Source organism: Dromaius novaehollandiae, chromosome 1 (assembly GCF_036370855.1).
Source record: "Dromaius novaehollandiae isolate bDroNov1 chromosome 1, bDroNov1.hap1, whole genome shotgun sequence".
Classification (NCBI taxonomy): domain Eukaryota; kingdom Metazoa; phylum Chordata; class Aves; order Casuariiformes; family Dromaiidae; genus Dromaius; species Dromaius novaehollandiae.
Genome location: NC_088098.1, coordinates 132,246,533 through 132,312,446, shown reverse-complemented (window position 1 = coordinate 132,312,446; position 65,914 = coordinate 132,246,533). Strand labels below are relative to the sequence as shown.

The 65,914-nt window shown below is 53.7% G+C and overlaps 5 protein-coding genes and 1 long non-coding RNA gene across 14 annotated transcripts; 3 read left to right on the top strand and 3 right to left on the bottom strand.

Moving 5' to 3' along the window:
• Positions 1-5,661: 5,661 nt before the first annotated feature.
• On the bottom strand, positions 5,662-7,901 carry LOC135329672 (uncharacterized). The gene is made up of 5 exons (XR_010391217.1): positions 7,600-7,901; positions 7,057-7,128; positions 6,650-6,964; positions 6,214-6,285; positions 5,662-5,711 (listed from the first exon to the last, which is right to left on the bottom strand). It is a non-coding gene; the product is annotated as an uncharacterized LOC135329672 (long non-coding RNA).
• Positions 7,902-8,589: 688 nt separating this feature from the next.
• On the bottom strand, positions 8,590-14,020 carry LOC135323812 (uncharacterized). 3 transcript variants are annotated; one of them, XM_064498584.1, is made up of 10 exons: positions 13,513-14,020; positions 12,424-12,495; positions 12,293-12,331; positions 12,033-12,092; positions 10,809-10,880; positions 10,293-10,364; positions 10,089-10,187; positions 9,490-9,567; positions 9,003-9,150; positions 8,590-8,792 (listed from the first exon to the last, which is right to left on the bottom strand). In XM_064498584.1, the coding sequence occupies exons 1-10, from the start codon at positions 13,628-13,630 to the stop codon at positions 8,603-8,605; spliced, it is 948 nt and encodes a 315-aa protein (XP_064354654.1). In that variant the 5' UTR covers positions 13,631-14,020; the 3' UTR covers positions 8,590-8,602. The 3 variants fall into 3 exon arrangements, with proteins under 3 accessions (XP_064354654.1, XP_064354662.1, XP_064354671.1); XM_064498592.1 differs by lacking the exon at positions 12,033-12,092; XM_064498601.1 differs by lacking the exon at positions 9,003-9,150 and having other exon boundaries at positions 8,616-8,792.
• A 7,697-nt stretch (positions 14,021-21,717) lies between these two features.
• Positions 21,718-26,128, bottom strand: LOC135323806 (uncharacterized). Of its 2 annotated transcripts, none has more exons than XM_064498564.1 (9): positions 25,917-26,128; positions 24,435-24,506; positions 24,172-24,243; positions 24,041-24,079; positions 23,593-23,664; positions 23,056-23,127; positions 22,781-22,855; positions 22,294-22,441; positions 21,718-22,099 (listed from the first exon to the last, which is right to left on the bottom strand). In XM_064498564.1, exons 1-9 carry the CDS (start codon positions 26,014-26,016, stop codon positions 21,742-21,744), a joined length of 1,008 nt encoding a protein of 335 aa, XP_064354634.1. In that variant the 5' UTR covers positions 26,017-26,128; the 3' UTR covers positions 21,718-21,741. The 2 variants fall into 2 exon arrangements, with proteins under 2 accessions (XP_064354634.1, XP_064354642.1); XM_064498572.1 differs by having other exon boundaries at positions 25,646-25,980.
• Positions 26,129-26,290: 162 nt separating this feature from the next.
• LOC135323805 (uncharacterized) lies at positions 26,291-34,226 on the top strand. 2 transcript variants are annotated; one of them, XM_064498551.1, is made up of 16 exons: positions 26,291-26,342; positions 27,933-28,004; positions 28,202-28,273; positions 28,371-28,469; positions 29,159-29,266; positions 29,690-29,761; positions 30,686-30,724; positions 30,950-31,009; positions 31,438-31,509; positions 31,701-31,772; positions 31,865-31,903; positions 32,280-32,351; positions 32,817-32,888; positions 33,089-33,163; positions 33,503-33,650; positions 33,845-34,226. In XM_064498551.1, the coding sequence occupies exons 3-16, from the start codon at positions 28,210-28,212 to the stop codon at positions 34,200-34,202; spliced, it is 1,350 nt and encodes a 449-aa protein (XP_064354621.1). In that variant the 5' UTR covers positions 26,291-26,342; positions 27,933-28,004; positions 28,202-28,209; the 3' UTR covers positions 34,203-34,226. The 2 variants fall into 2 exon arrangements, with proteins under 2 accessions (XP_064354621.1, XP_064354613.1); XM_064498543.1 differs by lacking the exon at positions 26,291-26,342 and adding an exon at positions 27,052-27,313.
• A 7,196-nt stretch (positions 34,227-41,422) lies between these two features.
• LOC135323802 (uncharacterized) lies at positions 41,423-49,347 on the top strand. 3 transcript variants are annotated; one of them, XM_064498521.1, is made up of 16 exons: positions 41,423-41,469; positions 43,054-43,125; positions 43,323-43,394; positions 43,492-43,590; positions 44,280-44,387; positions 44,811-44,882; positions 45,807-45,845; positions 46,071-46,130; positions 46,559-46,630; positions 46,822-46,893; positions 46,986-47,024; positions 47,401-47,472; positions 47,938-48,009; positions 48,210-48,284; positions 48,624-48,771; positions 48,966-49,347. In XM_064498521.1, the coding sequence occupies exons 3-16, from the start codon at positions 43,331-43,333 to the stop codon at positions 49,321-49,323; spliced, it is 1,350 nt and encodes a 449-aa protein (XP_064354591.1). In that variant the 5' UTR covers positions 41,423-41,469; positions 43,054-43,125; positions 43,323-43,330; the 3' UTR covers positions 49,324-49,347. The 3 variants fall into 3 exon arrangements, with proteins under 3 accessions (XP_064354591.1, XP_064354582.1, XP_064354600.1); XM_064498512.1 differs by lacking the exon at positions 41,423-41,469 and adding an exon at positions 42,176-42,434; XM_064498530.1 differs by lacking the exons at positions 41,423-41,469; positions 43,054-43,125 and having other exon boundaries at positions 43,323-43,398.
• Positions 49,348-56,546: 7,199 nt separating this feature from the next.
• Positions 56,547-64,476, top strand: LOC135323800 (uncharacterized). 3 transcript variants are annotated; one of them, XM_064498498.1, is made up of 16 exons: positions 56,547-56,592; positions 58,183-58,254; positions 58,452-58,523; positions 58,621-58,719; positions 59,409-59,516; positions 59,940-60,011; positions 60,936-60,974; positions 61,200-61,259; positions 61,688-61,759; positions 61,951-62,022; positions 62,115-62,153; positions 62,530-62,601; positions 63,067-63,138; positions 63,339-63,413; positions 63,753-63,900; positions 64,095-64,476. In XM_064498498.1, exons 3-16 carry the CDS (start codon positions 58,460-58,462, stop codon positions 64,450-64,452), a joined length of 1,350 nt encoding a protein of 449 aa, XP_064354568.1. In that variant the 5' UTR covers positions 56,547-56,592; positions 58,183-58,254; positions 58,452-58,459; the 3' UTR covers positions 64,453-64,476. The 3 variants fall into 3 exon arrangements, with proteins under 3 accessions (XP_064354568.1, XP_064354563.1, XP_064354574.1); XM_064498493.1 differs by lacking the exon at positions 56,547-56,592 and adding an exon at positions 57,306-57,563; XM_064498504.1 differs by lacking the exons at positions 56,547-56,592; positions 58,183-58,254 and having other exon boundaries at positions 58,452-58,527.
• The last annotated feature ends 1,438 nt before the right edge of the window (positions 64,477-65,914 follow it).

The window sequence follows — 65,914 nt, the reverse complement described above, 5'->3', positions numbered from 1 at the left end:
TCCTAGGAGCGCTGCACGTGTCAAGGCTACTAGTTCTGCTCCTTGCGCACTCCTTCGTGTGGGAAGCGGTTCGGCCTCTGTTCCTCATTCCTCGCTGACTACAACATGCCCAGTTTGTCATTGTCCATGCAGGTAGCAGGATGAGCTGTCTACAGATAGAACTAGGTCTGGGTTTGGCAAAGGAACATCAGTTAAATCACTTCTCGGCTTACTGGAAGTGTGCATTACCTGCTCACGTTGGTGATGTTTTTCTCCATCATCAGGCAGAGCTATTAGGGTTGCTGGATTCAAGGCATTGCATCTTCTTAGGACTACATTATCTGCCATGAGGAGGATCAGTTCGCATCTGTGTGCCCGTTGTGGCCATAATGCCTGGGTGGTATATTGTTTTAGTAGCATCTCCACTTTGTGCCGCACATAAGCTGTGACAGGGTGCCCCAGAATGAGAGGGCAGCTTCTCTCAACTATTGCTGCTGCTGCCGCCACCGATTTGATGCAGGCTGGTGCCCCTGCTGCAACCGAATCTAGCTGAGCAGAATATGCTACTGGTCTCTGGGGGGGTCCTAATTTTTGCCTCATTACTCTGCTGGCAATCCCCTTACATTCATGTACCTATAAATTGAAGGACTTTGTATAATCTGGGAGCCCGAGAGCAGGCACGGATGCCAAAGCTCCTTTCATAGTTCTAAAAGCTTGCTCTCCTTCGGGGCCCCACGCAATGGGTTCTGCTTCTTCCTTTCCAGCAGCCTCTGTCAGGGGTTTTGCTAATTCTCCCAACCCAGGAATCCATGGTCTGCAACATCCCACAGCTCCAAGGAATCCTCCTAACTGTTTCTGTGTTACTGCACGGGGCAGTTTTATGACAGCATCTACTCTCTCTGGATCTACTAGTCGTTGCCCTTCTCTGAGAATGAACCCCAAGTATTTTGCCTCTTTTTGACACGGCTGGACTTTAAACGGAGCTGCCCAGGGACCTTTTTCTGTTGAAGTAGGACACAGATATGCAGAGTCTATTCTACAGGTATCTTCATCCTTACCTGCTCTCAGTAAATCGTCTACATATTGCCTGAGAGTTGACCCACCCGGGAATTCTACATCTTTTAAATCATTCCTTAATATTTGTGAGGAAATGGTGGGAGACCCAGTGAACCCTTGTGGGAGGTGCGTCCACGTCCGTTGTTGCCCTTTCCATGGAAAGGCGAGCAAGGGTTGACTACTTTCCTCAAGCGGGTTCCTAACTACTCCTGATAGATCCTAGCTACTCATGCTAAGCAAGTTTAATATAAGTTGGGCTAAGCAGCTACCTGTAGACAGTTTCAGTTCAATATTCTTTGACAGCCTTGTGAATCGTAACCTTCTTCAGAACGTCCCTACACAACACCCCCGACAGAGGAGGCCTTTTACCTTCTCTGGTACCTGTTGTCTGCAGTAATAAATCCTGCCAAAGGCATTTTGAGTGATACTAATACCGCGCTTGACCTAGAGCTGTTGGGGCTGCTTTCAGCCCTTTCACATCGCTCTTTGCATTGCACCTTGTCAGGGTACAGTGGTTTCAGAGCATCAGAGTGGCAACTCAGCACCTGCTCAGCATGCGCACAGCACTTCACAGCACTTCTGTCAGGCCGTTTGCACCATCGGATCTGCTTCTCCGCTTCTGGCCTCTAAATTATTGGCCAGTCCCTGCCTGGGCAGCCTCTGTCATGTCTGAAGGCCACTGGGTGCTCTCCCTTTGGATACGTCCACACGAGCGTTTCAGCGGAGATCAGGAGCGAGCTGCTGAAGGGAGTCTTCCCACGCTCCCTACCTGCTGAGCTTTGCTCCATCCTGTGCAGAGCTCCCACAGCCCCTTGGCTGGAGCTGAAGGGGAAGGTGGGCTGCAGGCCGGTGCCTCCTGGGTCCTGACTGCTGCCGGGTGCTCAGTGCTGAGACCAGAGGAGAGCTAGCCCCAAATGACGCCCCCTCCAAAGGCATACGGGCTAGTCACTGGGTTTGCAGCACCCACTGCCCCACTCAGCAGATCCTCTGCTGTTCTGTGGTGCTAGTTGCTGCTGTAGGTGTGGCCCAGCGCAAATAGGTCCTTTGGAAGCAAGCAGTGGTTTTAAGCTGGACTTTAAACTTGTTGCTGCAACCTGAGAAAGCCTTGTGGGGCTGGCCTGGGAGGTTGGGGGCAGTGGCGCAGGGGCCGTTGCCCTGCAGCGCCCATCCAGGGAGCCAGGGGAGCTCTCCTTAAAAGGCTGAGCTGGGTGTGCTGGAGGAGCCCACGTCCTGCACAGCTCTGCCCATTACAGCTTGAGGCTTGCTTTTGCTCCTCGGTTTATGGCAGGGCAATAGTGCAGCTCTGAAGTCTGAAAAGCACGGGCATTGGGATGTGCGAGGCGTTGCAAGTGGCCCTTCCTCTGGCCACACTCTCTCGGTGGCCTCGCGCTAGGAGTTCCTGTGTTAAAGCCTCTGCTTTAGAAGTGGTGGCATCGGGGGCGTTTCCCAGCCAGCTGCTGAGGAGGTGGGATTTTCCCCGCCTCTCCAGGAGCCTGTGGCAGGATTAGGCTTTGGCTTATGTGTTTCTGGAGGCCTCCTGCAGTGTCCTAACCCTGAGCTCCTTCCTCCCCTTGCCTCTCCTTGTGCTGAGGAGCCACCACAACCACCTCTGCCTGCCAGCTCACACCCAGCGCAGGAAGGATTCCCTTGGTTTGGGCGGCTTGTGCTTTGAGACCCAGTGCCTGAACATCTTCCTGTGAGCAGTGCTGCTCTCGGAAGTGGTGGTCCTAGTCCTTAACTGGCTGAGCCTCGTGAGGGGAGACTGACGGGTCATACCAAGAAAATCCAGAAAAGATGTATCTATCGATCCTTTAAAATGATAATTGCGAATCATAATCCAGCCTGGCAGGATTTACAGGTGCTTTTAAATACTTTGCTTGCCCCTGAGGAGAAGAGAATGGTATTGGACAAAGCTCGAGGGGAAAATGAAACTGCTGCTTGAATGCCTGTCCCTTAGTGCAGCGTGCAGAGCAAATCCTGCAGCACTTGATGAACATGCAGGGAAGAGGGAGGAGCTGGTTCTTCTGATCCCAGAGGCAAAGGGTTGCTGGGCCACCTGAGAAACATGCTCAAATCTCACCGCTTGCCTTTCCTGTCCTATGCCCTTCCCTCACCAGGATTCTCAGGGCCACGTGAGCTTCCCCAGGGACACTGCAGGTGCTGGGGCTGCACCTTCCTCCCATGGCCTTCCTCTCTTTCCCAACCAGCCCCCTCTCACTTTCCTCCACTTGGAGACGTTCAGCTTCTGTGCACAGAAGACCACTGTGCTAACACCCAGCAGCCTCTGGTCTCACTTTAGCACTCCTCTAACTCACTCATAACTCAGAGCTGCACGGCCGTCCTTCGCAGCGCCTCCTTCCCCTCTCGATCCCCAAATCCACCAGGATTCAGCGGGGCACTCCCAGTGAGTTCACTTGCACTCCAAGGCTCCTCCACGCTCCCCCATTCGGATGAATGAATCCTTAAGGACAGCCCGAGCTGGGAAACTACAGTGATGAGGGGACCGAGGGCAGCCCTTGATGCAGGGCAACTCTCTGACAGCCCCTCTCCCTCATCCAACCCTGCCGTAAGCGCTGTGCATTACACCCAGACACAAAGGACCAAACAGCCAAGGACTCGCACCATTCTAGCCCAACAGGTTTTTTATTCTCTTCGGAATGGGCACAGGTTTTTTATTCTGTTCGGGATAGGCACCGGAAGTCGCCTGGAGCTGCTGTTGAGATTTTCATTTCCTATAGTAAACTCATCCTTTTTTCTTTTGCTTTCTAGCTTTGCTCTTCCTTCCTCCATACTGGGCTCTTGTCTGTCAGAGGCAGCGGCAGGATTAGCTGGTACCGCTTCTCTGCAGCAACGAGAATGGCTTTCAGGAAAAGAGTACTCACTGCCAGGAAGGAAGAGTCCACCTAAGAAAGCTAACAGCAGACGTCTCAACAGAGTCCTCTCAACAGCTCACCAGGCACTCCACCATACTATCCCTACACATGCTTCGTTGCTAAGAGCGGCCATGTACTAAAGAACGTCGGAAAAGAACAACTCACTGTTTTCTCTTCCTCAGCAGGGAAATGACTTTACAGGTCAGCAGTACCCCAAGCAGCAACGAATCCGAGACTGCTGCAGTGAAGACCAAACACTGCTTTCGTCGGCCTTTATGAGCTGCAGCCTCGGCATCTTTTTCACCACCAAGACCTGGAGGAAAGGAGACAATCCCATACATGCCTGGGTTCTGCACGACTGATAATCTCACTGTGTGGTTGGGATTCCCAGGCAATTTTACATGCCGTGTTGTTACTATCACTGATTCTGGCCTCTTGGCAGCGGCGGACAAGAAAGTTCACTGAAACGTCTCATGGGCAAGAACCCACTGGCCGGTGAAAGTCTGAACCAGCACCACCCCTAACTGTGCTGGCGGCACTCCCCAGCCCAGCAGGCAGAACGGGCTCCTCTGCGTCTGCCTGCGGCCAAGGAGACACCTGAACCTGGCTCTCTCCCTTTGCTTTTTCTCTCACACAGGCACCACCTCCCCTTCCTCTGCCCTCTGCTCTTCCAAACACAACTCGCATGCTCCACATTTCCAGGACTCCTCTCTCACTTAGGCATCCCTGCAAGACTGCTCAGTACCTTGGTGTGTTGGAAAAAAGGCGTATTTCCTGCCGTGGGGAGCTTCTCCAGGCTGTGACACGCTTGGAAGCACTATGAAGAATCAGAGAGAGGGAAAGCCTCAGCACTGCTCAGGCACACAGCATGCAGAAGGACAGACAAGCTTCCCTCCTGCCTGACCCCTGAATCAGGGCATCGCTTTGGGCCTCCTTTCACAGCAGGGATCCCACTCGGTGCACCTTTTGTGCCTAGGGCCTCTAGGGACTCCCTGCAAGTTCTGAGATGCAGACACAGCAGGAGATCGAGTTGATTAAGAGTCATGTTTGCTAACATGTGCTCAGTGGGGTTAAAACCGCCTCAGTCACCACACGGCAAAGCTCCAAAATCCCTGGGAGCTGCGGGGTGTGGGAAGTGAGGCTATCTCACAGGATCCACAAAGGTTTATTTAATTAGCATGTCAGAGATGTGCATATCATCTCCACACACCAGAGACAAAAGTCATCTTCAGAAAGCCGCTCCCGCCTTGTTGTAGAACACTTCCAATGCCCTAGTACTTTCCGTAGGCTTCTTCAGATTGGAATGGCAGCGAATGAGCGTGGGCTCGTGAGCCTCTAATTACACCAAGGCACTTGTCTCGCCCTTCCACTCCTGGGCATTTTGCAAACGCTTACCGGGCGCCTGCACAGGCACCATCTGCGTACCAATGGAAGCATGCAGGGAGCTGCTTGGGGAAAGGACACCCTGGACTTCACACAAGCTCTAAACTCAACCCCAACAAGCCTGCTGCCTTTGCTGCAGGCACTGGAAGAAGCACAAGGTTGCAGCAGCTAGCAAACACCACTTGGCCACACAAAGCACCCTGGGACACATCTCTGAAGCCCTCCCAAATCCCTCTTGGCTCTTTTGCCTCTAGGAGCACCAGCCAAGGACTTAAGCTACATGGCCCATGAATCAAATAGTGAAAAATCCTGCTCATTCCTGGAAGGGAATCAGTCCTGACCACTTACCCCTGGCATGCCCCTGAGGCATAACAGTGGCATCCGGATGAGAAGCTGGGAGGCCACTGCCTACAGGAACACCTGTAAGCAAACACAGACAAGTTTTCATTACAGGTTGCCACACTCTTCTGCAGAAGTGAATTGCAGTGACTGGAAGGGGAATGGGGGGACACACGCAGGTTGAGAGTCTCCCAGCTGCAGGAGGGCCAGGGAGACTTGCTGCCTGGGACCTGGCGCCTCTCCAAATCCTCTGTCAACACACTATCCAACACCCCGCAAGCACCCCAGGACAAACACACAGCCCCTTGGTGCTTTCTTCTGGGGAGGTCTCTAACATACACCAAGGAAGCCAGAACTCTACGAACAGGCAACCTTCAGGACTGGAGGACAACAAGGATCATTTACATTCCTCATGCACAGAAGCCCACTGGCCAGTGCAAGACTGAACCAGCGCTACCCCTAACTGTTTCTCTAGCCTGCCAGCAGGGCACGGCTGTTGCGGACCTTGGCATTGTCCAGAGGGCACAACAAAGTGAGAAAAGAAATGCTTATTTTTTCAACCGAGTATCTGCTGACTGCTCACCTCCATGATGTCTCGGAGTCTCCAGGCCAGGCTCCAGAGCAGAAGAGGGATCTCCACTCCCTACGGCCACAGCTTCAACCAAACACACATGGGAACAGTTCCCGTTATCTATATGTTGCCATATACTTCTGCAGATTTTTATGGGTACAAACTGAAGCCTGCACAGAGCTGCTGGGGGAAAGGATGCCCTGGAGTTCACGCAAGCTGTAACTCCACCCCAACAAGCCTGTGGCCTTTGCAGTAGGCACTGCGAGCAGCACAAAGCCTTCCCAAGGAAAAGCACACCGCGGCAGATAGCTGAAGGCCACCCAAGTCCCACTCTACTATTGGGAGTGTCTGAGCAGCAGCCAAGGACTTACTCAGGTCTGTGCCATATGAAGAACATTTTCAAAGGTAAAAGCTTATTCTGTGAAGTGAATAAAGCTTGACTACTTACCCCGGGGATCCTCCTGAGGCATGAGAACTGGATACCGCTGAAAAGTTTGGTAACCATCGCCTATAGGCAGAGCACAAACCGAACGCATTGGTGACAAGGTTTCCTTACAAGCTGGTACAGATTGCTCCACGCAGCAGTTGCACTGAATGGAAGGGGGGCCAGGCAGTGACATGGGACCTATTAGCAGGTCGAGAGTCTCAGAGCTGTGGAGGGGCAGGCGTCACCTTTTGCCTGGCACTTGGCAGCTCTCAAAGTAAAGGAACGCTCACAACTTACCCCTGGCACCCCTGCGAGGTTCAACAACTCTTGGACCACCTGAAGAGGAAGCATGATGTACAATTGCACATGAACTACATACTACAAAGGACGTTCTTATTCTTGCAGGTAAGGAAAAGGTGACTACGTACCCCTGGGAAGACCCCGAGCCTCAGCAACGGGATCCAGGCGAGAACCGGGATAACCATTAACCACAGCCTCGTCTGTAACCAAACACGCGTGGGAACAGTTCTCGGTACGTATTTCCACACTCTTCTGATTCGAATGGTGGTGAACGACAGGGAACATATAATTTCACCACGCTTCCACTCATGCGCATCTTGCAAACACTTAGCGGGTGCCTGCAGTGCCACCATATGGGCATAAATCTAAGCAGGCATGGAGCTGCTGGGGGAAGGGATGCCCTGGAGTTCACACAAGCTCTGGGGCTCAACCCCACCGTGCCCCCTGGCTTTGCAGCAGGCACTGGAAGCAGCACAGCATCAGAGCAGCTCGCCAACAGCACTCCGCGCACCAAAGCTCCCAGCGCAGATCTCGGAAGCCTTCCCAGCTTCCCCTCTGCTCTTTTGTGTGTCTAAGAATTGGCCCAGGACTTATTCAGTCCAACGTCACATGAACAAAATACCAAAAAGCAAAGGCTCCTTCCATAAAGTGAATTGATCTTGACCACTTACCCCTGGCATCCCCCTGATGCTCAAAAAGCAGATTCAACTGAGAAGCTGGAAGACCACTGCCTACAGGAAGAGCTGGTTCTTCTGATCCCAGAGGCAAAGGGTTGCTGGGCCACCTGAGAAACATGCTCAAATCTCACCGCTTGCCTTTCCTGTCCTACGCCCTTCCCTCACCAGGTTTCTCAGGGCCACGTGAGCTTCCCCAGGGACACTGCAGGTGCTGGGGCTGCACCTTGCCGTGGCCTTCCTATGGGATCCTACGAGGGCCTTTACTCCTTGCCCTCTCCTGCAAGCTGGCAGTAGGGGTGACAAATGTTTTTTGAGGCGGCAACTGTTTGCCTGTGGTCCTCTGGAAAGCTAGGAGTCCACTTTTGCCCCCTTAACAGAGAGCACAGAGGAGCCTGGGCTTTCCTCCAAATACAGCTGTATTCCCTTTTCTGCCTTACCGCCAATATTCACGGCTTCAGTGTTTGGGAGCAGAGCAATGCCATTTCTTTTGGTTACCTTTTGTGCCATTTCTAAGGCCAGTATTGTTCTTCCTATCACAGTCCTTTTTACTCTCTTGCCCGAACAGCCCCCTCTCACTTTGCTCCACTTGGAGACGGTCAGCTTCTGCGCACAGAAGACCATTGCACTAACCCCCAGCAGCCTCTCATCTCACTTTAGCACTCCTCTAACCCATTGCTCAGAGCTGCATGGCCATCCTTCGCAGCGCCACCTTCCCCTCTCGGTCCCCAAATCCACCAGGATTCAGCGGGGCACTCCCAGTGAGTTCACTTGCACTCCAAGGCTCCTCCATGCTCCCCCATTCGGATGAATGAATCCTTAAGGACAGCCCGAGCTGGGAAACTACAGTGATGAGGGGACCGAGGGCAGCCCTTGATGCAGGGCAACTCTCTGACAGCCCCTCTCCCTCATCCAACCCTGCTGTAAGTGCTGTGCATTACATCCAGACACAGAGGACCAAACAGCCAAGGACTCGCACCATTCTAGCCCAACAGGTTTTTTATTCTCTTCGGAATGGGCACAGGTTTTTTATTCTGTTCGGGATAGGCACCGGAAGTCGCCTGGAGCTGTTGTTGAGATTTTCATTTTCTACGGCAAGTTCATCCTTTTCTGTTCTGCTCCCTGGTTTTGCTCTGCCTTCCTCTGTACTTGACTCCTCTCTGTTGGAGGCAGCGGCAGGATTAGCTTCCCTGCAGCAACGAGAATGGCTTTCAGGAAAAGAGTACTCACTGCCAGGAAGGAAGAGTCCACCTAAGAAAGCTAACAGCAGACGTCTCAACAGAGTCCTCTCAACAGAGTCCTCTCAACAGCTCACCAGGCACTCCACCATACTATCACTACACATGCTTCGCTGCTAAGAGCAGCCATGTACTAAAGAATGTCGGAAAAGAACAACTCACTGTTTTCTCTTCCTCAGCCGGAAAGTAACTACACATGTCAGTACTACGGCAAACAGTATGGAGCCCGAGACTGCAGTGCTCAGGACCAAACGCTGCTTTCGTCGGCCTTTATGAGCTGCAGCCTCGGCATCTTTGTCACCAGCAAGGCCTGCAGGAAAGGAGACAATCCCATACATGCCTGGGTTCTGCAGGACTGATAATCTCACTGGGTGGCTGGGATTTCCAGGCAATTTTACATGCTGTGGTGTTGCTATCGCTGATTCTGGTCTCTTGGCAGCGGCGGACAAGAAAGCTCATTGACACTTCTCAGGGGCAAGAGCCCACTGGCCAGTGAAAGCCTGAACCAGCGCTACCCCTACCTGTGCCCCTGGGCTTCAGGGAGGGCATGTGTGCTGGGCACCTTGCATTCCCCAGGAGGGCAATAAAAGAGGGAAAAGGAGAAAATACTAATAGAAAAATCAAAAGGAAAGGAAGACAGATTACTTACCCCTGCGATCTCCCTGAGGCTCAAGCAGAGGCTTCAGCCCCTGAGAAGCTGCAGAAGCTTCACTGACTTGAGGGACATCTGTAATTACACACGGAGGAGAAGACGGTAAAATACCTGGGGCAATGCACCTGTTCGTAAAGGAACTCTAGTGCACTGAAAGGGATGTTGCTATGCCCTGGGTAGGCCTAGAGTTGCACAGTGGCCGAGGGGCCTACCTGACCTTTGGCTAGGGACACGGCGGCTCTCACAGTAAACCAATAGTCACACCTCACCTCCGGGATTCCCCAGAGACTAATTGCAAGCATCTCCACAGACCAGAGACAAAAGTCATCTTCAGAAAGCCGCTCCTGCCTTGCTTTAGAACACCTCCCATACTCTAGTACCTCAACATTAACAAACGCAGTGAAGAACACGCTTGTAGAAGAGACCCTCGACAAGCTCTGCGGCTTGCCAATGCCTGCAAGGTGTGACGTGGTGTGTCACTGCGGCGAGGCTCTGATCAATCCCTTTCTCCTGCGTAAGGCACAGCTCATCCATAGCTGTTTCCAAAACCTCAAGTTTACAATGATTACCCTTAACACAGAGTGAAATCTACCCACCAGCTGCTCTCTGCAACTCCTTCAAGATTTCCTGCAGGAGTTTAGAATACTTCTCAGAGGACTTTCCTCTCTGGGCCTTATACTTCCTCTGCCGAGGACCTAAACAGAAAGTATTAAGTTAAACTGCACACGAACAAGATACGCACAAGTAAATGCTCCTTCTTTCAAATAACCCAAAAGAGTAGGCAAATAGTCACGACTCACCTGTACGATTCCCCAGAGATTCTACATGGGCATCCAGATGAGAAGCTGCATAGCCATCTCCTGCGGCCACATCTGTAACCAAAGAGATGAGCAGAGCTCTCATTACCTATTTCTGTATGCTGCTTCGGATTTGAATGGTAGCGAATGAGCATGGAACGTCTCATTACAGCAAGGCACTCGTCTTGCCCTTCCGCTCCTGAGTCTTTGGCAAACACTCATCGGGTGCCTGCACAGGTACCACGTGCCTACAAATGCAAGCATGCTGGGAAAGGATGCCCTGGAGTTCACCTGAGCCCTAAGCTCAACCCCAGCAAGCCTGCTGGCTTTGCTGTAGGCACTGGAAAAGCACAAGGCTGGAGGAGCCAGGCAAAGCGCAGATCTCTGAAGCCCTCCCAAAGCCCACTCCGCTCTTTTGCAGGCATGAGCCTCGGCCAAGGACTGAAGCTACACGGCCCGTGAATACAACTCCGAAACCAAAGGCTCCTCCCAGGAAGTGAATACATCTCCACCACTTACTCCTGGCATGCCCCTGAGGCTCAGAAGTGGGATCCAGCTGGGAACCTAGAAGGCCACCGCCTGCAGGAACACCTGTAAGCAAACACAGACAAGACAAGTTTTCATTACGTCGTGCAACATACTTCTGCAGAAGTGACTTGCTGTGAATGGAAGGGGAATGCGGGACACACGTGCAGTCCAAGAGTCTCCCAGCTGCAGGAGGGCCAGGGGCGCTTGTTGCCTGGGCCCTGCTGCCTCTCCAAATGCTCTGTCAAGGCGCTACCCAGCGCCCCCCAAGCACCCCCACGACAAACACACAGCCCCACGGTGCTTTCTTCCGAGGAGGTCTCTAACGTACACCAAGGTGTTAAAGAATAGTGAATTGAAACTGTCTAGAGATAGCTGCTTAGCACAACTTATATAAAACTTGCTTAGCATGAGTAGCTAAATTTGCTGAAGCCTTAGGCCACACTTGGATAAAGTAATGAACCTTTACCTAGTTTAGTAAAAAATAGTGCCTCAGAGCTCATTCAGGCTGGGAAGATAAGGAAGCCACACACAGTCTGCGTTCCTGTGTCACCCACTCCGAAAGGGAAGACGTCAAAACATTGAAAAATAAGACCTTGGGAGACAACCGCAAGACCCAACAAAGGTACAACCGTCATCAGAGACCGCAAAAAACAAAGGTAAGGAGAAAAACAGCTTACCTAGGAACAACGATGAGATCCAATGAGGAGCAGGAGACCCCAGACCTAAAAATTACTATTGGTCTAACTACTGTGTGAGGGGTGGGAAATTTAAGTTGAAAAACCTATAATTGCCCAGGATTTGTTTTTGTTAGGGTCCCTCTTTGGAGGCACCCAGCTCGAGCTGTAATTACGGCACGCACGTGATTAAAATTTAATTATTTAATTTGCTTTGATTTTGATTGGCTCTGAACTTTACCTGCGGGAACCTAGGGTCGAGCCCTGTTATGGTGGCCGACAAGCCTAACTTCCATAACAAAGGAAACCAGAACTCTACGAACAGGCAACCTTCAGGACTGGAGGACAACAAGGATCGTTTACATTGCTCACGCACAGGAGCCCACTGGCCGGTGGAGGACTGAACCAGCACTACCCCTAGTTGTTCTGCTGCCCTTTGGTCAGCACATGTGTGCTGCAGACCTTGGCTTCCTCCGGACTGCACTACAGAGGCGGAAAAGACATACTTCTCTCTTCAACTGAGTATCTGCTGACTACTCACCTCCAGGTTCAAATCCAGGGTCCAGAGAAGAAGAGAAATCTCCATCACCCACGGCCACATCTGTACCCAAACACATGAGAATGGCTCCCATTACTTTCTTCTTCCCGTTACAACTTCTTCACAAAGCAATGGTAGCGAATGGAAGGGGGGCCACGATGGGACATATATGTAGGTCGGGAGTCTCAAAGCTGTGGAGGGCAGAGATGACCTTCTGCCCAGCACCTGGCAGCTCTCAAAGGAAAGAAATGCTCACAACTTACCCCTGGGGACCCCTCGCGGCTCTAAAGCACGTGGACGACCTGGAGAAGAAGGATGAAGTACAAGTTCACAGGAACAAAATAGTACAAAGAAAGTTCTTATTCTTTCTGGGACGTAAAAACTGACTACGTACCCCTGGGAAGACCCAGAGGCTCAACAAGACGATGCAGCTGAGCGGCTGGATAATCATCAAATACAGCCACATCTGTAACCAAACACAGATGGGAGGAGTTCTCATGATGTATTTCCATAGATGACTTCTGATTTGAAGGGTGGTGAGTGGTGGGGAACATATAATCACACCGTACTTCCGCTCATGGGCACCTTGCAAACGCTTAGCGGGTGTCTGCAGTGGCACCCTATGGGCATAAATCTAAGCAGGCACGGAGCTGCTGGGGGAAAGGGTGCCCTGGAGTTCACACAAGCTCTAGGCTCAACCCCACCGTGCCCCCTGGCTTTGCAGCAGGCACTGGAAGCAGCACAGGCTCAGGGGGACTCAGCAACAGTGCTTTGCAAGCCAAAGCACCCAGCACAGATCTCGGAAGCCTTCCCCAGGTCACACATGAGGGTCGAGAGCCTCACAAGTGCAGAGGAGCCGGGGGGAACCTGTCGGCTGGGATCTGGCAGCTCTCTAAATCCTGCATCCAGGCGCCATACGACAGCCCCCAAGCACCCCCAGGACAAACACGCGGGCCCTCGGCACCTCCTTCCAGGGAGCTCTCTAACGCACAGCACTCTGCAAAGGGGGAACCCTCAGCACCGCAGGACACGAAGGATCGTTTACACTGCGCGGGCACAAGAGCTCCCCGGCCAGCGAAAGGCCAAAGCGGCGCCAGGAAAGGCATGCTTCTGGTCTTGCCAGGGAGGGGACGGTCCCCTGAGGACTCACCTCCAGCATCTTCCCAAGCCTTCGGTCCCGCATCCGGCCAAGCACCGGCATCGCCATCGCCGCCGGGCACCGCTGCAACCCCCCGCGGGGACGACAGCTCCCGTCACCCAGCGCCAGGTGCTGCTCCAGGCACAGCTCTCGCCCCCGGCGCCCCCCAGCGCACCCCCCTCCCCGCGGCCCCACGAGCCTCGCCGAGCCGCTCCCGGCCCCCGCCGCCGCCTCCCGCCGCCCCCGGCCGCCCCGGCCGCTCGCCGGCCGGCCCCGCGGCCCCCAGGCTGCCGCGCCGCGCCGTGCGGGGGCGGCGCTGCCTCCGTCGCCGCCCGCCCGCCCTACCTGGGCCCGGCGCTGCCCGCGGAGCAGCCCGGCTGTCCCGGGCACGCAGGGCCGCCAGGAGGCCGAGCAGCAGCAGCAGGCGACGCCCGGGGCCGGACGCCCCCCGCGCTCGCACCATGCTGCCCGTCGCCAGCAGCCGCCCCCCGCCGGCGCCCTCGAGCAACGCGCGCGCGGAGCGGCGTCTGCGGGGCGCGGCGCGGCACAACGCACCGCAGCGGAAAGCACCGCACCGCAGCGGAAAGCACCGCACCGCACTGCACCGCACTGCACTGCACCGCAGCGGAAAGCACCGCACCGCAGCGCAAAGCAGCGCACTGCCCCGCAGCACAACGCAACACCGCGCAGCACAACGCAGCACAATGCACCGCGGGGCCCCTCTGTGAGCTCAGGGGCGCCCTCCGCGCGCCTCCGCGGCGGCCCGCGCTCCCTCCGCGCGCCGGCGCCGGCGCCGGCGCCGCCCTGTGCGGGCAGCCCGGGCATGCTGGCGGCCGGGGGTGCTGCTGCCGCCCTCGAGGAGCCCCTCGGGGGCAGCCCGGCTCTCTGCCCACACGCTCGCGCCCCTGCGCTCGCCTCGCTGCTCGGCAGCTCCGCGCCAGCGCCTGCTCCGGCCTCGCTCGCTGCTCTCCTTCCCGCCCCCGCTGCCGCCGCTCTGCTCCAGCGCCAGCGCTAGCGCCAGCTGTGCACTTCCGGAGCTGGCCCAGGGGCAGCTGCTGACAGGCGGGGGGGCTCCAGTGCCAAGCCTGTGCCCCAGCTCTCCTCCCCCGTCCAGCTGGGATTCCGCCTCCCGCTTCCTTGCTGGCACCACTGCCTCTGTCCCCTTTGCTTTGGGACCAACATTTCAGGCCTCCTTGGGCCTTGGGACATCCTAGAACTGCTAAAGCCCTAAAGAAACGTTACATCAAAATGGTTTATTTCTAGCTGTGTGTTGCCAGTTTGGCAAAAGAGCTCATGTATCCCTAACTGACCTGTCCTCCATGTAATGCAAAAAATCCCGCCCACTGGTCAAAAAGCCCCATGCCCGGGTGAAGACCCCTGCCCTGAGCATGCGTAGTAGTAAAATGGTGTGTAAGCAGTCTTATAGTTGTCTGTAAATCACTACCCAATCAGTGTAAAAGGGAAAGTTGCAAACCTTGCAATGTGTTTGTATAAATGCTACTTGAAAAGGTGGGGGGGTGTGCTTGATTTGTGGGAAACCACCGAGCACCCAGGCTTGCGCAATGCTGAACTAAATAAGCCAGTGTCTCTCCCGAGTGTGTAATTATTGGCTTATTGCACAACAGGCAACGAATCCATGTTTTGGACAGCGCTCCTGGGGGCTTTGGGTGCTCTCTCTCAGCAAGGAGGAGGTGCTGACGCCCTCACGTATATCCTGGCCCCGGCGGCTGGACTCTGTGAGCATGGCTTGTGTGTCTTGCCAGCCTCCCCTCTTTATGTTGAAGAGGGTCACCAGGCCACCTGTGGATTTCAGGAGCTCCTGGATGCAGTGTGGCTGGAGGAAGAACTGTCGCCTGTGATTCTGGCGTGGCCAGCTGAGAAGATCGTAGTATCTCTGAGCATGTGTGCTGGCTCAGGCTTGACTTCTCTGCCATAGCTGCATGTCTGTGAGGAACTGTACCTCGGGAGGGAGGTCAAAAGAATGAACAGGACATTACAAGATAAAATCACAAAGGTATGCCCACACACTGGCCTAAAATGGCCAGAAGCCCTAAACTTAGCTCTGTGGGACATACAAAATGCGCCACAACAACCCGTAGGACTACCACCAGCCGAAATTCTCTTTGGGAGACCTTTAGCTATACGAGGGACTTCGATTCCAGCTAAGAGCAGCCTGTTAGACGGAGATGAATGACAAAGCCAGTGTGTTCTAAGTATGCAAAAAAGGTTTGAAAAGCTTAAAAAATATGCTCAGTGCTATCAATCCACACCACCTGAAATACAAGTGCCTGGTATACAGCCTGGGGCTGAAGTTTTAGTTAAAGTATTTTTAGGAAAATCCAAGTTAAAACCTAAATGGGAACGGCCATATACTGTCCTACTATGTTCCAATTTTGCTGTAAAGTTAAACTGTACTTGTATATATTCGGAAAGGCTGTGTGTGTATGAGAACCCTTTGTAGTCTTATATTCGTAGAGGACATTGCTGTAAATACAAGTAATCGCTCAAATATTTGTGCTGGTAACTTTACCAAGATTATGCGATGCGACTCTAGTTGTTCAGCTCCTGGTATGTCTTATCCATTATTACAGTCTAATTACACATTGAGTCAAGACTGACTGCCTACCCCCATCGGAATGAATCTTACATTGGTGGAGAAACTACTGCAACATGATGAGCTGCGTCAACTGCTAGAACGCATCTGAAACAATGGACAAAAAGCTCTAATCACCGCTCATCATGATACGGAAGAGATACAGGACATCTTGGAAAGGGTGAAGCAGGACAGGGAACATCATGGGTGGGAAACTCTTCTGGGATGGTCACCAACTGCAACAGGGATTCATACTCACGTGTTGCGCCCAGTAGTAGTTGTGTTAAGTTTAACCGTGTTATGCCTATTACTTACGATCATATTATACATAAGATTATGGAAAGTGATAGCATGCCTTGAAAGCCTTTGAGAACTGTCTAAAATGTCAGCAAGGATGCTTAATAGAAACAAAGGGAGGACTGTTAAAGAATATTGAACTGGAACCATCTAGAGGTAACCACTTAGCACAACTTATGCAAACCTTGCTTAGCATGAGTAGCTAAATTTGCTGAAGCCTTAGGCCACACTCAGATAATGTGAGGAACTTTCAGCTAGTCCAGTAAGAAAGGGCCCCAGGACCGGTTCAAGGTGGAAAGATAAGGAAGCTTACGAGGAAGGTAAGGCCATCAGCAGAAGCCGCCACCATAAAGATAAGGAAAACCAGGCTGCCTAGAGACAGCAGTGGGACCCAGTGAAGAACAGGAAGCCCCCAGAGCCAAATAGGATGATTGGTCTGAAGCTTTGCATGGGGTGTGGGGATCTTAGATTGTGAAGGTATAATTGCCCAGGGATTTCTTTGTTCGGGGTGCCTCTTGGGAGGCAGCCAGCTCAACCTGTAATTCCTGCCCGTGCATCATTACATTTTATTGAATTTGCTTTGATTTGGCTCCAAACTTCTCAGCGGGAACCTAGGGTCGGACTCTGTTATGGTGGCTGGCGAGCGTAATTTTCCATAGCAGTGTGTGCTTTGAAGAGCTGGGACAGTCGTGGTTTAGTCAAGTGGTGGCTTGTAGTCTTGGCAAGAAGGTATTGGCCTGGACGTGTCTCTCTGAGAGAGGGGTGAGTGTTGGCGGCCCTGGTGATGAGGGCAACATCACCTTTGGGAAGGGCAGGAAAGAGAAGGGAAGGGCAGGGAGTTTCCTCCATCTTTCCTGTCTTCTGGTAGGTTTGGGATTCGTGGGCTGTGGTGGAGCAGCAGAGCTGAGTGTGCCCAGCCGCCTCCCGCTGGGTTTCCCAGCAGAAGCACTGACCCTGTGTCTTAAGCACGAGCTCTTCTGTTCCAAGTCCATGGATTCCATTTCCATTGATTGATTTTCGAATTGCAAAAGCTTGGGTGCAGGGGAGGCAGGAAAGGTCTGCGAGGAAAGAGTCGGTGGCCCAGAAGAACGTGCACAGGCAGGGAGGCAGCTTTCTGCAAACGGCATTTCTGTCTTTACTCATGTTTCGGCTTGTGTGTCCCCCGACTCCTACAATGACGTCACGGGAGCGTGAAGGGCTCCGTTGTGCAAGCCTGGCCGTAACTAGCACGCAGAGGGGTTCTGTCGGTTCCCAGGCTCTGACGTGCATTGTCCTCCTGGACATGAGTTTTATATGCCCGAGGTGCAAATGCTTCTCTTCCTGCAGGACCGAAGTTTCCAAAGGCAAGGAGGTGGCTTTGGAAGAAAGCCTGGACGTGCAGGCGCTGGCACAGTGTTTTTTTCTTCTCAGAGCTTGCTGCCTCCTTCTTTGCAGAGTCCAAGGCTGCTCTTCAGCTCCGAGGTACTTTGCTGTGGGCTTTGTTAGACTTGAGGAGGCAAAGAACGCCTCTGCCTCTGGAGGGGGCTGGGAAGGAGGCTCTTGTGGAGTGTGCTCCGGTCCACAGGGCTGGTCTGTGGGACTTCGTGGCATGACTCCGTTTCCTTCCTCTTCCTGGGAAATGCCATTCCTCTGTCCCCATGAGCACTTCCCTGACTCCAAGCCAGTCTTTTTGGGTGTTCTCCCTTGCAGACTCCTTTGAGACGAGGGGGCAGGTGACCAATTTAATTTTCCTCGCCCCAGAGTTTTCAAGCTGGAACCACCTCCCATTGCTAGGGACTTGGTTTTTCCTCGAAGGCAGTTTGGTCTGTGTTCCTATTTCCCCGTGCCGGGAGGCATTTCTTCTGCTTTTCTGTGGAGCAGTTGTTTGCAGATAACAGCTCTGTTGCTCACCGCCTTCTGTTTTGGCTGCACGTTCAACAGCACGGGTGTTTAGGATGCTGGCCAGGCCCTTGTAGCTCTTGCTGGCCGAAGGAGGCCAGCGTGGGCTTCTCTGGGTGTGTGCCCCCGAGAAAGGGGAGTGTGTGGGCAAAGACATGTGCTGCCTTGCATGAAAGCGCAGAATTGCTTCTGTAGCAGTCTCAGTGCTCGTCGACAGTGGCACAGTCACTTTGGCAGCTGTCCGGAGAGAAGACTTCGTCTCCCCAGACATCTGCCTACTTCCAGAACGTTGCCTATCTGCATACCGGAGAATTAGGCCATTGATGGTTATCTTGACACTACCCTTCTGCAACAGAGAAACCCTCTTCTGTAGGTGAGCAGCAGAGACAGAAACACGAATGCCCCAGTCCCATCACACCCGCCCTCCAGCTTGGTCTCTGCAGCACCTGACTCAGGGCTTTCTCAGAACAGCCGCTCAAACTCCGCCTAAAACCATTTCAGTTCAACAGTCCTGTGTTATGCATCCGTACTGCTTGTCCGTGGGAAGTATGGTGCTGGAGTGAGACTCACCTGCTGGGTTACCCTCAGATTGCTGCCTTCCTATGGAGAATGTGAGAACAAGTCCTGCAACTTGCCCTTGTAAAGGCTCTGTAAAAGTCATTAACACGCCACGAATAGTCTCAGGTGCTGAGTGGACTGAGAGCTGCAATAGCAGAGGCTTTGTGTTTGGCTCGCTCTGGCGATGCTTGGCTTGTGTGAACATGGTGGTTTAGCCAGGGGCCTCCCTGGGCCCAGCGAGTCTCTTGCATCATGTGACGCTGCCGCTCTTCCTCCTTTAGTCTCTGTGTAGGGCCAAAGGGGTGTAAGTGCATCCCAAGAGGAAGAGGCGAGCAGGAGGAGGAAAGCATGTCAAGAACCCATCCTCTGCATGTGCACACAGCTGCCAATACTTGCTCACTTGTGCCAGCTGCCCCTCAGAATTGTTTTTTTCTTTTAAATGGCTGATGAGTAGGTGTAACTTCTGCGGCTTCATGTTTTGCTGCTCTGTTTAGTAGTCTGTAGGCAGTAGTCCTCAACAGGCAATGAGTTTAGTGACCATGTCGAGCTAGGTGTGTCTGAATGGAGGATGGATGAGCTACACATCCCGTCTCTGGAAAGCTGCTCGTTCACAGGACAGGAGAACTACTGCGAGACTGCTACGGGCAGCTGTTTAGTCTCCCCACAGGAGACCAAGTGCTTGCTCCCCTGCCAGAGGGGGACAGTCTCTTCATTCAAGTGTCCGTCTTCTCCCCACAGGGGAAGCAATGCGCATGTTTTGGTGTAATCTGGTGAAAAAAACCACACTCCCAGTGCTTTGCATTTGTTTTCCTAGCCTTTGCAAGTCATAGCTGTTAAAGACGTGCAGAAAGAGTCCTTTTTTTCAGGACCTCCTGCTTGTTTCGAAGGGCCCGGAAAGGGGCAATGGGAGAGCTGTTGGGGTGTCGTGCACAGAGTGCCTTCTTTGAGGGGCCTTCTTCTCCCGTTGTCCTGTACCTCTCATTCCAAAGTTCCCATTCCCCAGTGCAATCACCTCTTAGCATGCCAGAAAGAAAGAGTGGAGGGGGCACAGCCATATGTGCCACAGCAGCCTTTTGGGAGTTGAACCCAGGTCCACTGGAAACCAAAACCCTCCCCAGAGCTCACCTCTTGACCTTCATGCAGGAGAAATTGGGGATGCCTTGTGAATCATAACCTTCTTCAGAACCTCGCTGCACAATGCCCCCAGCAGAGCAGGCCTTTTACCTTCTCTGGTACCTGTTGCCCACAGTAATAAATCCTGCCAAAGGCATTTTGAGTGATACTAACACTGCGCTTGACCTAGAGCTGTTGGGGCTGCTTTCAGCCCTTTCACATCGCTCTTTGCATTGCACCTTGTCAGGGTACAGTGGTTTCAGAGCATCAGAGTGGCAACTCAGCACCTGCTCAGCATGCGCACAGCACTTCACAGCACTTCTGTCAGGCCGTTTGCACCATCGGATCTGCTTCTCCGCTTCTGGCCTCTAAATTATTGGCCAGTCCCTGCCTGGGCAGCCTCTGTCATGTCTGAAGGCCACTGGGTGCTCTCCCTTTGGATACGTCCACACGAGCGTTTCAGCGGAGATCAGGAGCGAGCTGCTGAAGGGAGTCTTCCCACGCTCCCTACCTGCTGAGCTTTGCTCCATCCTGTGCAGAGCTCCCACAGCCCCTTGGCTGGAGCTGAAGGGGAAGGTGGGCTGCAGGCCGGTGCCTCCTGGGTCCTGACTGCTGCCGGGTGCTCAGTGCTGAGACCAGAGGAGAGCTAGCCCCAAATGACGCCCCCTCCAAAGGCATACGGGCTAGACACCGGGTTCGCAGCACCCACTGCCCCGCTCAGCAGATCCTCTGCTGTTCCTGTGTTAAAGCCTCTGCTTTAGAAGTGGTGGCATCGGGGGCATTTCTCAACCAGCCGCTGAGGAGGTGGGAGTTTCCTCCACCTCTCCAGGAGCCTGTGGCAGAATTAGGCTTTGGCTTCTGTGTTTCTGGAGGCCTCCTGCAGTGTCCTAACCCTGAGCTCCTTCCTCCCCTTGCCTCTCCTTGTGCTGAGGAGCCACCACAACCACCTCTGCCTGCCAGCTCACAAACAGCACGGGAAGGATTCCCTTGGTTTGGGCGGCTTGTGCTTTGAGACCCAGTGCCTGAACATCTTCCTGTGAGAAGTGCCGCTCTCCGGAGTGGTGTGTCCCTAGTCCTTACTTGGCTGAGCCTCGTGAGAAGAGGCTGCCGCTTGAATGCCTGTCCCTTAGTGCAGCGTGCAGAGCAAATCCTGCAGCACTTGATGAACATGCAGGGAAGGTGGAGGAGGAGCTGCTTCTTCTGATCCCAGAGGCAAAGGGTTGCTGGGCCACCTGAGAAACATGCTCAAATCTCACCGCTTGCCTTTCCTGTCCTACGCCCTTCCCTCACCAGGTTTCTCAGGGCCACGTGAGCTTCCCACACGACACTGCAGGTGCTGGGGAAGCACCTTCCTGCCATGGCCTTCCTATGGGATCCTACGAGGGCCTTTACTCCTTATCCTCTCCTGCAAGCTGGCAGTAGGGGTGACAAATGTTTTTTGAGGTGGCAACTGTTTGCTTGTCATCCTCGGGAAAGGTAAGAGACCACTTTTGCCCCCTTGAAAGAGCACAGAGGAGCCTGGGCTTTCCTCCAAATACAGCTGTATTCCCTTTTTGGCCTTACCGCTGCTATTCATGGCTTGAACGTTTGGGAGGAGAGCAATGCCATTTCTGTGGGTCTTTGTGCCATTTTTAAGGCCAGTACCGTTCTTCCTGTCACAGTCCTTTTCACTCTCTTGCCCAACCAGCCCCCTCTCACTTTGCTCTACTCAAAGACGGTCAGCTTCTGTGCACGGAAGACCATTGCGCTAACCCCCAGCAGCCTCTGGTCTCACTTTAGCACTCCTCTAACTCATTGCTCAGAGCTGCACAGCCATCCTTTGCAGCACCTCCTTCCCCTCTCAGTCCCCACATCCACCAGGATTCAGTGGAGCACTCCCAGGGAGTTCACGGATAACCATTTGCGTGCCATGTCTCATCCACGCTCCCCCATTCGGATGAATGAAACCTTAATGACAGCCCGAGCTGGGAAACTACATTGATAATGGGAACGAGGGCAGCCCTTGAGGGAGGGCAACTCTCTGACAGCCCCTCTCACTCATCCAACCCTGCCGTAAGCGCTGTGCATTACACCCAGACACAGAGGACCAAAACAGCCAAGGACTCGCACCGTTTTAGCCCACCATTTTTATTATTCTATTCGGAATATGCATCTGAAGTACAATATCCCTCTTGGTAACGAAAACACACACACTTGGAATGATCGCCTTGGGGAAAATCCCGGGAAATGCAGATATTTGAGGAACAGCCATAACCACCATCTGAGTTGCTCTGGCATCTAGGCTGAAATGAACTTTTCGAATTCATGGCATCAAATAACTGGGCAAGCTCTGTCGCAAAGTTCACCGGAAGGCGGCTGGAGCTGTTGTTGAAATTTTCATTTTCTAGGGTGAGCCCATCCTTTTCTCTGTCACTCCCTGGTTTTGCTCTGCCTTCCTCTGTGCTTGACTCCTCTCTGTTGGAGGCAGCGGCAGGGTTAGCTGGCATCGCTTCTCTGCAACAACGAAAATGGCTTTCAGGAAAGAGCACTCACTGCTAGGAAGGAAGAGTCCGCTTAAGAAAGCTAACAGCAGACGTCTCAACAGAGTCCTCTCAACAGCTCACCAGGCACTCCACCATACTATCACTACACATGCTTTGTTGCTAAAACACGGAAAATAGAAAGAATGTCGGAAAAGAACAACTCACTGTTTTCTCTTCCTCAGCCGGAAAGTAACTATGCAAGTCAGCACCACGGCAAACACTACGGAACCCGAGACTGCAGCGCTCAGGACCAAACGCTGCTTTTGTTGCGCTTTATGAGCTGCAGCCTGGGCATCTTCGTCACCAGCAAGGCCTGCAGGAAAGGAGACAATCCCATACATGCCTGGGTTCTGCAGGACTGATAATCTCACTGGGTGGCTGGGATTTCCAGGCAATTTTACATGCCGTGGTGTTGCTATCGCTGATTCTGGTCTCTTGGCAGCGGCGGACAAGAAAGCTCATTGACACTTCTCAGGGGCAAGAGCCCACTGGCCAGTGAAAGCCTGAACTAGCGCTACCCCTACCTGTGCCCCTGGGCTTCAGGGAGGGCATGTGTGCTGGGCACCTTGCATTCCCCAGGAGGGCAATAAAAGAGGGAAAAGGAGAAAATACTAATAGAAAAATCAAAAGGAAAGGAAGACAGATTACTTACCCCTGCGATCTCCCTGAGGCTCAAGCAGAGGCTTCAGCCCCTGAGAAGCTGGAGAAACACTGCCTTCAGGGACATCTGTCATGACACACAGAGGAGAAAAGGGTGAAATACCTGTGGCAATATACTTGTTTGCAAGGGAAGTGTAGTGAACTGACAGAGATCTTGTAACGACCTGGGACACGTGTAGGTCTAGGTTCTCACAGCTCTGGAGAACCCTTCCTGACCTTTAGGTAGGGACATGGCACCCTCAAAATAAACCAAGAGTCACAACTCACCTCTGGGATTCCCCAGAGACTCAAAATCAGAGTCCAGATGAGAAGATAAATCTCCACCACCTATGGCCACATCTGTAACCAAACACACGAGAACAGCTCCCATTACATATTTCCGTACACTTCTTCAGATTTGAATGGTAGTGAATGCAGGGGGAAAATATAATCCCACCAAGGAACTTGTCGGGCCCTTCCACTCCTGAGCATCTTGCAAACGCACACCGGGTGCGCGCATGGGCATCGTATGGGTGTAAATTTGACAATGCACAGAACTGCCAGGGGAAAGCACACTCTGCAGTTCACAGAAGCTGCAAACACAAACACCAACAAGCCTGCTGGCTTTGCCGTAGGCACTTGAAGAAGCACAAGGCTGGAGGAGCCAGGCAAAGCGCCCACCGCAGATCTCTGAAGCCCTCCCAAAGCCCACTCTGCTCTTTTGCAGGCATGAGCCTCGGCCAAGGACTGAAGCTACACGGCCCGTGAATACAACTCCGAAACCAAAGGCTCCTCCCAGGAAGTGAATACATCTCCACCACTTACTCCTGGCATGCCCCTGAGGCTCAGAAGTGGGATCCAGCTGGGAACCTAGAAGGCCACCGCCTGCAGGAACACCTGTAAGCAAACACAGACAAGACAAGTTTTCATTACGTCGTGCAACATGCTTCCGCGGAAGTGACGTGCCGGGAATGGGGGACACACATGTAGTCTGAGAGTCTTCCAGCCACAATAGGGCCAGGGGTACTTGTTGGCTGGGACCTGGCGCCTCCCCAAAATCCTCCGTTGAGGCGCAACCCAGCAGCCCCCAAGCACCCCCAGGACAAACACACGGCCCCCCGCTGCTATGGAAAGCCAAATGGAAGTGAATGGAAGGGGGGGGCCATGATGGGACATATATGTAGGTCGCGAGTCTCAAAGCTGTGGAGGGGCAGAGAGGACCTTCTGCCTGGCACCTGGCAGCTCTCAAAGGAAAGAAATGCTCACAACTTACCCCTGGGACTCCCCTGCGGCTCTAAACCGCTTGGACCACCTGCAGAGGAAGTATGAAGCACAAGTTCACGGGAACAAAATAGCACAAGGAAAGTTCTTGTTCTTTCAGGGAAGTAAAAATTGACTACGTACCCCTGGGAAGACCTGGAGGCTCAGCAACAGCATCCAGCTGAGAAGCTGGATAAGCCCTCTGCAGGGAAACAGCTGTAATCAAAAACACAGGAGAAACACCTCCATTTGAGCTTGAGATATAGCTTTTCAAGTCAATGGCAGCACACGGAAGGGGAAAAAGGGATACACATATAGCTCTAGATACCTAAAGCTGACAAGGTACCTGGCTGATATTTTGTCCGTGACATGGAAGCTCTCAAAGAAGCTAAATATTCATGACTTACATGCACGACCATCTCGAGGTTCAAAATGGGGATCCAGCTGAGAAGCTGCATGCCCATCAATGTCGGCCACATCTGTAACCAGACACAGATTTGAATGGTAGCGAATGGCGGCGAGGAACATAGCATTACACCAAGGCCCTTGTCATGCCCTTCCACTCACGAGCATCTTGCAAACGCTCACCGGGTGCATGCACAGGCACCGTATGGGTACCAATCTAAGCAGGCACAGACCTGCTGCGGGAAAGCACGCCCTGGAGTTCACGCAAGCTGTAAACTCAACCCCAACAAGCCCGCTGGCTCTGCAGCAGGCTTTGGAAGCAGCACAAAGACTTTGCAAGGCAAAGCACCCCGGGGCACATCTCTCAAGGCCTCCCGAGTCCCACTCTGCTTTTCTCTGGCTCTGAGCATCAGCTGACGACTTACTCAGTTACACTCCACACCAGGAAAAGCTGGAAACATAAAAGCTTCTTCTAGGAAGTGAATACACCTTGACCACTTACCCCAGGGATCCTCCCGACGCTCGGGAAGAGGGAAAAGCTTACAGCTTACCATAGCTTACAGGCAGAGCAGAAACATAGAGGTGCCAATTTTCCTTACAAAATGCTACCAACTTCTTCACAAAGCAATGTTAGTGAATGGAAGGGGGGCCATGATGGGACATTTATATGTAGGTCGCGAGTCCCAAAGCTGTCCCAAAGTGGAGGGGCAGAGAGGACCTTTTGCCTGGCACCTGGCAGCTCTCAAAGGAAAGAAATGCTCACAACTTACCCATGGGAACCTCCCACCCTCCCACCCTCCCCCCCCCACGGCTCTAAAGCGCTTGGATGACCTGGAGAGGAAGTATGAAGTACAATTTCATATGAACAAAACTACAACTACAAGGAAAGTTCTTGTTCTTTCAGGGAAGTAAAAATTGACAGCTGGGAGATTCAGATCTGCTGCTCCCATCAGGAGCAGATGAGCAAGGGATGGAGAAGAGAAGCTCTCAAGCTAGGCTAGGAGCTCCTGCTGGAGGAGTTCTCTGAAGAGGCACATGGGCGAAAACACCCAGAATGCAGCCTCTAGTAGCTGTGCTCCTGTAACACCAAAGCTCTGCAAAACTCGTGCAAGCAAAACTCATACAAGCAACACTAAACATGGACACTGGCATTTCCGCTTTACGCCTCTACTCCCACCAGCCAAAAAGGTCCTCACTCTAAACACCTACATACATCTTGCTAAACATAACCATGCCACAAAGAAGTGCCTCCCTCCCGAGGTACAGTTCCTCACAGACATGCAGCTATGGCAGAGAAGTCAAGCCTGAGCCAGCACACATGCTCAGAGATACTACGATCTTCTCAGCTGGCCACGCCAGAATCACAGGCGACAGTTCTTCCTCCAGCCACACTGCATCCAGGAGCTCCTGAAATCCACAGGTGGCCTGGTGACCCTCTTCAACATAAAGAGGGGAGGCTGGCAAGACACACAAGCCATGCTCACAGAGTCCAGCCGCCGGGGCCAGGATATACGTGAGGGCGTCAGCACCTCCTCCTTGCTGAGAGAGAGCACCCAAAGCCCCCAGGAGCGCTGTCCAAAACATGGATTCGTTGCCTGTTGTGCAATAAGCCAATAATTACACACTCGGGAGAGACACTGGCTTATTTAGTTCAGCATTGCGCAAGCCTGGGTGCTCGGTGGTTTCCCACAAATCAAGCACACCCCCCCACCTTTTCAAGTAGCATTTATACAAACACATTGCAAGGTTTGCAACTTTCCCTTTTACACTGATTGGGTAGTGATTTACAGACAACTATAAGACTGCTTACACACCATTTTACTACTACGCATGCTCAGGGCAGGGGTCTTCACCCGGGCATGGGGCTTTTTGACCAGTGGGCGGGATTTTTTGCATTACATGGAGGACAGGTCAGTTAGGGATACATGAGCTCTTTTGCCAAACTGGCAACACACAGCTAGAAATAAACCATTTTGATGTAACGTTTCTTTAGGGCTTTAGCAGTTCTAGGATGTCCCAAGGCCCAAGGAGGCCTGAAATGTTGGTCCCAAAGCAAAGGGGACAGAGGCAGTGGTGCCAGCAAGGAAGCGGGAGGCGGAATCCCAGCTGGACGGGGGAGGAGAGCTGGGGCACAGGCTTGGCACTGGAGCCCCCCCGCCTGTCAGCAGCTGCCCCTGGGCCAGCTCCGGAAGTGCACAGCTGGCGCTAGCGCTGGCGCTGGCGCTGGAGCAGAGCGGCGGCAGCGGGGGCGGGAAGGAGAGCAGCGAGCGAGGCCGGAGCAGGCGCTGGCGCGGAGCTGCCGAGCAGCGAGGCGAGCGCAGGGGCGCGAGCGTGTGGGCAGAGAGCCGGGCTGCCCCCGAGGGGCTCCTCGAGGGCGGCAGCAGCACCCCCGGCCGCCAGCATGCCCGGGCTGCCCGCACAGGGCGGCGCCGGCGCCGGCGCCGGCGCGCGGAGGGAGCGCGGGCCGCCGCGGAGGCGCGCGGAGGGCGCCCCTGAGCTCACAGAGGGGCCCCGCGGTGCATTGTGCTGCGTTGTGCTGCGCGGTGTTGCGTTGTGCTGCGGGGCAGTGCGCTGCTTTGCGCTGCGGTGCGGTGCTTTCCGCTGCGGTGCAGTGCAGTGCGGTGCAGTGCGGTGCGGTGCTTTCCGCTGCGGTGCGGTGCTTTCCGCTGCGGTGCGTTGTGCCGCGCCGCGCCCCGCAGACGCCGCTCCGCGCGCGCGTTGCTCGAGGGCGCCGGCGGGGGGCGGCTGCTGGCGACGGGCAGCATGGTGCGAGCGCGGGGGGCGTCCGGCCCCGGGCGTCGCCTGCTGCTGCTGCTCGGCCTCCTGGCGGCCCTGCGTGCCCGGGACAGCCGGGCTGCTCCGCGGGCAGCGCCGGGCCCAGGTAGGGCGGGCGGGCGGCGACGGAGGCAGCGCCGCCCCCGCACGGCGCGGCGCGGCAGCCTGGGGGCCGCGGGGCCGGCCGGCGAGCGGCCGGGGCGGCCGGGGGCGGCGGGAGGCGCCTGCCGGGCTGCGGGGCGACGGGAGGCGGCGGCGGGGGCCGGGAGCGGCTCGGCGAGGCTCGTGGGGCCGCGGAGGGAGGGCGGCGCTGCGCGGGGCAGCGCGGTGCCGGCGCTGGGGCGGACCGGGCCGTACTAGCGGCGCGGGCAGGCGTCCGCGGGGCAGGCAGGACGCGGAACTCCCGCGGGGAGGCGCGGAGCGGCTGTGCCCTTGTCCCGGGGGTCCTTGCGGGGTGTTGGGTGTCGCCTCGACAGAGGATTATGGGAGCTGCCCGGTCCCAGCCAGCAGGTCCTGGGCTGCTCTTCAGGTGCGAGACTCTCGAGCTGCGTGTGTGTCCCCCATTGCCCTTCCATTACCAGCAGTTCACTTCTGCAGAGGTGTGTTGCAGCATGTAAAATTCCTGATGTCCCTGGAGGGAGGCCACTATATATATATGTACAGGTATATAGATAGATTGGTCTGTATATGTGACAGGTGCTGTTCCCATCTGTGTTTGGTTACAGATGTGGCTGTAGAGGATGGCTATCCTGTTTCTCGGCTGGGTGCTGGTTTTGAGCCTCAGGAGATTCCCACGGGTAAGTCTTCCATATTTACTTTCTTTGAGAGCTGCCAGGTGTCCCCCAACAGGTCTGCCAGGCCCCTTTGCAGCCCTGAGAGTCTCAACCTACTTATATGTCCCACGTGATTACATGATCCCTTTCCATTCCCAGCAATTCACTTATGAGGAAGTATATTGCAATATGTAATGAAAACATTTCCCATTGGTGTACAGATGTAGCCATGAGGAGGGCTTCTCTGGCTTCTCGGCTGGATCTTTTTCTAGAGCCTTGGCAGCATGCCACGGGTAAGTAAGTAGTCAGTATTTGGTTTACTTGAAAGAAACAGCATTTACTTGTGCATATCTTGTTCGTGTGCCATTTAACTTAATGCTTTCTGTTTAGGTCCGCAAAGAGCACAGTATGAGGCCAAAATGGGAAAGTCCTCTCAGGAATCTTCTGAAGTCCTACAGGAAATCTTGAAGGACTTGGAGGGAGCAGCTGGTGGGTAGATTTCACTCTGTGCTAAGTGTAATCATTGTAAACTTGAGGTTTTAGAAACAGCTATGGATGAGCTGTGGCTTACGCAGGAGAAAGGGATCGATCAGAGCCTCCCCGCAGTGACGCACCACGTCACACCTCGCAGGCATTGGCAAGCCGCAGAGCTTGTTGAGGGTCTCTTATACGAGCGTGTTCTTCACCATGTTTGTGAAAGCGCCCTGAATATAGTGGCAAGAGCTTGGGGCTCAGTGTACTGTATGTGACTGTTATGCGTACTGTGTGGTGGAGTTGGCATGATGAGCCTTGGTTCTCAGAAGGCCTTTTCCCCCAGCTGAACCGGCTACAGCTTTTTCCTGCCCTCTTTGAAGGAAAGGATTCAATGTCATCGTGCCAATTCTCAAAAAGGCACCAAGTGGAGTGAGAATGAGAGGATCACATGCAATTGTCTCGTCTCCCCACCCGTACAGCAGGTGTTGCTGCCTGTATTGGTTATCGGGAAGATTTTGTGTGCTTTGATTTTTCTCTACAAAGGACACATTGGGCTAGTGACCAGGTGCCCACCCTGAAATGCCAGGTTTTGTTTCTGAGCTTTTTACTGAAGCCTTTTGAAAAGTATTGCCTCCTGAAGATACCATGAGGAAGTGATGAGGATCAGTTCCTTCTAATCAAGCTGTCTTGCTTTCTTTCCAAAGAGAATCATCAGGAGACCCTGGAGAAGGAGACCTTTCCGGCAGGAGGCAGTCACAGCCTGCCAGTCTCCGATGAAGAAAGAGAGGCAGTTCAAGCAACAGGCATGCCAGGTACTTGCTGTCCATTGTCATCCACTGCAGGAAATCAAAATCCCTGTGTGTCTGCAGGCTCTTCCCTTGGGGCCTGCTACTACACATCATGTCAGCGGCCAAATGTTAAAGTGTTAGGGCATTGGAAGTGTTCTAAAACAAGCCAGGAGCGGCTTTCTGAAGATGATTTCTGTCTCTGGTGTGCGGAGATGATTGCAATTAGTGTGCCAGACATGTACATATAAACCTTTGTGGGTCCTATTAGATAGCCTCACTTCCCACACCACGCAGCTCTCAGAGATTTTGGAGCTTTGCCATTTGGGGAAGGAGGCCGCGGGGGAGGGGGGTGCGCTGGGGGGTGCCGGGGGCCGGGGGCGAGAGCTGTGCCTGGTGCAGTGCCTGGCGCTGGGTGACAGGAGCTGTCGTCCCCGCGGGGGTTTGCAGCGGTGCCTGGCGGCGATGGCGATGCCGGTGCTTGGCCGGATGCGGGACCGAAGGCTTGGGAAGATGCTGGAGGTGAGTCCTCAGGGGACCGTCCCTTCCCTGGCAAGACCAGAAGCATGCCTTTCCTGGCGCCGCTTTGGCCTTTCGCTGGCCGGGGAGCTCTTGTGCCCGCGCAGTGTAAACGATCCTTCATGTCCTGCGGTGCTGAGGGTTGCCCCTTTGCAGGGTCCTGGCTTCCTTGGTGGATGTTAGAGACCTCCCTGGAAGAAGGTGCTGAGGGCCCGCGTGTTTGTCCTGGGGGTGCTTGAGGGCTGTCGTATAGCGCCCGGATGCAGGACTTGAGAGGCGCCAGGTCCCAGCCAGCGAGTGCCGCTGGCCCTCCTGCAGCTGGGAGACTCTCAAACTGCATGTGTGGAATGAGCGTTCGTTTTCAATATCTTCTGCATGTGACATTTGACTGAACAAGTGCTTGGCCAATGTTCAGACACCAAAAAGAGCAGAGTGCAACTCAGAAAGGCTTGGAAGATCTGCGCTGGGTGCCTTGGCTCGCAAAGCGCTGTTGGCGAGTCCCCCTGAGCCTGTGCTGCTTCCAGTGCCTGCTGCCAACTGGGCTGGCATGATGGGGTTGAGTTTACAGCTTGGGTGAGCTCCGGGGCGTCCTTTCCCCCAGCAGCTCAAGATGCGCATGATGTGCATGACTGGAAGGGAGAGAGAGGTGCTATGGTGTAATTATATGTTCCCTATCATTCATCATCATATCCCCAGCCTTCAAATCAGAAGAAGACTATAGAATTAGATAATGAGAACTGTTCCCATCTGTGTTTGGTTACAGATGTGGCTGAAGTTGACAGGTATCCAGCTTCTCAGCTGCATCCTGTTGCTGAGCCTCTGGGTCTCCCCAGGGGTACATAGCCAATTTTTACTTCCCTGAAAGAACAAGAACTTTCCTTGTGCTATTTTGTTCCCATGAAGTTGTACTTCATACTTCCTCTGCAGGTCGTCCAAGAGCTTTTCAGCCGCAGGGGAGTCCCAGGGGTAAGTTGTGAGCATTTTTTTCCTTTGAGAGCTGCCAGGTGCCAGGCAAAAGGTCCTCTCTGCCCCTCCACTTTGGGACAGCTTTGGGACTATTGACCTACATATATGTCCCGTGTCATGACGTGACCCCCCCTTCCAGTCATTACAACTGCTCTGTGAAGAACTTGGTAGCAGCTTGTAAGGAAAACTTGCGACCTCTGTGTCGGGTTTCTGCTCTGTCTGTAGGCAATGGTTATCCATCATTCTGGCTGTTTCCTCTTCCTGAGCCTCGGGAGGATCCCCGGGGTAAGTGGTCAAGGTGTATTCACTTCCTAGAAGAAGCTTTTACGTTTCCAACTTTTCCTGGTATGGAGTGTAACTGAGTAAGTCGTCAGCTGATGCTCAGAGCCAGAGAAAAGCAGAGTGGGACTCGGGAGGCCTTGAGAGATGTGCCCCGGGGTGCTTTGCCTTGCAAAGTCTTTGTGCTGCTTCCAAAGCCTGCTGCAGAGCCAGCGGGCTTGTTGGGGTTGAGTTTACAGCTTGCGTGAACTCCAGGGCGTGCTTTCCCGCAGCAGGTCTGTGCCTGCTTAGATTGGTACCCATACGGTGCCTGTGCATGCACCCAGTGAGCGTTTGCAAGATGCTCGTGAGTGGAAGGGCATGACAAGGGCCTTGGTGTAATGCTATGTTCCTCGCCGCCATTCGCTACCATTCAAATCTGTGTCTGGTTACAGATGTGGCCGACATTGATGGGCATGCAGCTTCTCAGCTGGATCCCCATTTTGAACCTCGAGATGGTCGTGCATGTAAGTCATGAATATTTAGCTTCTTTGAGAGCTTCCATGTCACGGACAAAATATCAGCCAGGTACCTTGTCAGCTTTAGGTATCTAGAGCTATATGTGTATCCCTTTTTCCCCTTCCGTGTGCTGCCATTGACTTGAAAAGCTATATCTCAAGCTCAAATGGAGGTGTTTCTCCTGTGTTTTTGATTACAGCTGTTTCCCTGCAGAGGGCTTATCCAGCTTCTCAGCTGGATGCTGTTGCTGAGCCTCCAGGTCTTCCCAGGGGTACGTAGTCAATTTTTACTTCCCTGAAAGAACAAGAACTTTCCTTGTGCTATTTTGTTCCCGTGAACTTGTGCTTCATACTTCCTCTGCAGGTGGTCCAAGCGGTTTAGAGCCGCAGGGGAGTCCCAGGGGTAAGTTGTGAGCATTTCTTTCCTTTGAGAGCTGCCAGGTGCCAGGCAGAAGGTCCTCTCTGCCCCTCCACAGCTTTGAGACTCGCGACCTACATATATGTCCCATCATGGCCCCCCCCTTCCATTCACTTCCATTTGGCTTTCCATAGCAGCGGGGGGCCGTGTGTTTGTCCTGGGGGTGCTTGGGGGCTGCTGGGTTGCGCCTCAACGGAGGATTTTGGGGAGGCGCCAGGTCCCAGCCAACAAGTACCCCTGGCCCTATTGTGGCTGGAAGACTCTCAGACTACATGTGTGTCCCCCATTCCCGGCACGTCACTTCCGCGGAAGCATGTTGCACGACGTAATGAAAACTTGTCTTGTCTGTGTTTGCTTACAGGTGTTCCTGCAGGCGGTGGCCTTCTAGGTTCCCAGCTGGATCCCACTTCTGAGCCTCAGGGGCATGCCAGGAGTAAGTGGTGGAGATGTATTCACTTCCTGGGAGGAGCCTTTGGTTTCGGAGTTGTATTCACGGGCCGTGTAGCTTCAGTCCTTGGCCGAGGCTCATGCCTGCAAAAGAGCAGAGTGGGCTTTGGGAGGGCTTCAGAGATCTGCGGTGGGCGCTTTGCCTGGCTCCTCCAGCCTTGTGCTTCTTCAAGTGCCTACGGCAAAGCCAGCAGGCTTGTTGGTGTTTGTGTTTGCAGCTTCTGTGAACTGCAGGGTGTGCTTTCCCCTGGCAGTTCTGTGCATTGTCAAATTTACACCCATACGATGCCCATGCGCGCACCCGGTGTGCGTTTGCAAGATGCTCAGGAGTGGAAGGGCCCGACAAGTTCCTTGGTGGGATTATATTTTCCCCCTGCATTCACTACCATTCAAATCTGAAGAAGTGTACGGAAATATGTAATGGGAGCTGTTCTCGTGTGTTTGGTTACAGATGTGGCCATAGGTGGTGGAGATTTATCTTCTCATCTGGACTCTGATTTTGAGTCTCTGGGGAATCCCAGAGGTGAGTTGTGACTCTTGGTTTATTTTGAGGGTGCCATGTCCCTACCTAAAGGTCAGGAAGGGTTCTCCAGAGCTGTGAGAACCTAGACCTACACGTGTCCCAGGTCGTTACAAGATCTCTGTCAGTTCACTACACTTCCCTTGCAAACAAGTATATTGCCACAGGTATTTCACCCTTTTCTCCTCTGTGTGTCATGACAGATGTCCCTGAAGGCAGTGTTTCTCCAGCTTCTCAGGGGCTGAAGCCTCTGCTTGAGCCTCAGGGAGATCGCAGGGGTAAGTAATCTGTCTTCCTTTCCTTTTGATTTTTCTATTAGTATTTTCTCCTTTTCCCTCTTTTATTGCCCTCCTGGGGAATGCAAGGTGCCCAGCACACATGCCCTCCCTGAAGCCCAGGGGCACAGGTAGGGGTAGCGCTAGTTCAGGCTTTCACTGGCCAGTGGGCTCTTGCCCCTGAGAAGTGTCAATGAGCTTTCTTGTCCGCCGCTGCCAAGAGACCAGAATCAGCGATAGCAACACCACGGCATGTAAAATTGCCTGGAAATCCCAGCCACCCAGTGAGATTATCAGTCCTGCAGAACCCAGGCATGTATGGGATTGTCTCCTTTCCTGCAGGCCTTGCTGGTGACGAAGATGCCCAGGCTGCAGCTCATAAAGCGCAACAAAAGCAGCGTTTGGTCCTGAGCGCTGCAGTCTCGGGTTCCGTAGTGTTTGCCGTGGTGCTGACTTGCATAGTTACTTTCCGGCTGAGGAAGAGAAAACAGTGAGTTGTTCTTTTCCGACATTCTTTCTATTTTCCGTGTTTTAGCAACAAAGCATGTGTAGTGATAGTATGGTGGAGTGCCTGGTGAGCTGTTGAGAGGACTCTGTTGAGACGTCTGCTGTTAGCTTTCTTAAGCGGACTCTTCCTTCCTAGCAGTGAGTGCTCTTTCCTGAAAGCCATTTTCGTTGTTGCAGAGAAGCGATGCCAGCTAACCCTGCCGCTGCCTCCAACAGAGAGGAGTCAAGCACAGAGGAAGGCAGAGCAAAACCAGGGAGTGACAGAGAAAAGGATGGGCTCACCCTAGAAAATGAAAATTTCAACAACAGCTCCAGGCGCCTTCCGGTGAACTTTGCGACAGAGCTTGCCCAGTTATTTGATGCCATGAATTCGAAAAGTTCATTTCAGCCTAGATGCCAGAGCAACTCAGATGGTGGTTATGGCTGTTCCTCAAATATCTGCATTTCCCGGGATTTTCCCCAAGGCGATCATTCCAAGTGTGTGTGTTTTCGTTACCAAGAGGGATATTGTACTTCAGATGCATATTCCGAATAGAATAATAAAAATGGTGGGCTAAAACGGTGCGAGTCCTTGGCTGTTTTGGTCCTCTGTGTCTGGGTGTAATGCACAGCGCTTACGGCAGGGTTGGATGAGTGAGAGGGGCTGTCAGAGAGTTGCCCTCCCTCAAGGGCTGCCCTCGTTCCCATTATCAATGTAGTTTCCCAGCTCGGGCTGTCATTAAGGTTTCATTCATCCGAATGGGGGAGCGTGGATGAGACATGGCACGCAAATGGTTATCCGTGAACTCCCTGGGAGTGCTCCACTGAATCCTGGTGGATGTGGGGACTGAGAGGGGAAGGAGGTGCTGCAAAGGATGGCTGTGCAGCTCTGAGCAATGAGTTAGAGGAGTGCTAAAGTGAGACCAGAGGCTGCTGGGGGTTAGCGCAATGGTCTTCCGTGCACAGAAGCTGACCGTCTTTGAGTAGAGCAAAGTGAGAGGGGGCTGGTTGGGCAAGAGAGTGAAAAGGACTGTGACAGGAAGAACGGTACTGGCCTTAAAAATGGCACAAAGACCCACAGAAATGGCATTGCTCTCCTCCCAAACGTTCAAGCCATGAATAGCAGCGGTAAGGCCAAAAAGGGAATACAGCTGTATTTGGAGGAAAGCCCAGGCTCCTCTGTGCTCTTTCAAGGGGGCAAAAGTGGTCTCTTACCTTTCCCGAGGATGACAAGCAAACAGTTGCCACCTCAAAAAACATTTGTCACCCCTACTGCCAGCTTGCAGGAGAGGATAAGGAGTAAAGGCCCTCGTAGGATCCCATAGGAAGGCCATGGCAGGAAGGTGCTTCCCCAGCACCTGCAGTGTCGTGTGGGAAGCTCACGTGGCCCTGAGAAACCTGGTGAGGGAAGGGCGTAGGACAGGAAAGGCAAGCGGTGAGATTTGAGCATGTTTCTCAGGTGGCCCAGCAACCCTTTGCCTCTGGGATCAGAAGAAGCAGCTCCTCCTCCACCTTCCCTGCATGTTCATCAAGTGCTGCAGGATTTGCTCTGCACGCTGCACTAAGGGACAGGCATTCAAGCGGCAGCCTCTTCTCACGAGGCTCAGCCAAGTAAGGACTAGGGACACACCACTCCGGAGAGCGGCACTTCTCACAGGAAGATGTTCAGGCACTGGGTCTCAAAGCACAAGCCGCCCAAACCAAGGGAATCCTTCCCGTGCTGTTTGTGAGCTGGCAGGCAGAGGTGGTTGTGGTGGCTCCTCAGCACAAGGAGAGGCAAGGGGAGGAAGGAGCTCAGGGTTAGGACACTGCAGGAGGCCTCCAGAAACACAGAAGCCAAAGCCTAATTCTGCCACAGGCTCCTGGAGAGGTGGAGGAAACTCCCACCTCCTCAGCGGCTGGTTGAGAAATGCCCCCGATGCCACCACTTCTAAAGCAGAGGCTTTAACACAGGAACAGCAGAGGATCTGCTGAGCGGGGCAGTGGGTGCTGCGAACCCGGTGTCTAGCCCGTATGCCTTTGGAGGGGGCGTCATTTGGGGCTAGCTCTCCTCTGGTCTCAGCACTGAGCACCCGGCAGCAGTCAGGACCCAGGAGGCACCGGCCTGCAGCCCACCTTCCCCTTCAGCTCCAGCCAAGGGGCTGTGGGAGCTCTGCACAGGATGGAGCAAAGCTCAGCAGGTAGGGAGCGTGGGAAGACTCCCTTCAGCAGCTCGCTCCTGATCTCCGCTGAAACGCTCGTGTGGACGTATCCAAAGGGAGAGCACCCAGTGGCCTTCAGACATGACAGAGGCTGCCCAGGCAGGGACTGGCCAATAATTTAGAGGCCAGAAGCGGAGAAGCAGATCCGATGGTGCAAATGGCCTGACAGAAGTGCTGTGAAGTGCTGTGCGCATGCTGAGCAGGTGCTGAGTTGCCACTCTGATGCTCTGAAACCACTGTACCCTGACAAGGTGCAATGCAAAGAGCGATGTGAAAGGGCTGAAAGCAGCCCCAACAGCTCTAGGTCAAGCGCAGTATTAGTATCACTCAAAATGCCTTTGGCAGGATTTATTACTGTGGGCAACAGGTACCAGAGAAGGTAAAAGGCCTGCTCTGCTGGGGGCATTGTGCAGCGAGGTTCTGAAGAAGGTTATGATTCACAAGGCATCCCCAATTTCTCCTGCATGAAGGTCAAGAGGTGAGCTCTGGGGAGGGTTTTGGTTTCCAGTGGACCTGGGTTCAACTCTCAAAAGGCTGCTGTGGCACATATGGCTGTGCCCCCTCCACTCTTTCTTTCTGGCATGCTAAGAGGTGATTGCACTGGGGAATGGGAACTTTGGAATGAGAGGTACAGGACAACGGGAGAAGAAGGCCCCTCAAAGAAGGCACTCTGTGCACGACACCCCAACAGCTCTCCCATTGCCCCTTTCCGGGCCCTTCGAAACAAGCAGGAGGTCCTGAAAAAAAGGACTCTTTCTGCACGTCTTTAACAGCTATGACTTGCAAAGGCTAGGAAAACAAATGCAAAGCACTGGGAGTGTGGTTTTTTTCACCAGATTACACCAAAACATGCGCATTGCTTCCCCTGTGGGGAGAAGACGGACACTTGAATGAAGAGACTGTCCCCCTCTGGCAGGGGAGCAAGCACTTGGTCTCCTGTGGGGAGACTAAACAGCTGCCCGTAGCAGTCTCGCAGTAGTTCTCCTGTCCTGTGAACGAGCAGCTTTCCAGAGACGGGATGTGTAGCTCATCCATCCTCCATTCAGACACACCTAGCTCGACATGGTCACTAAACTCATTGCCTGTTGAGGACTACTGCCTACAGACTACTAAACAGAGCAGCAAAACATGAAGCCGCAGAAGTTACACCTACTCATCAGCCATTTAAAAGAAAAAAACAATTCTGAGGGGCAGCTGGCACAAGTGAGCAAGTATTGGCAGCTGTGTGCACATGCAGAGGATGGGTTCTTGACATGCTTTCCTCCTCCTGCTCGCCTCTTCCTCTTGGGATGCACTTACACCCCTTTGGCCCTACACAGAGACTAAAGGAGGAAGAGCGGCAGCGTCACATGATGCAAGAGACTCGCTGGGCCCAGGGAGGCCCCTGGCTAAACCACCATGTTCACACAAGCCAAGCATCGCCAGAGCGAGCCAAACACAAAGCCTCTGCTATTGCAGCTCTCAGTCCACTCAGCACCTGAGACTATTCGTGGCGTGTTAATGACTTTTACAGAGCCTTTACAAGGGCAAGTTGCAGGACTTGTTCTCACATTCTCCATAGGAAGGCAGCAATCTGAGGGTAACCCAGCAGGTGAGTCTCACTCCAGCACCATACTTCCCACGGACAAGCAGTACGGATGCATAACACAGGACTGTTGAACTGAAATGGTTTTAGGCGGAGTTTGAGCGGCTGTTCTGAGAAAGCCCTGAGTCAGGTGCTGCAGAGACCAAGCTGGAGGGCGGGTGTGATGGGACTGGGGCATTTGTGTTTCTGTCTCTGCTGCTCACCTACAGAAGAGGGTTTCTCTGTTGCAGAAGGGTAGTGTCAAGATAACCATCAATGGCCTAATTCTCCGGTATGCAGATAGGCAACGTTCTGGAAGTAGGCAGATGTCTGGGGAGACGAAGTCTTCTCTCCGGACAGCTGCCAAAGTGACTGTGCCACTGTAGACGAGCACTGAGACTGCTACAGAAGCAATTCTGCGCTTTCATGCAAGGCAGCACATGTCTTTGCCCACACACTCCCCTTTCTCGGGGGCACACACCCAGAGAAGCCCACGCTGGCCTCCTTCGGCCAGCAAGAGCTACAAGGGCCTGGCCAGCATCCTAAACACCCGTGCTGTTGAACGTGCAGCCAAAACAGAAGGCGGTGAGCAACAGAGCTGTTATCTGCAAACAACTGCTCCACAGAAAAGCAGAAGAAATGCCTCCCGGCACGGGGAAATAGGAACACAGACCAAACTGCCTTCGAGGAAAAACCAAGTCCCTAGCAATGGGAGGTGGTTCCAGCTTGAAAACTCTGGGGCGAGGAAAATTAAATTGGTCACCTGCCCCCTCGTCTCAAAGGAGTCTGCAAGGGAGAACACCCAAAAAGACTGGCTTGGAGTCAGGGAAGTGCTCATGGGGACAGAGGAATGGCATTTCCCAGGAAGAGGAAGGAAACGGAGTCATGCCACGAAGTCCCACAGACCAGCCCTGTGGACCGGAGCACACTCCACAAGAGCCTCCTTCCCAGCCCCCTCCAGAGGCAGAGGCGTTCTTTGCCTCCTCAAGTCTAACAAAGCCCACAGCAAAGTACCTCGGAGCTGAAGAGCAGCCTTGGACTCTGCAAAGAAGGAGGCAACAAGCTCTGAGAAGAAAAAAACACTGTGCCAGCGCCTGCACGTCCAGGCTTTCTTCCAAAGCCACCTCCTTGCCTTTGGAAACTTCGGTCCTGCAGGAAGAGAAGCATTTGCACCTCGGGCATATAAAACTCGTGTCCAGGAGGACAATGCACGTCAGAGCCTGGGAACCGACAGAACCCCTCTGCGTGCTAGTTACGGCCAGGCTTGCACAACGGAGCCCTTCACGCTCCCGTGACGTCATTGTAGGAGTCGGGGGACACACAAGCCGAAACATGAGTAAAGACAGAAATGCCGTTTGCAGAAAGCTGCCTCCCTGCCTGTGCACGTTCTTCTGGGCCACCGACTCTTTCCTCGCAGACCTTTCCTGCCTCCCCTGCACCCAAGCTTTTGCAATTCGGAAATCAATCAATGGAAATGGAATCCATGGACTTGGAACAGAAGAGCTCGTGCTTAAGACACAGGGTCAGTGCTTCTGCTGGGAAACCCAGCGGGAGGCGGCTGGGCACACTCAGCTCTGCTGCTCCACCACAGCCCACGAATCCCAAACCTACCAGAAGACAGGAAAGATGGAGGAAACTCCCTGCCCTTCCCTTCTCTTTCCTGCCCTTCCCAAAGGTGATGTTGCCCTCATCACCAGGGCCGCCAACACTCACCCCTCTCTCAGAGAGACACGTCCAGGCCAATACCTTCTTGCCAAGACTACAAGCCACCACTTGACTAAACCACGACTGTCCCAGCTCTTCAAAGCACACACTGCTATGGAAAATTACGCTCGCCAGCCACCATAACAGAGTCCGACCCTAGGTTCCCGCTGAGAAGTTTGGAGCCAAATCAAAGCAAATTCAATAAAATGTAATGATGCACGGGCAGGAATTACAGGTTGAGCTGGCTGCCTCCCAAGAGGCACCCCGAACAAAGAAATCCCTGGGCAATTATACCTTCACAATCTAAGATCCCCACACCCCATGCAAAGCTTCAGACCAATCATCCTATTTGGCTCTGGGGGCTTCCTGTTCTTCACTGGGTCCCACTGCTGTCTCTAGGCAGCCTGGTTTTCCTTATCTTTACGGTGGCGGCTTCTGCTGATGGCCTTACCTTCCTCGTAAGCTTCCTTATCTTTCCACCTTGAACCGGTCCTGGGGCCCTTTCTTACTGGACTAGCTGAAAGTTCCTCACATTATCTGAGTGTGGCCTAAGGCTTCAGCAAATTTAGCTACTCATGCTAAGCAAGGTTTGCATAAGTTGTGCTAAGTGGTTACCTCTAGATGGTTCCAGTTCAATATTCTTTAACAGTCCTCCCTTTGTTTCTATTAAGCATCCCTGCTAATACTTTAGACAGAGTTCTCAAAGGCTTTCAAGGCATGCTATCACTTTCCATAATCTTATGTATAATATGATCGTAAGTAATAGGCATAACACGGTTAAACTTAACACAACTACTACTGGGCGCAACACGTGAGTATGAATCCCTGTTGCAGTTGGTGACCATCCCAGAAGAGTTTCCCACCCATGATGTTCCCTGTCCTGCTTCACCCTTTCCAAGATGTCCTGTATCTCTTCCGTATCATGATGAGCGGTGATTAGAGCTTTTTGTCCATTGTTTCAGATGCGTTCTAGCAGTTGACGCAGCTCATCATGTTGCAGTAGTTTCTCCACCAATGTAAGATTCATTCCGATGGGGGTAGGCAGTCAGTCTTGACTCAATGTGTAATTAGACTGTAATAATGGATAAGACATACCAGGAGCTGAACAACTAGAGTCGCATCGCATAATCTTGGTAAAGTTACCAGCACAAATATTTGAGCGATTACTTGTATTTACAGCAATGTCCTCTACGAATATAAGACTACAAAGGGTTCTCATACACACACAGCCTTTCCGAATATATACAAGTACAGTTTAACTTTAACAGCAAAATTGGAACATAGTAGGACAGTATATGGCCGTTCCCATTTAGGTTTTAACTTGGATTTTCCTAAAAATACTTTAACTAAAACTTCAGCCCCAGGCTGTATACCAGGCACTTGTATTTCAGGTGGTGTGGATTGATAGCACTGAGCATATTTTTTAAGCTTTTCAAACCTTTTTTGCATACTTAGAACACACTGGCTTTGTCATTCATCTCCGTCTAACAGGCTGCTCTTAGCTGGAATCGAAGTCCCTCGTATAGCTAAAGGTCTCCCAAAGAGAATTTCGGCTGGTGGTAGTCCTACGGGTTGTTGTGGAGCATTTTGTATGTCCCACAGAGCTAAGTTTAGGGCTTCTGGCCATTTTAGGCCAGTGTGTGGGCATACCTTTGTGATTTTATCTTGTAATGTCCTGTTCATTCTTTTGACCTCCCTCCCGAGGTACAGTTCCTCACAGACATGCAGCTATGGCAGAGAAGTCAAGCCTGAGCCAGCACACATGCTCAGAGATACTACGATCTTCTCAGCTGGCCACGCCAGAATCACAGGCGACAGTTCTTCCTCCAGCCACACTGCATCCAGGAGCTCCTGAAATCCACAGGTGGCCTGGTGACCCTCTTCAACATAAAGAGGGGAGGCTGGCAAGACACACAAGCCATGCTCACAGAGTCCAGCCGCCGGGGCCAGGATATACGTGAGGGCGTCAGCACCTCCTCCTTGCTGAGAGAGAGCACCCAAAGCCCCCAGGAGCGCTGTCCAAAACATGGATTCGTTGCCTGTTGTGCAATAAGCCAATAATTACACACTCGGGAGAGACACTGGCTTATTTAGTTCAGCATTGCGCAAGCCTGGGTGCTCGGTGGTTTCCCACAAATCAAGCACACCCCCCCACCTTTTCAAGTAGCATTTATACAAACACATTGCAAGGTTTGCAACTTTCCCTTTTACACTGATTGGGTAGTGATTTACAGACAACTATAAGACTGCTTACACACCATTTTACTACTACGCATGCTCAGGGCAGGGGTCTTCACCCGGGCATGGGGCTTTTTGACCAGTGGGCGGGATTTTTTGCATTACATGGAGGACAGGTCAGTTAGGGATACATGAGCTCTTTTGCCAAACTGGCAACACACAGCTAGAAATAAACCATTTTGATGTAACGTTTCTTTAGGGCTTTAGCAGTTCTAGGATGTCCCAAGGCCCAAGGAGGCCTGAAATGTTGGTCCCAAAGCAAAGGGGACAGAGGCAGTGGTGCCAGCAAGGAAGCGGGAGGCGGAATCCCAGCTGGACGGGGGAGGAGAGCTGGGGCACAGGCTTGGCACTGGAGCCCCCCCGCCTGTCAGCAGCTGCCCCTGGGCCAGCTCCGGAAGTGCACAGCTGGCGCTAGCGCTGGCGCTGGAGCAGAGCGGCGGCAGCGGGGGCGGGAAGGAGAGCAGCGAGCGAGGCCGGAGCAGGCGCTGGCGCGGAGCTGCCGAGCAGCGAGGCGAGCGCAGGGGCGCGAGCGTGTGGGCAGAGAGCCGGGCTGCCCCCGAGGGGCTCCTCGAGGGCGGCAGCAGCACCCCCGGCCGCCAGCATGCCCGGGCTGCCCGCACAGGGCGGCGCCGGCGCCGGCGCCGGCGCGCGGAGGGAGCGCGGGCCGCCGCGGAGGCGCGCGGAGGGCGCCCCTGAGCTCACAGAGGGGCCCCGCGGTGCATTGTGCTGCGTTGTGCTGCGCGGTGTTGCGTTGTGCTGCGGGGCAGTGCGCTGCTTTGCGCTGCGGTGCGGTGCTTTCCGCTGCGGTGCAGTGCAGTGCGGTGCAGTGCGGTGCGGTGCTTTCCGCTGCGGTGCGGTGCTTTCCGCTGCGGTGCGTTGTGCCGCGCCGCGCCCCGCAGACGCCGCTCCGCGCGCGCGTTGCTCGAGGGCGCCGGCGGGGGGCGGCTGCTGGCGACGGGCAGCATGGTGCGAGCGCGGGGGGCGTCCGGCCCCGGGCGTCGCCTGCTGCTGCTGCTCGGCCTCCTGGCGGCCCTGCGTGCCCGGGACAGCCGGGCTGCTCCGCGGGCAGCGCCGGGCCCAGGTAGGGCGGGCGGGCGGCGACGGAGGCAGCGCCGCCCCCGCACGGCGCGGCGCGGCAGCCTGGGGGCCGCGGGGCCGGCCGGCGAGCGGCCGGGGCGGCCGGGGGCGGCGGGAGGCGCCTGCCGGGCTGCGGGGCGACGGGAGGCGGCGGCGGGGGCCGGGAGCGGCTCGGCGAGGCTCGTGGGGCCGCGGAGGGAGGGCGGCGCTGCGCGGGGCAGCGCGGTGCCGGCGCTGGGGCGGACCGGGCCGTACTAGCGGCGCGGGCAGGCGTCCGCGGGGCAGGCAGGACGCGGAACTCCCGCGGGGAGGCGCGGAGCGGCTGTGCCCTTGTCCCGGGGGTCCTTGCGGGGTGTTGGGTGTCGCCTCGACAGAGGATTATGGGAGCTGCCCGGTCCCAGCCAGCAGGTCCTGGGCTGCTCTTCAGGTGCGAGACTCTCGAGCTGCGTGTGTGTCCCCCATTGCCCTTCCATTACCAGCAGTTCACTTCTGCAGAGGTGTGTTGCAGCATGTAAAATTCCTGATGTCCCTGGAGGGAGGCCACTATATATATATGTACAGGTATATAGATAGATTGGTCTGTATATGTGACAGGTGCTGTTCCCATCTGTGTTTGGTTACAGATGTGGCTGTAGAGGATGGCTATCCTGTTTCTCGGCTGGGTGCTGGTTTTGAGCCTCAGGAGATTCCCACGGGTAAGTCTTCCATATTTACTTTCTTTGAGAGCTGCCAGGTGTCCCCCAACAGGTCTCCCAGGCCCCTTTGCAGCCCTGAGAGTCTCAACCTACTTATATGTCCCATGTGATTACATGATCCCTTTCCATTCCCAGCAATTCACTTATGAGGAAGTATATTGCAATATGTAATGAAAACATTTCCCATTGGTGTACAGATGTAGCCATGAGGAGGGCTTCTCTGGCTTCTCGGCTGGATCCTTTTCTAGAGCCTTGGCAGCATGCCACGGGTAAGTAAGTAGTCAGTATTTGGTTTACTTGAAAGAAACAGCATTTACTTGTGCATATCTTGTTCGTGTGCCATTTAACTTAATGCTTTCTGTTTAGGTCCGCAAAGAGCACAGTATGAGGCCAAAATGGGAAAGTCCTCTCAGGAATCTTCTGAAGTCCTACAGGAAATCTTGAAGGACTTGGAGGGAGCAGCTGGTGGGTAGATTTCACTCTGTGCTAAGTGTAATCATTGTAAACTTGAGGTTTTAGAAACAGCTATGGATGAGCTGTGGCTTACGCAGGAGAAAGGGATCGATCAGAGCCTCCCCGCAGTGACGCACCACGTCACACCTCGCAGGCATTGGCAAGCCGCAGAGCTTGTTGAGGGTCTCTTATACGAGCGTGTTCTTCACCATGTTTGTGAAAGCGCCCTGAATATAGTGGCAAGAGCTTGGGGCTCAGTGTACTGTATGTGACTGTTATGCGTACTGTGTGGTGGAGTTGGCATGATGAGCCTTGGTTCTCAGAAGGCCTTTTCCCCCAGCTGAACCGGCTACAGCTTTTTCCTGCCCTCTTTGAAGGAAAGGATTCAATGTCATCGTGCCAATTCTCAAAAAGGCACCAAGTGGAGTGAGAATGAGAGGATCACATGCAATTGTCTCGTCTCCCCACCCGTACAGCAGGTGTTGCTGCCTGTATTGGTTATCGGGAAGATTTTGTGTGCTTTGATTTTTCTCTACAAAGGACACATTGGGCTAGTGACCAGGTGCCCACCCTGAAATGCCAGGTTTTGTTTCTGAGCTTTTTACTGAAGCCTTTTGAAAAGTATTGCCTCCTGAAGATACCATGAGGAAGTGATGAGGATCAGTTCCTTCTAATCAAGCTGTCTTGCTTTCTTTCCAAAGAGAATCATCAGGAGACCCTGGAGAAGGAGACCTTTCCGGCAGGAGGCAGTCACAGCCTGCCAGTCTCCGATGAAGAAAGAGAGGCAGTTCAAGCAACAGGCATGCCAGGTACTTGCTGTCCATTGTCATCCACTGCAGGAAATCAAAATCCCTGTGTGTCTGCAGGCTCTTCCCTTGGGGCCTGCTACTACACATCATGTCAGCGGCCAAATGTTAAAGTGTTAGGGCATTGGAAGTGTTCTAAAACAAGCCAGGAGCGGCTTTCTGAAGATGATTTCTGTCTCTGGTGTGCAGAGATGATTGCAATTAGTGTGCCAGACATGTACATATAAACCTTTGTGGGTCCTATTAGATAGCCTCACTTCCCACACCACGCAGCTCTCAGAGATTTTGGAGCTTTGCCATTTGGGGAAGGAGGCCGCGGGGGAGGGGGGTGCGCTGGGGGGTGCCGGGGGCCGGGGGCGAGAGCTGTGCCTGGTGCAGTGCCTGGCGCTGGGTGACAGGAGCTGTCGTCCCCGCGGGGGTTTGCAGCGGTGCCTGGCGGCGATGGCGATGCTGGTGCTTGGCCGGATGCGGGACCGAAGGCTTGGGAAGATGCTGGAGGTGAGTCCTCAGGGGACCGTCCCTTCCCTGGCAAGACCAGAAGCATGCCTTTCCTGGCGCCGCTTTGGCCTTTCGCTGGCCGGGGAGCTCTTGTGCCCGCGCAGTGTAAACGATCCTTCATGTCCTGCGGTGCTGAGGGTTGCCCCTTTGCAGGGTCCTGGCTTCCTTGGTGGATGTTAGAGACCTCCCTGGAAGAAGGTGCTGAGGGCCCGCGTGTTTGTCCTGGGGGTGCTTGAGGGCTGTCGTATAGCGCCCGGATGCAGGACTTGAGAGGCGCCAGGTCCCAGCCAGCGAGTGCCGCTGGCCCTCCTGCAGCTGGGAGACTCTCAAACTGCATGTGTGGAATGAGCGTTCGTTTTCAATATCTTCTGCATGTGACATTTGACTGAACAAGTGCTTGGCCAATGTTCAGACACCAAAAAGAGCAGAGTGCAACTCAGAAAGGCTTGGAAGATCTGCGCTGGGTGCCTTGGCTCGCAAAGCGCTGTTGGCGAGTCCCCCTGAGCCTGTGCTGCTTCCAGTGCCTGCTGCCAACTGGGCTGGCATGATGGGGTTGAGTTTACAGCTTGGGTGAGCTCCGGGGCGTCCTTTCCCCCAGCAGCTCAAGATGCGCATGATGTGCATGACTGGAAGGGAGAGAGAGGTGCTATGGTGTAATTATATGTTCCCTATCATTCATCATCATATCCCCAGCCTTCAAATCAGAAGAAGACTATAGAATTAGATAATGAGAACTGTTCCCATCTGTGTTTGGTTACAGATGTGGCTGAAGTTGACAGGTATCCAGCTTCTCAGCTGCATCCTGTTGCTGAGCCTCTGGGTCTCCCCAGGGGTACATAGCAAATTTTTACTTCCCTGAAAGAACAAGAACTTTCCTTGTGCTATTTTGTTCCCATGAAGTTGTACTTCATACTTCCTCTGCAGGTCGTCCAAGAGCTTTTCAGCCGCAGGGGAGTCCCAGGGGTAAGTTGTGAGCATTTTTTTCCTTTGAGAGCTGCCAGGTGCCAGGCAAAAGGTCCTCTCTGCCCCTCCACTTTGGGACAGCTTTGGGACTATTGACCTACATATATGTCCCGTGTCATGACGTGACCCCCCCTTCCAGTCATTACAACTGCTCTGTGAAGAACTTGGTAGCAGCTTGTAAGGAAAACTTGCGACCTCTGTGTCGGGTTTCTGCTCTGTCTGTAGGCAATGGTTATCCATCATTCTGGCTGTTTCCTCTTCCTGAGCCTCGGGAGGATCCCCGGGGTAAGTGGTCAAGGTGTATTCACTTCCTAGAAGAAGCTTTTACGTTTCCAACTTTTCCTGGTATGGAGTGTAACTGAGTAAGTCGTCAGCTGATGCTCAGAGCCAGAGAAAAGCAGAGTGGGACTCGGGAGGCCTTGAGAGATGTGCCCCGGGGTGCTTTGCCTTGCAAAGTCTTTGTGCTGCTTCCAAAGCCTGCTGCAGAGCCAGCGGGCTTGTTGGGGTTGAGTTTACAGCTTGCGTGAACTCCAGGGCGTGCTTTCCCGCAGCAGGTCTGTGCCTGCTTAGATTGGTACCCATACGGTGCCTGTGCATGCACCCGGTGAGCGTTTGCAAGATGCTCGTGAGTGGAAGGGCATGACAAGGGCCTTGGTGTAATGCTATGTTCCTCGCCGCCATTCGCTACCATTCAAATCTGTGTCTGGTTACAGATGTGGCCGACATTGATGGGCATGCAGCTTCTCAGCTGGATCCCCATTTTGAACCTCGAGATGGTCGTGCATGTAAGTCATGAATATTTAGCTTCTTTGAGAGCTTCCATGTCACGGACAAAATATCAGCCAGGTACCTTGTCAGCTTTAGGTATCTAGAGCTATATGTGTATCCCTTTTTCCCCTTCCGTGTGCTGCCATTGACTTGAAAAGCTATATCTCAAGCTCAAATGGAGGTGTTTCTCCTGTGTTTTTGATTACAGCTGTTTCCCTGCAGAGGGCTTATCCAGCTTCTCAGCTGGATGCTGTTGCTGAGCCTCCAGGTCTTCCCAGGGGTACGTAGTCAATTTTTACTTCCCTGAAAGAACAAGAACTTTCCTTGTGCTATTTTGTTCCCGTGAACTTGTGCTTCATACTTCCTCTGCAGGTGGTCCAAGCGGTTTAGAGCCGCAGGGGAGTCCCAGGGGTAAGTTGTGAGCATTTCTTTCCTTTGAGAGCTGCCAGGTGCCAGGCAGAAGGTCCTCTCTGCCCCTCCACAGCTTTGAGACTCGCGACCTACATATATGTCCCATCATGGCCCCCCCCTTCCATTCACTTCCATTTGGCTTTCCATAGCAGCGGGGGGCCGTGTGTTTGTCCTGGGGGTGCTTGGGGGCTGCTGGGTTGCGCCTCAACGGAGGATTTTGGGGAGGCGCCAGGTCCCAGCCAACAAGTACCCCTGGCCCTATTGTGGCTGGAAGACTCTCAGACTACATGTGTGTCCCCCATTCCCGGCACGTCACTTCCGCGGAAGCATGTTGCACGACGTAATGAAAACTTGTCTTGTCTGTGTTTGCTTACAGGTGTTCCTGCAGGCGGTGGCCTTCTAGGTTCCCAGCTGGATCCCACTTCTGAGCCTCAGGGGCATGCCAGGAGTAAGTGGTGGAGATGTATTCACTTCCTGGGAGGAGCCTTTGGTTTCGGAGTTGTATTCACGGGCCGTGTAGCTTCAGTCCTTGGCCGAGGCTCATGCCTGCAAAAGAGCAGAGTGGGCTTTGGGAGGGCTTCAGAGATCTGCGGTGGGCGCTTTGCCTGGCTCCTCCAGCCTTGTGCTTCTTCAAGTGCCTACGGCAAAGCCAGCAGGCTTGTTGGTGTTTGTGTTTGCAGCTTCTGTGAACTGCAGGGTGTGCTTTCCCCTGGCAGTTCTGTGCATTGTCAAATTTACACCCATACGATGCCCATGCGCGCACCCGGTGTGCGTTTGCAAGATGCTCAGGAGTGGAAGGGCCCGACAAGTTCCTTGGTGGGATTATATTTTCCCCCTGCATTCACTACCATTCAAATCTGAAGAAGTGTACGGAAATATGTAATGGGAGCTGTTCTCGTGTGTTTGGTTACAGATGTGGCCATAGGTGGTGGAGATTTATCTTCTCATCTGGACTCTGATTTTGAGTCTCTGGGGAATCCCAGAGGTGAGTTGTGACTCTTGGTTTATTTTGAGGGTGCCATGTCCCTACCTAAAGGTCAGGAAGGGTTCTCCAGAGCTGTGAGAACCTAGACCTACACGTGTCCCAGGTCGTTACAAGATCTCTGTCAGTTCACTACACTTCCCTTGCAAACAAGTATATTGCCACAGGTATTTCACCCTTTTCTCCTCTGTGTGTCATGACAGATGTCCCTGAAGGCAGTGTTTCTCCAGCTTCTCAGGGGCTGAAGCCTCTGCTTGAGCCTCAGGGAGATCGCAGGGGTAAGTAATCTGTCTTCCTTTCCTTTTGATTTTTCTATTAGTATTTTCTCCTTTTCCCTCTTTTATTGCCCTCCTGGGGAATGCAAGGTGCCCAGCACACATGCCCTCCCTGAAGCCCAGGGGCACAGGTAGGGGTAGCGCTAGTTCAGGCTTTCACTGGCCAGTGGGCTCTTGCCCCTGAGAAGTGTCAATGAGCTTTCTTGTCCGCCGCTGCCAAGAGACCAGAATCAGCGATAGCAACACCACGGCATGTAAAATTGCCTGGAAATCCCAGCCACCCAGTGAGATTATCAGTCCTGCAGAACCCAGGCATGTATGGGATTGTCTCCTTTCCTGCAGGCCTTGCTGGTGACAAAGATGCCCAGGCTGCAGCTCATAAAGCGCAACAAAAGCAGCGTTTGGTCCTGAGCGCTGCAGTCTCGGGTTCCGTAGTGTTTGCCGTGGTGCTGACTTGCATAGTTACTTTCCGGCTGAGGAAGAGAAAACAGTGAGTTGTTCTTTTCCGACATTCTTTCTATTTTCCGTGTTTTAGCAACAAAGCATGTGTAGTGATAGTATGGTGGAGTGCCTGGTGAGCTGTTGAGAGGACTCTGTTGAGACGTCTGCTGTTAGCTTTCTTAAGCGGACTCTTCCTTCCTAGCAGTGAGTGCTCTTTCCTGAAAGCCATTTTCGTTGTTGCAGAGAAGCGATGCCAGCTAACCCTGCCGCTGCCTCCAACAGAGAGGAGTCAAGCACAGAGGAAGGCAGAGCAAAACCAGGGAGTGACAGAGAAAAGGATGGGCTCACCCTAGAAAATGAAAATTTCAACAACAGCTCCAGGCGCCTTCCGGTGAACTTTGCGACAGAGCTTGCCCAGTTATTTGATGCCATGAATTCGAAAAGTTCATTTCAGCCTAGATGCCAGAGCAACTCAGATGGTGGTTATGGCTGTTCCTCAAATATCTGCATTTCCCGGGATTTTCCCCAAGGCGATCATTCCAAGTGTGTGTGTTTTCGTTACCAAGAGGGATATTGTACTTCAGATGCATATTCCGAATAGAATAATAAAAATGGTGGGCTAAAACGGTGCGAGTCCTTGGCTGTTTTGGTCCTCTGTGTCTGGGTGTAATGCACAGCGCTTACGGCAGGGTTGGATGAGTGAGAGGGGCTGTCAGAGAGTTGCCCTCCCTCAAGGGCTGCCCTCGTTCCCATTATCAATGTAGTTTCCCAGCTCGGGCTGTCATTAAGGTTTCATTCATCCGAATGGGGGAGCGTGGATGAGACATGGCACGCAAATGGTTATCCGTGAACTCCCTGGGAGTGCTCCACTGAATCCTGGTGGATGTGGGGACTGAGAGGGGAAGGAGGTGCTGCAAAGGATGGCTGTGCAGCTCTGAGCAATGAGTTAGAGGAGTGCTAAAGTGAGACCAGAGGCTGCTGGGGGTTAGCGCAATGGTCTTCCGTGCACAGAAGCTGACCGTCTTTGAGTAGAGCAAAGTGAGAGGGGGCTGGTTGGGCAAGAGAGTGAAAAGGACTGTGACAGGAAGAACGGTACTGGCCTTAAAAATGGCACAAAGACCCACAGAAATGGCATTGCTCTCCTCCCAAACGTTCAAGCCATGAATAGCAGCGGTAAGGCCAAAAAGGGAATACAGCTGTATTTGGAGGAAAGCCCAGGCTCCTCTGTGCTCTCTTTCAAGGGGGCAAAAGTGGTCTCTTACCTTTCCCGAGGATGACAAGCAAACAGTTGCCACCTCAAAAAACATTTGTCACCCCTACTGCCAGCTTGCAGGAGAGGGCAAGGAGTAAAGGCCCTCGTAGGATCCCATAGGAAGGCCATGGCAGGAAGGTGCTTCCCCAGCACCTGCAGTGTCGTGTGGGAAGCTCACGTGGCCCTGAGAAACCTGGTGAGGGAAGGGCGTAGGACAGGAAAGGCAAGCGGTGAGATTTGAGCATGTTTCTCAGGTGGCCCAGCAACCCTTTGCCTCTGGGATCAGAAGAAGCAGCTCCTCCTCCACCTTCCCCGCATGTTCATCAAGTGCTGCAGGATTTGCTCTGCACGCTGCACTAAGGGACAGGCATTCAAGCGGCAGCCTCTTCTCACGAGGCTCAGCCAAGTAAGGACTAGGGACACACCACTCCGGAGAGCGGCACTTCTCACAGGAAGATGTTCAGGCACTGGGTCTCAAAGCACAAGCCGCCCAAACCAAGGGAATCCTTCCCGTGCTGTTTGTGAGCTGGCAGGCAGAGGTGGTTGTGGTGGCTCCTCAGCACAAGGAGAGGCAAGGGGAGGAAGGAGCTCAGGGTTAGGACACTGCAGGAGGCCTCCAGAAACACAGAAGCCAAAGCCTAATTCTGCCACAGGCTCCTGGAGAGGTGGAGGAAACTCCCACCTCCTCAGCGGCTGGTTGAGAAATGCCCCCGATGCCACCACTTCTAAAGCAGAGGCTTTAACACAGGAACAGCAGAGGATCTGCTGAGCGGGGCAGTGGGTGCTGCGAACCCGGTGTCTAGCCCGTATGCCTTTGGAGGGGGCGTCATTTGGGGCTAGCTCTCCTCTGGTCTCAGCACTGAGCACCCGGCAGCAGTCAGGACCCAGGAGGCACCGGCCTGCAGCCCACCTTCCCCTTCAGCTCCAGCCAAGGGGCTGTGGGAGCTCTGCACAGGATGGAGCAAAGCTCAGCAGGTAGGGAGCGTGGGAAGACTCCCTTCAGCAGCTCGCTCCTGATCTCCGCTGAAACGCTCGTGTGGACGTATCCAAAGGGAGAGCACCCAGTGGCCTTCAGACATGACAGAGGCTGCCCAGGCAGGGACTGGCCAATAATTTAGAGGCCAGAAGCGGAGAAGCAGATCCGATGGTGCAAACGGCCTGACAGAAGTGCTGTGAAGTGCTGTGCGCATGCTGAGCAGGTGCTGAGTTGCCACTCTGATGCTCTGAAACCACTGTACCCTGACAAGGTGCAATGCAAAGAGCGATGTGAAAGGGCTGAAAGCAGCCCCAACAGCTCTAGGTCAAGCGCAGTGTTAGTATCACTCAAAATGCCTTTGGCAGGATTTATTACTGTGGGCAACAGGTACCAGAGAAGGTAAAAGGCCTGCTCTGCTGGGGGCATTGTGCAGCGAGGTTCTGAAGAAGGTTATGATTCACAAGGCATCCCCAATTTCTCCTGCATGAAGGTCAAGAGGTGAGCTCTGGGGAGGGTTTTGGTTTCCAGTGGACCTGGGTTCAACTCCCAAAAGGCTGCTGTGGCACATATGGCTGTGCCCCCTCCACTCTTTCTTTCTGGCATGCTAAGAGGTGATTGCACTGGGGAATGGGAACTTTGGAATGAGAGGTACAGGACAACGGGAGAAGAAGGCCCCTCAAAGAAGGCACTCTGTGCACGACACCCCAACAGCTCTCCCATTGCCCCTTTCCGGGCCCTTCGAAACAAGCAGGAGGTCCTGAAAAAAAGGACTCTTTCTGCACGTCTTTAACAGCTATGACTTGCAAAGGCTAGGAAAACAAATGCAAAGCACTGGGAGTGTGTTTTTTTTCACCAGATTACACCAAAACATGCGCATTGCTTCCCCTGTGGGGAGAAGACGGACACTTGAATGAAGAGACTGTCCCCCTCTGGCAGGGGAGCAAGCACTTGGTCTCCTGTGGGGAGACTAAACAGCTGCCCGTAGCAGTCTCGCAGTAGTTCTCCTGTCCTGTGAACGAGCAGCTTTCCAGAGACGGGATGTGTAGCTCATCCATCCTCCATTCAGACACACCTAGCTCGACATGGTCACTAAACTCATTGCCTGTTGAGGACTACTGCCTACAGACTACTAAACAGAGCAGCAAAACATGAAGCCGCAGAAGTTACACCTACTCATCAGCCATTTAAAAGAAAAAAACAATTCTGAGGGGCAGCTGGCACAAGTGAGCAAGTATTGGCAGCTGTGTGCACATGCAGAGGATGGGTTCTTGACATGCTTTCCTCCTCCTGCTCGCCTCTTCCTCTTGGGATGCACTTACACCCCTTTGGCCCTACACAGAGACTAAAGGAGGAAGAGCGGCAGCGTCACATGATGCAAGAGACTCGCTGGGCCCAGGGAGGCCCCTGGCTAAACCACCATGTTCACACAAGCCAAGCATCGCCAGAGCGAGCCAAACACAAAGCCTCTGCTATTGCAGCTCTCAGTCCACTCAGCACCTGAGACTATTCGTGGCGTGTTAATGACTTTTACAGAGCCTTTACAAGGGCAAGTTGCAGGACTTGTTCTCACATTCTCCATAGGAAGGCAGCAATCTGAGGGTAACCCAGCAGGTGAGTCTCACTCCAGCACCATACTTCCCACGGACAAGCAGTACGGATGCATAACACAGGACTGTTGAACTGAAATGGTTTTAGGCGGAGTTTGAGCGGCTGTTCTGAGAAAGCCCTGAGTCAGGTGCTGCAGAGACCAAGCTGGAGGGCGGGTGTGATGGGACTGGGGCATTCGTGTTTCTGTCTCTGCTGCTCACCTACAGAAGAGGGTTTCTCTGTTGCAGAAGGGTAGTGTCAAGATAACCATCAATGGCCTAATTCTCCGGTATGCAGATAGGCAACGTTCTGGAAGTAGGCAGATGTCTGGGGAGACGAAGTCTTCTCTCCGGACAGCTGCCAAAGTGACTGTGCCACTGTAGACGAGCACTGAGACTGCTACAGAAGCAATTCTGCGCTTTCATGCAAGGCAGCACATGTCTTTGCCCACACACTCCCCTTTCTCGGGGGCACACACCCAGAGAAGCCCACGCTGGCCTCCTTCGGCCAGCAAGAGCTACAAGGGCCTGGCCAGCATCCTAAACACCCGTGCTGTTGAACGTGCAGCCAAAACAGAAGGCGGTGAGCAACAGAGCTGTTATCTGCAAACAACTGCTCCACAGAAAAGCAGAAGAAATGCCTCCCGGCACGGGGAAATAGGAACACAGACCAAACTGCCTTCGAGGAAAAACCAAGTCCCTAGCAATGGGAGGTGGTTCCAGCTTGAAAACTCTGGGGCGAGGAAAATTAAATTGGTCACCTGCCCCCTCGTCTCAAAGGAGTCTGCAAGGGAGAACACCCAAAAAGACTGGCTTGGAGTCAGGGAAGTGCTCATGGGGACAGAGGAATGGCATTTCCCAGGAAGAGGAAGGAAACGGAGTCATGCCACGAAGTCCCACAGACCAGCCCTGTGGACCGGAGCACACTCCACAAGAGCCTCCTTCCCAGCCCCCTCCAGAGGCAGAGGCGTTCTTTGCCTCCTCAAGTCTAACAAAGCCCACAGCAAAGTACCTCGGAGCTGAAGAGCAGCCTTGGACTCTGCAAAGAAGGAGGCAGCAAGCTCTGAGAAGAAAAAAACACTGTGCCAGCGCCTGCACGTCCAGGCTTTCTTCCAAAGCCACCTCCTTGCCTTTGGAAACTTCGGTCCTGCAGGAAGAGAAGCATTTGCACCTCGGGCATATAAAACTCGTGTCCAGGAGGACAATGCACGTCAGAGCCTGGGAACCGACAGAACCCCTCTGCGTGCTAGTTACGGCCAGGCTTGCACAACGGAGCCCTTCACGCTCCCGTGACGTCATTGTAGGAGTCGGGGGACACACAAGCCGAAACATGAGTAAAGACAGAAATGCCGTTTGCAGAAAGCTGCCTCCCTGCCTGTGCACGTTCTTCTGGGCCACCGACTCTTTCCTCGCAGACCTTTCCTGCCTCCCCTGCACCCAAGCTTTTGCAATTCGGAAATCAATCAATGGAAATGGAATCCATGGACTTGGAACAGAAGAGCTCGTGCTTAAGACACAGGGTCAGTGCTTCTGCTGGGAAACCCAGCGGGAGGCGGCTGGGCACACTCAGCTCTGCTGCTCCACCACAGCCCACGAATCCCAAACCTACCAGAAGACAGGAAAGATGGAGGAAACTCCCTGCCCTTCCCTTCTCTTTCCTGCCCTTCCCAAAGGTGATGTTGCCCTCATCACCAGGGCCGCCAACACTCACCCCTCTCTCAGAGAGACACGTCCAGGCCAATACCTTCTTGCCAAGACTACAAGCCACCACTTGACTAAACCACGACTGTCCCAGCTCTTCAAAGCACACACTGCTATGGAAAATTATGCTCGCCAGCCACCATAACAGAGTCCGACCCTAGGTTCCCGCTGAGAAGTTTGGAGCCAAATCAAAGCAAATTCAATAAAATGTAATGATGCACGGGCAGGAATTACAGGTTGAGCTGGCTGCCTCCCAAGAGGCACCCCGAACAAAGAAATCCCTGGGCAATTATACCTTCACAATCTAAGATCCCCACACCCCATGCAAAGCTTCAGACCAATCATCCTATTTGGCTCTGGGGGCTTCCTGTTCTTCACTGGGTCCCACTGCTGTCTCTAGGCAGCCTGGTTTTCCTTATCTTTACGGTGGCGGCTTCTGCTGATGGCCTTACCTTCCTCGTAAGCTTCCTTATCTTTCCACCTTGAACCGGTCCTGGGGCCCTTTCTTACTGGACTAGCTGAAAGTTCCTCACATTATCTGAGTGTGGCCTAAGGCTTCAGCAAATTTAGCTACTCATGCTAAGCAAGGTTTGCATAAGTTGTGCTAAGTGGTTACCTCTAGATGGTTCCAGTTCAATATTCTTTAACAGTCCTCCCTTTGTTTCTATTAAGCATCCCTGCTAATACTTTAGACAGAGTTCTCAAAGGCTTTCAAGGCATGCTATCACTTTCCATAATCTTATGTATAATATGATCGTAAGTAATAGGCATAACACGGTTAAACTTAACACAACTACTACTGGGCGCAACACGTGAGTATGAATCCCTGTTGCAGTTGGTGACCATCCCAGAAGAGTTTCCCACCCATGATGTTCCCTGTCCTGCTTCACCCTTTCCAAGATGTCCTGTATCTCTTCCGTATCATGATGAGCGGTGATTAGAGCTTTTTGTCCATTGTTTCAGATGCGTTCTAGCAGTTGACGCAGCTCATCATGTTGCAGTAGTTTCTCCACCAATGTAAGATTCATTCCGATGGGGGTAGGCAGTCAGTCTTGACTCAATGTGTAATTAGACTGTAATAATGGATAAGACATACCAGGAGCTGAACAACTAGAGTCGCATCGCATAATCTTGGTAAAGTTACCAGCACAAATATTTGAGCGATTACTTGTATTTACAGCAATGTCCTCTACGAATATAAGACTACAAAGGGTTCTCATACACACACAGCCTTTCCGAATATATACAAGTACAGTTTAACTTTAACAGCAAAATTGGAACATAGTAGGACAGTATATGGCCGTTCCCATTTAGGTTTTAACTTGGATTTTCCTAAAAATACTTTAACTAAAACTTCAGCCCCAGGCTGTATACCAGGCACTTGTATTTCAGGTGGTGTGGATTGATAGCACTGAGCATATTTTTTAAGCTTTTCAAACCTTTTTTGCATACTTAGAACACACTGGCTTTGTCATTCATCTCCGTCTAACAGGCTGCTCTTAGCTGGAATCGAAGTCCCTCGTATAGCTAAAGGTCTCCCAAAGAGAATTTCGGCTGGTGGTAGTCCTACGGGTTGTTGTGGCGCATTTTGTATGTCCCACAGAGCTAAGTTTAGGGCTTCTGGCCATTTTAGGCCAGTGTGTGGGCATACCTTTGTGATTTTATCTTGTAATGTCCTGTTCATTCTTTTGACCTCCCTCCCGAGGTACAGTTCCTCACAGACATGCAGCTATGGCAGAGAAGTCAAGCCTGAGCCAGCACACATGCTCAGAGATACTACGATCTTCTCAGCTGGCCACGCCAGAATCACAGGCGACAGTTCTTCCTCCAGCCACACTGCATCCAGGAGCTCCTGAAATCCACAGGTGGCCTGGTGACCCTCTTCAACATAAAGAGGGGAGGCTGGCAAGACACACAAGCCATGCTCACAGAGTCCAGCCGCCGGGGCCAGGATATACGTGAGGGCGTCAGCACCTCCTCCTTGCTGAGAGAGAGCACCCAAAGCCCCCAGGAGCGCTGTCCAAAACATGGATTCGTTGCCTGTTGTGCAATAAGCCAATAATTACACACTCGGGAGAGACACTGGCTTATTTAGTTCAGCATTGCGCAAGCCTGGGTGCTCGGTGGTTTCCCACAAATCAAGCACACCCCCCCACCTTTTCAAGTAGCATTTATACAAACACATTGCAAGGTTTGCAACTTTCCCTTTTACACTGATTGGGTAGTGATTTACAGACAACTATAAGACTGCTTACACACCATTTTACTACTACGCATGCTCAGGGCAGGGGTCTTCACCCGGGCATGGGGCTTTTTGACCAGTGGGCGGGATTTTTTGCATTACATGGAGGACAGGTCAGTTAGGGATACATGAGCTCTTTTGCCAAACTGGCAACACACAGCTAGAAATAAACCATTTTGATGTAACGTTTCTTTAGGGCTTTAGCAGTTCTAGGATGTCCCAAGGCCCAAGGAGGCCTGAAATGTTGGTCCCAAAGCAAAGGGGACAGAGGCAGTGGTGCCAGCAAGGAAGCGGGAGGCGGAATCCCAGCTGGACGGGGGAGGAGAGCTGGGGCACAGGCTTGGCACTGGAGCCCCCCCGCCTGTCAGCAGCTGCCCCTGGGCCAGCTCCGGAAGTGCACAGCTGGCGCTAGCGCTGGCGCTGGCGCTGGAGCAGAGCGGCGGCAGCGGGGGCGGGAAGGAGAGCAGCGAGCGAGGCCGGAGCAGGCGCTGGCGCGGAGCTGCCGAGCAGCGAGGCGAGCGCAGGGGCGCGAGCGTGTGGGCAGAGAGCCGGGCTGCCCCCGAGGGGCTCCTCGAGGGCGGCAGCAGCACCCCCGGCCGCCAGCATGCCCGGGCTGCCCGCACAGGGCGGCGCCGGCGCCGGCGCCGGCGCGCGGAGGGAGCGCGGGCCGCCGCGGAGGCGCGCGGAGGGCGCCCCTGAGCTCACAGAGGGGCCCCGCGGTGCATTGTGCTGCGTTGTGCTGCGCGGTGTTGCGTTGTGCTGCGGGGCAGTGCGCTGCTTTGCGCTGCGGTGCGGTGCTTTCCGCTGCGGTGCAGTGCAGTGCGGTGCAGTGCGGTGCGGTGCTTTCCGCTGCGGTGCGGTGCTTTCCGCTGCGGTGCGTTGTGCCGCGCCGCGCCCCGCAGACGCCGCTCCGCGCGCGCGTTGCTCGAGGGCGCCGGCGGGGGGCGGCTGCTGGCGACGGGCAGCATGGTGCGAGCGCGGGGGGCGTCCGGCCCCGGGCGTCGCCTGCTGCTGCTGCTCGGCCTCCTGGCGGCCCTGCGTGCCCGGGACAGCCGGGCTGCTCCGCGGGCAGCGCCGGGCCCAGGTAGGGCGGGCGGGCGGCGACGGAGGCAGCGCCGCCCCCGCACGGCGCGGCGCGGCAGCCTGGGGGCCGCGGGGCCGGCCGGCGAGCGGCCGGGGCGGCCGGGGGCGGCGGGAGGCGCCTGCCGGGCTGCGGGGCGACGGGAGGCGGCGGCGGGGGCCGGGAGCGGCTCGGCGAGGCTCGTGGGGCCGCGGAGGGAGGGCGGCGCTGCGCGGGGCAGCGCGGTGCCGGCGCTGGGGCGGACCGGGCCGTACTAGCGGCGCGGGCAGGCGTCCGCGGGGCAGGCAGGACGCGGAACTCCCGCGGGGAGGCGCGGAGCGGCTGTGCCCTTGTCCCGGGGGTCCTTGCGGGGTGTTGGGTGTCGCCTCGACAGAGGATTATGGGAGCTGCCCGGTCCCAGCCAGCAGGTCCTGGGCTGCTCTTCAGGTGCGAGACTCTCGAGCTGCGCGTGTGTCCCCCATTGCCCTTCCATTACCAGCAGTTCACTTCTGCAGAGGTGTGTTGCAGCATGTAAAATTCCTGATGTCCCTGGAGGGAGGCCACTATATATATATGTACAGGTATATAGATAGATTGGTCTGTATATGTGACAGGTGCTGTTCCCATCTGTGTTTGGTTACAGATGTGGCTGTAGAGGATGGCTATCCTGTTTCTCGGCTGGGTGCTGGTTTTGAGCCTCAGGAGATTCCCACGGGTAAGTCTTCCATATTTACTTTCTTTGAGAGCTGCCAGGTGTCCCCCAACAGGTCTCCCAGGCCCCTTTGCAGCCCTGAGAGTCTCAACCTACTTATATGTCCCATGTGATTACATGATCCCTTTCCATTCCCAGCAATTCACTTATGAGGAAGTATATTGCAATATGTAATGAAAACATTTCCCATTGGTGTACAGATGTAGCCATGAGGAGGGCTTCTCTGGCTTCTCGGCTGGATCCTTTTCTAGAGCCTTGGCAGCATGCCACGGGTAAGTAAGTAGTCAGTATTTGGTTTACTTGAAAGAAACAGCATTTACTTGTGCATATCTTGTTCGTGTGCCATTTAACTTAATGCTTTCTGTTTAGGTCCGCAAAGAGCACAGTATGAGGCCAAAATGGGAAAGTCCTCTCAGGAATCTTCTGAAGTCCTACAGGAAATCTTGAAGGACTTGGAGGGAGCAGCTGGTGGGTAGATTTCACTCTGTGCTAAGTGTAATCATTGTAAACTTGAGGTTTTAGAAACAGCTATGGATGAGCTGTGGCTTACGCAGGAGAAAGGGATCGATCAGAGCCTCCCCGCAGTGACGCACCACGTCACACCTCGCAGGCATTGGCAAGCCGCAGAGCTTGTTGAGGGTCTCTTATACGAGCGTGTTCTTCACCATGTTTGTGAAAGCGCCCTGAATATAGTGGCAAGAGCTTGGGGCTCAGTGTACTGTATGTGACTGTTATGCGTACTGTGTGGTGGAGTTGGCATGATGAGCCTTGGTTCTCAGAAGGCCTTTTCCCCCAGCTGAACCGGCTACAGCTTTTTCCTGCCCTCTTTGAAGGAAAGGATTCAATGTCATCGTGCCAATTCTCAAAAAGGCACCAAGTGGAGTGAGAATGAGAGGATCACATGCAATTGTCTCGTCTCCCCACCCGTACAGCAGGTGTTGCTGCCTGTATTGGTTATCGGGAAGATTTTGTGTGCTTTGATTTTTCTCTACAAAGGACACATTGGGCTAGTGACCAGGTGCCCACCCTGAAATGCCAGGTTTTGTTTCTGAGCTTTTTACTGAAGCCTTTTGAAAAGTATTGCCTCCTGAAGATACCATGAGGAAGTGATGAGGATCAGTTCCTTCTAATCAAGCTGTCTTGCTTTCTTTCCAAAGAGAATCATCAGGAGACCCTGGAGAAGGAGACCTTTCCGGCAGGAGGCAGTCACAGCCTGCCAGTCTCCGATGAAGAAAGAGAGGCAGTTCAAGCAACAGGCATGCCAGGTACTTGCTGTCCATTGTCATCCACTGCAGGAAATCAAAATCCCTGTGTGTCTGCAGGCTCTTCCCTTGGGGCCTGCTACTACACATCATGTCAGCGGCCAAATGTTAAAGTGTTAGGGCATTGGAAGTGTTCTAAAACAAGCCAGGAGCGGCTTTCTGAAGATGATTTCTGTCTCTGGTGTGCGGAGATGATTGCAATTAGTGTGCCAGACATGTACATATAAACCTTTGTGGGTCCTATTAGATAGCCTCACTTCCCACACCACGCAGCTCTCAGAGATTTTGGAGCTTTGCCATTTGGGGAAGGAGGCCGCGGGGGAGGGGGGTGCGCTGGGGGGTGCCGGGGGCCGGGGGCGAGAGCTGTGCCTGGTGCAGTGCCTGGCGCTGGGTGACAGGAGCTGTCGTCCCCGCGGGGGTTTGCAGCGGTGCCTGGCGGCGATGGCGATGCCGGTGCTTGGCCGGATGCGGGACCGAAGGCTTGGGAAGATGCTGGAGGTGAGTCCTCAGGGGACCGTCCCTTCCCTGGCAAGACCAGAAGCATGCCTTTCCTGGCGCCGCTTTGGCCTTTCGCTGGCCGGGGAGCTCTTGTGCCCGCGCAGTGTAAACGATCCTTCATGTCCTGCGGTGCTGAGGGTTGCCCCTTTGCAGGGTCCTGGCTTCCTTGGTGGATGTTAGAGACCTCCCTGGAAGAAGGTGCTGAGGGCCCGCGTGTTTGTCCTGGGGGTGCTTGAGGGCTGTCGTATAGCGCCCGGATGCAGGACTTGAGAGGCGCCAGGTCCCAGCCAGCGAGTGCCGCTGGCCCTCCTGCAGCTGGGAGACTCTCAAACTGCATGTGTGGAATGAGCGTTCGTTTTCAATATCTTCTGCATGTGACATTTGACTGAACAAGTGCTTGGCCAATGTTCAGACACCAAAAAGAGCAGAGTGCAACTCAGAAAGGCTTGGAAGATCTGCGCTGGGTGCCTTGGCTCGCAAAGCGCTGTTGGCGAGTCCCCCTGAGCCTGTGCTGCTTCCAGTGCCTGCTGCCAACTGGGCTGGCATGATGGGGTTGAGTTTACAGCTTGGGTGAGCTCCGGGGCGTCCTTTCCCCCAGCAGCTCAAGGTGCGCATGATGTGCATGACTGGAAGGGAGAGAGAGGTGCTATGGTGTAATTATATGTTCCCTATCATTCATCATCATATCCCCAGCCTTCAAATCAGAAGAAGACTATAGAATTAGATAATGAGAACTGTTCCCATCTGTGTTTGGTTACAGATGTGGCTGAAGTTGACAGGTATCCAGCTTCTCAGCTGCATCCTGTTGCTGAGCCTCTGGGTCTCCCCAGGGGTACATAGCAAATTTTTACTTCCCTGAAAGAACAAGAACTTTCCTTGTGCTATTTTGTTCCCATGAAGTTGTACTTCATACTTCCTCTGCAGGTCGTCCAAGAGCTTTTCAGCCGCAGGGGAGTCCCAGGGGTAAGTTGTGAGCATTTTTTTCCTTTGAGAGCTGCCAGGTGCCAGGCAAAAGGTCCTCTCTGCCCCTCCACTTTGGGACAGCTTTGGGACTATTGACCTACATATATGTCCCGTGTCATGACGTGACCCCCCCTTCCAGTCATTACAACTGCTCTGTGAAGAACTTGGTAGCAGCTTGTAAGGAAAACTTGCGACCTCTGTGTCGGGTTTCTGCTCTGTCTGTAGGCAATGGTTATCCATCATTCTGGCTGTTTCCTCTTCCTGAGCCTCGGGAGGATCCCCGGGGTAAGTGGTCAAGGTGTATTCACTTCCTAGAAGAAGCTTTTACGTTTCCAACTTTTCCTGGTATGGAGTGTAACTGAGTAAGTCGTCAGCTGATGCTCAGAGCCAGAGAAAAGCAGAGTGGGACTCGGGAGGCCTTGAGAGATGTGCCCCGGGGTGCTTTGCCTTGCAAAGTCTTTGTGCTGCTTCCAAAGCCTGCTGCAGAGCCAGCGGGCTTGTTGGGGTTGAGTTTACAGCTTGCGTGAACTCCAGGGCGTGCTTTCCCGCAGCAGGTCTGTGCCTGCTTAGATTGGTACCCATACGGTGCCTGTGCATGCACCCGGTGAGCGTTTGCAAGATGCTCGTGAGTGGAAGGGCATGACAAGGGCCTTGGTGTAATGCTATGTTCCTCGCCGCCATTCGCTACCATTCAAATCTGTGTCTGGTTACAGATGTGGCCGACATTGATGGGCATGCAGCTTCTCAGCTGGATCCCCATTTTGAACCTCGAGATGGTCGTGCATGTAAGTCATGAATATTTAGCTTCTTTGAGAGCTTCCATGTCACGGACAAAATATCAGCCAGGTACCTTGTCAGCTTTAGGTATCTAGAGCTATATGTGTATCCCTTTTTCCCCTTCCGTGTGCTGCCATTGACTTGAAAAGCTATATCTCAAGCTCAAATGGAGGTGTTTCTCCTGTGTTTTTGATTACAGCTGTTTCCCTGCAGAGGGCTTATCCAGCTTCTCAGCTGGATGCTGTTGCTGAGCCTCCAGGTCTTCCCAGGGGTACGTAGTCAATTTTTACTTCCCTGAAAGAACAAGAACTTTCCTTGTGCTATTTTGTTCCCGTGAACTTGTGCTTCATACTTCCTCTGCAGGTGGTCCAAGCGGTTTAGAGCCGCAGGGGAGTCCCAGGGGTAAGTTGTGAGCATTTCTTTCCTTTGAGAGCTGCCAGGTGCCAGGCAGAAGGTCCTCTCTGCCCCTCCACAGCTTTGAGACTCGCGACCTACATATATGTCCCATCATGGCCCCCCCCTTCCATTCACTTCCATTTGGCTTTCCATAGCAGCGGGGGGCCGTGTGTTTGTCCTGGGGGTGCTTGGGGGCTGCTGGGTTGCGCCTCAACGGAGGATTTTGGGGAGGCGCCAGGTCCCAGCCAACAAGTACCCCTGGCCCTATTGCGGCTGGAAGACTCTCAGACTACATGTGTGTCCCCCATTCCCGGCACGTCACTTCCGCGGAAGCATGTTGCACGACGTAATGAAAACTTGTCTTGTCTGTGTTTGCTTACAGGTGTTCCTGCAGGCGGTGGCCTTCTAGGTTCCCAGCTGGATCCCACTTCTGAGCCTCAGGGGCATGCCAGGAGTAAGTGGTGGAGATGTATTCACTTCCTGGGAGGAGCCTTTGGTTTCGGAGTTGTATTCACGGGCCGTGTAGCTTCAGTCCTTGGCCGAGGCTCATGCCTGCAAAAGAGCAGAGTGGGCTTTGGGAGGGCTTCAGAGATCTGCGGTGGGCGCTTTGCCTGGCTCCTCCAGCCTTGTGCTTCTTCAAGTGCCTACGGCAAAGCCAGCAGGCTTGTTGGTGTTTGTGTTTGCAGCTTCTGTGAACTGCAGGGTGTGCTTTCCCCTGGCAGTTCTGTGCATTGTCAAATTTACACCCATACGATGCCCATGCGCACACCCGGTGTGCGTTTGCAAGATGCTCAGGAGTGGAAGGGCCCGACAAGTTCCTTGGTGGGATTATATTTTCCCCCTGCATTCACTACCATTCAAATCTGAAGAAGTGTACGGAAATATGTAATGGGAGCTGTTCTCGTGTGTTTGGTTACAGATGTGGCCATAGGTGGTGGAGATTTATCTTCTCATCTGGACTCTGATTTTGAGTCTCTGGGGAATCCCAGAGGTGAGTTGTGACTCTTGGTTTATTTTGAGGGTGCCATGTCCCTACCTAAAGGTCAGGAAGGGTTCTCCAGAGCTGTGAGAACCTAGACCTACACGTGTCCCAGGTCGTTACAAGATCTCTGTCAGTTCACTACACTTCCCTTGCAAACAAGTATATTGCCACAGGTATTTCACCCTTTTCTCCTCTGTGTGTCATGACAGATGTCCCTGAAGGCAGTGTTTCTCCAGCTTCTCAGGGGCTGAAGCCTCTGCTTGAGCCTCAGGGAGATCGCAGGGGTAAGTAATCTGTCTTCCCTTCCTTTTGATTTTTCTATTAGTATTTTCTCCTTTTCCCTCTTTTATTGCCCTCCTGGGGAATGCAAGGTGCCCAGCACACATGCCCTCCCTGAAGCCCAGGGGCACAGGTAGGGGTAGCGCTGGTTCAGGCTTTCACTGGCCAGTGGGCTCTTGCCCCTGAGAAGTGTCAATGAGCTTTCTTGTCCGCCGCTGCCAAGAGACCAGAATCAGCGATAGCAACACCACGGCATGTAAAATTGCCTGGAAATCCCAGCCACCCAGTGAGATTATCAGTCCTGCAGAACCCAGGCATGTATGGGATTGTCTCCTTTCCTGCAGGCCTTGCTGGTGACGAAGATGCCCAGGCTGCAGCTCATAAAGCGCAACAAAAGCAGCGTTTGGTCCTGAGCGCTGCAGTCTCGGGTTCCGTAGTGTTTGCCGTGGTGCTGACTTGCATAGTTACTTTCCGGCTGAGGAAGAGAAAACAGTGAGTTGTTCTTTTCCGACATTCTTTCTATTTTCCGTGTTTTAGCAACAAAGCATGTGTAGTGATAGTATGGTGGAGTGCCTGGTGAGCTGTTGAGAGGACTCTGTTGAGACGTCTGCTGTTAGCTTTCTTAAGCGGACTCTTCCTTCCTAGCAGTGAGTGCTCTTTCCTGAAAGCCATTTTCGTTGTTGCAGAGAAGCGATGCCAGCTAACCCTGCCGCTGCCTCCAACAGAGAGGAGTCAAGCACAGAGGAAGGCAGAGCAAAACCAGGGAGTGACAGAGAAAAGGATGGGCTCACCCTAGAAAATGAAAATTTCAACAACAGCTCCAGGCGCCTTCCGGTGAACTTTGCGACAGAGCTTGCCCAGTTATTTGATGCCATGAATTCGAAAAGTTCATTTCAGCCTAGATGCCAGAGCAACTCAGATGGTGGTTATGGCTGTTCCTCAAATATCTGCATTTCCCGGGATTTTCCCCAAGGCGATCATTCCAAGTGTGTGTGTTTTCGTTACCAAGAGGGATATTGTACTTCAGATGCATATTCCGAATAGAATAATAAAAATGGTGGGCTAAAACGGTGCGAGTCCTTGGCTGTTTTGGTCCTCTGTGTCTGGGTGTAATGCACAGCGCTTACGGCAGGGTTGGATGAGTGAGAGGGGCTGTCAGAGAGTTGCCCTCCCTCAAGGGCTGCCCTCGTTCCCATTATCAATGTAGTTTCCCAGCTCGGGCTGTCATTAAGGTTTCATTCATCCGAATGGGGGAGCGTGGATGAGACATGGCACGCAAATGGTTATCCGTGAACTCCCTGGGAGTGCTCCACTGAATCCTGGTGGATGTGGGGACTGAGAGGGGAAGGAGGTGCTGCAAAGGATGGCTGTGCAGCTCTGAGCAATGAGTTAGAGGAGTGCTAAAGTGAGACCAGAGGCTGCTGGGGGTTAGCGCAATGGTCTTCCGTGCACAGAAGCTGACCGTCTTTGAGTAGAGCAAAGTGAGAGGGGGCTGGTTGGGCAAGAGAGTGAAAAGGACTGTGACAGGAAGAACGGTACTGGCCTTAAAAATGGCACAAAGACCCACAGAAATGGCATTGCTCTCCTCCCAAACGTTCAAGCCATGAATAGCAGCGGTAAGGCCAAAAAGGGAATACAGCTGTATTTGGAGGAAAGCCCAGGCTCCTCTGTGCTCTTTCAAGGGGGCAAAAGTGGTCTCTTACCTTTCCCGAGGATGACAAGCAAACAGTTGCCACCTCAAAAAACATTTGTCACCCCTACTGCCAGCTTGCAGGAGAGGATAAGGAGTAAAGGCCCTCGTAGGATCCCATAGGAAGGCCATGGCAGGAAGGTGCTTCCCCAGCACCTGCAGTGTCGTGTGGGAAGCTCACGTGGCCCTGAGAAACCTGGTGAGGGAAGGGCGTAGGACAGGAAAGGCAAGCGGTGAGATTTGAGCATGTTTCTCAGGTGGCCCAGCAACCCTTTGCCTCTGGGATCAGAAGAAGCAGCTCCTCCTCCACCTTCCCTGCATGTTCATCAAGTGCTGCAGGATTTGCTCTGCACGCTGCACTAAGGGACAGGCATTCAAGCGGCAGCCTCTTCTCACGAGGCTCAGCCAAGTAAGGACTAGGGACACACCACTCCGGAGAGCGGCACTTCTCACAGGAAGATGTTCAGGCACTGGGTCTCAAAGCACAAGCCGCCCAAACCAAGGGAATCCTTCCCGTGCTGTTTGTGAGCTGGCAGGCAGAGGTGGTTGTGGTGGCTCCTCAGCACAAGGAGAGGCAAGGGGAGGAAGGAGCTCAGGGTTAGGACACTGCAGGAGGCCTCCAGAAACACAGAAGCCAAAGCCTAATTCTGCCACAGGCTCCTGGAGAGGTGGAGGAAACTCCCACCTCCTCAGCGGCTGGTTGAGAAATGCCCCCGATGCCACCACTTCTAAAGCAGAGGCTTTAACACAGGAACAGCAGAGGATCTGCTGAGCGGGGCAGTGGGTGCTGCGAACCCGGTGTCTAGCCCGTATGCC

Excerpts from the sequence above, each read along its gene's own strand:
- LOC135323812 (XM_064498584.1), bottom strand. The coding sequence starts at position 13,630 with ATGGTGCGAGCGCGGGGGGCGTCCGGCCCCGGGCGTCGCCTGCTGCTG. Across the intron at positions 12,093-12,292 it reads GCCGCGAGGGGTCCCCAGGG|ATGTGGCCGTGGGTGATGGA; the intron begins GTAAGTTGTGAG and ends GTTTGGGTACAG. Across the intron at positions 10,881-12,032 it reads CCCTGGATTTGAACCTGGAG|GTGTTCCTGCAGGCGGTGGC; the intron begins GTGAGTAGTCAG and ends GTTTGCTTACAG.
- LOC135323802 (XM_064498512.1), top strand. The coding sequence starts at position 42,317 with ATGGTGCGAGCGCGGGGGGCGTCCGGCCCCGGGCGTCGCCTGCTGCTG. Across the intron at positions 46,131-46,558 it reads GCCTCGGGAGGATCCCCGGG|ATGTGGCCGACATTGATGGG; the intron begins GTAAGTGGTCAA and ends GTCTGGTTACAG. Across the intron at positions 48,010-48,209 it reads GTCTCTGGGGAATCCCAGAG|ATGTCCCTGAAGGCAGTGTT; the intron begins GTGAGTTGTGAC and ends GTGTCATGACAG.
- LOC135323806 (XM_064498564.1), bottom strand. The coding sequence starts at position 26,016 with ATGTTTTGGACAGCGCTCCTGGGGGCTTTGGGTGCTCTCTCTCAGCAA. Across the intron at positions 24,507-25,916 it reads GGCCCCGGCGGCTGGACTCT|ATGTGGCCGACATTGATGGG; the intron begins GTGAGCATGGCT and ends GTCTGGTTACAG. Across the intron at positions 22,856-23,055 it reads GTCTCTGGGGAATCCCAGAG|ATGTCCCTGAAGGCAGTGTT; the intron begins GTGAGTTGTGAC and ends GTGTCATGACAG.
- LOC135323805 (XM_064498543.1), top strand. The coding sequence starts at position 27,196 with ATGGTGCGAGCGCGGGGGGCGTCCGGCCCCGGGCGTCGCCTGCTGCTG. Across the intron at positions 30,725-30,949 it reads GCCGCAGGGGAGTCCCAGGG|GCAATGGTTATCCATCATTC; the intron begins GTAAGTTGTGAG and ends CTCTGTCTGTAG. Across the intron at positions 31,904-32,279 it reads GCCGCAGGGGAGTCCCAGGG|GTGTTCCTGCAGGCGGTGGC; the intron begins GTAAGTTGTGAG and ends GTTTGCTTACAG.
- LOC135323800 (XM_064498493.1), top strand. The coding sequence starts at position 57,446 with ATGGTGCGAGCGCGGGGGGCGTCCGGCCCCGGGCGTCGCCTGCTGCTG. Across the intron at positions 62,154-62,529 it reads GCCGCAGGGGAGTCCCAGGG|GTGTTCCTGCAGGCGGTGGC; the intron begins GTAAGTTGTGAG and ends GTTTGCTTACAG. Across the intron at positions 63,414-63,752 it reads GCCTCAGGGAGATCGCAGGG|GCCTTGCTGGTGACGAAGAT; the intron begins GTAAGTAATCTG and ends CCTTTCCTGCAG.